Source organism: Hippopotamus amphibius, chromosome 7, assembly GCF_030028045.1.
Source record: "Hippopotamus amphibius kiboko isolate mHipAmp2 chromosome 7, mHipAmp2.hap2, whole genome shotgun sequence".
In the NCBI taxonomy this organism is placed as follows: domain Eukaryota; kingdom Metazoa; phylum Chordata; class Mammalia; order Artiodactyla; family Hippopotamidae; genus Hippopotamus; species Hippopotamus amphibius.
This window is the reverse complement of record NC_080192.1, coordinates 119,039,344-119,100,291: the sequence shown is the minus strand read 5'-3', so window position 1 is coordinate 119,100,291 and position 60,948 is coordinate 119,039,344. Positions and strand designations below refer to the sequence as shown.

General features: G+C 40.0%; 1 protein-coding gene across 2 annotated transcripts; it reads left to right on the top strand.

The window, feature by feature from the left end:
* The first annotated feature begins 14,861 nt into the window (after window positions 1-14,861).
* Window positions 14,862-41,736, top strand: QPCT (glutaminyl-peptide cyclotransferase). Of its 2 annotated transcripts, none has more exons than XM_057742773.1 (7): window positions 14,862-15,095; window positions 22,317-22,463; window positions 28,634-28,912; window positions 33,936-34,112; window positions 36,063-36,162; window positions 39,141-39,257; window positions 40,880-41,736. In XM_057742773.1, exons 1-7 carry the CDS (start codon window positions 14,976-14,978, stop codon window positions 41,023-41,025), a joined length of 1,086 nt encoding a protein of 361 aa, XP_057598756.1. In that variant the 5' UTR covers window positions 14,862-14,975; the 3' UTR covers window positions 41,026-41,736. The 2 variants fall into 2 exon arrangements, with proteins under 2 accessions (XP_057598756.1, XP_057598758.1); XM_057742775.1 differs by lacking the exon at window positions 14,862-15,095 and adding an exon at window positions 17,535-17,682 and having other exon boundaries at window positions 40,880-41,498.
* Window positions 41,737-60,948: the final 19,212 nt, after the last annotated feature.

The following is a 60,948-nucleotide window of genomic DNA, read 5'->3' as shown; positions in this document are numbered from 1 at the left end:
GGAGAAAAAAGAAACTTTGTACATGAATGTTTATAATAGCCAAAAAGTGGGGGGAAAAAAAAAAAGCTCATCAACTGATGAATGGATAAACAAAATGTCATGTGTTCATATAATGGGATATTGTTCAGCAATAAAAGGAAAGGAAGTACTGATATATGCTACAACATGATGAATACTGAAAACATGCTAAATGGAAGAAGCTAGCCACAAAGATCACATATTATATGATTCTATTTATATCAAATTTCCAAAATGGTCAAATCTTTAGAGACAGAAGATAGATTAATGTTTATTGGCAGGTTGGGGTAGGAGGAGTGGGCAGTGACTGCTAATGATAATGATAATATTCTAAGATCAGATATTAGCAATGGCTGTACAGCTCTCTGAATACACTAAAAACTGATCTATTTACTTTAAAAGTGACTTGTATAGTATGTGAATTATATCTCAATAAAACTGTTATAAAAAAAGAAAACCAAAATTCTAGGTAGAAGCAACAGGAGAAAAGGTGCATAGGTGTGAAAATGTGGGGCACATTTGTGGATCAAATAGTCCAGTGAAGCTGAGCTGTAGGATTTTTTTTTCTCACACATTGTTTTAAAATTGAGATATAAGGTTCACCTTTTAAATGTGTACAATCTACTGGTTTTAGTATATTCACAAAGTTACACAACATCACACTATCTAATTTCAGAATATTTTCATCACCCTGAAAAGAAACCTCACCTGTTAGCAGTCACTCCCCAGTTCAGAGGTGGCAGGCCCACCTACCCAGCTCCCAATAGAGTCACAGTGCTTGCTGTTGAAAGCCCTTGGGTGGGCAAGCACAGGATGGTAAGTGTAGGGGAGGATACTGGCAGGGCACTTGCTACATCTGCTACACGTGGCTTCAACCTCTGTCTTACAAATCTGTATCTCTAGCCTTGATCTCTTTCTGCAACCACTTGAATGTTCCACAGAGATATCACCAATTTGAAGCATCCCTAAATGAACTCACCTTTCCTTGAAACCTTTTCCTGTGCCTGTATTTCCATTCTTAGTGCTTAGTACTAACACCTGTTCAGTCATCCAAGACAGAAACTTCTTGATCACCTAAACTCCTTTTCTCTGTTCTCTAAATCCAATTGGTGACCAAGTCCCACCAATTTCATACTATCACATTTCAGTGTTGGTTCTTCTTTCCATGACTGCTGTCTCAGTTCAGGCCTTCATTAGCTCTCACCCGATCTATTGAAATGACCATCGAAGAGATATCTCTCCTTGAATCTTTTCTTCTTTAATCCACTATCCACTCTGCCATCAAAGTGAATTCTAAACTGCAGAATTGATCATATGATTTCCTGAGCCTAAAATTCATCAATAGCTAACCAATGTCTTTATTGTGCAGACTTTTTAACATAGCATGTAATGTACCTCCTCCTGCTTGCTCTTAATGCTTCTCCTCATTCCCCACATCCCTAGCACCTTAAGCAGTGGTGGACTGCTGGCAGCTCCCCAGTGTGTTTTTGCTCAGGTAATACTCGCCTCCCCCTTTCCCACCTGGTAAGCAATTCCAAGATTCATTCAGTTCAAGCTCTCCTCTATTCCACCTTTCCTGTCCACTTCAGGTCAGATGGGAGTAGACATTCCTTTGTTTTCGCTCCAAACATCATGTTAATTTCATATTTATTTTTAACTGAAGTATAGTTGATTTACAATATTGTGTTAATTGCTGCTGTACAGTGAAGTGATTCAGTTATTCACACACACACACATATTTTCTATGTTCTTTTCCATTATCGTTTATCATAGGATATTGAATGTAGTTCTCCGTGCTATCCAGTAGGACCTTTTCGTTTATCTATTCTATATTTAAAAGCTTAAATCTGCTAACCCCAACCTCCCACTCCATCCCTCCCCACCCCTCTCTCTTGGCAATCACTAGTCTGTTCTCCATGTCTGTGATTCCAAACATGTTCCTTTCATAGCTCCTGTGCCTCCTTATGGCACAACTCTCTCTTACTAAACTTTAAGCTCCTTGAGAGCAGGAGCCATACTTAATTTCCTCTGTCCCTTGCAGAGTACCTTGCACAGTCTTAGTGCTCCAGAGACATGGTTGAATACTAGAGATTTGGGAGTCATTGTGTAGGGCGCAGAATGAAAATATGAGAAGGGATGAAATTACCCTGCAGAAATACCAGGGACAGGAATTAAATTTACTGAGGTCCTATGATGTGGAAGGAGGCGGATTCTACAGCCTCTGTCCTTTTCGCTAATCGTATAAGGACTGAAGAAGGTCCATCCTATTTGGCAATAGTAAGTTAATAATTTGTTGACTCTGGTGAGAGAGGTACCAGGAGAAGATTGAGGGCTAAAGCCAAACTGCAATGAATTTAGGAGATAAACAGAAGATAAAAAGAGGACATAGAAAGTACACTGGTAGTTCTCAGATTTTCAGATTTCAAGGACCAATAAATTTACAAAAAACCGAAAGTGGCCAATTTCTTGTTTTACCAACTAAGAACATTAAAATAAACGAGACCTCAAAATCACTAATCCTTAAGGAAATGCGAATCAAAACTACAATAAGATACTGCCTCATACCCATCAGGATGACTGCTGTCAAAAATCAGAAAATAACAATTGTTGGCAAGGATGTGGAGAAATTGGAACCCTTATGCACTGCTGATGGGAATGCAAAATGGTGCAGCTGCTATGAAAAACAGGATAGCAGTTCCTCAGAAAATTAGAAATGGAATGACCATGTGATCCAGCAATTCCACTTCTGGGTATATATCCAAAAGAATTGAAAGCAGGGTCTCAAGGAAACGACTGACAAAATGAAAAGACAACATACTGAATGGGAGAAAATATTTGCAAATGGTATGATGACTAAGGGGTTAATATCCAAACTATATAAACAGCACATACAACTCAATATAAGAAAATAACCTGATTAAAAAATGGGCAGAAGACCTGAAAAGACATTTTTTCAAAGAAGACATACAGATGGCCAGCAGGCACATGAAAAGATGCTCAACATTGCTAATCATCAGAAAAATGCAAATCAAAACCACGTCACACCTGTCAGAATGGCTATCATCAAAAAGTTTATAAATAACAAATGTTGGTGAGGATGTGGAGAAAAGGGAACTCTCGTACACTCTTGGTATGAGTGTAAATTGGTGCAGCCGCTATGGAAAACGGTATGGAAGTTTCCAAAAAAAAAAAAAAGAAAGAAAACTAAACTGAAAATAGAAATACCATATGATCCAGCAATTCCACTCCTGGAGAAAGCAAAAATACTAATTTGAAAAGATACACACACCCCAATGTTCATAGCAGCATTATCTACAATTGCCAATATATGGAAGCAACCTAAGTATCCATCAACAGATGAATGGATAAAGAAGGTGTGGTGTGTATATATATATATATATATATATACAATGGAATATTACTTAGCCATTAAAAGAATGAAATTTTGCCCTTTGCAGCAACATGGATGGACCTGGAGGGTATTATGCTTAGTAAAATAAGTCAGACAGAGAAAGACAAATACTGTATGTTATCATTTATATGTGGAACCAAAATATAAAATGAATGAATATAAAAAATGAGAAATTACTATATGTAAAATAAATAAGCTACAAGGATACATTGTACAGCACAGGCAATGTAGCCAATATTTTCTAATAACTTTAAAAGGAGCATAATGTATTAAAATATTGAATCACTGTGGTGTACATCTGAGACTAATAAAATGTTGTAAATCAACAGTACTTCAATTTTTTTTTAAAAAGGCAGGATCTCAAAGAGACCCATGTTCATAACAGCAAAATCCACCCAAGGGAATGAATGGATAATTAAAATGTGGTATACACATACAATGGAATATTATTCAATCTTTAAAATGAAGGAAGTTCTGATACATGCTGCAACATGAACCTTCAGGACATCATGCTAAGTGATATAAACCAGTCACAAAAAGATAAATACATCCAAGGCAATATATGATAACTAATTTGTTAAGTATTTACATATGTGCTAAGGATTTTATACTCATTTAATGTAAACATTACTAAGAGTTTAAATAATAGCATTGCAAACTCTACCTATAATTCTCCCTTATGAACACCAAATAAATAGATTACTCTAAAAAAACCCCAGACAAATACTGTATGATTCTACTTACATGAAATACCCAGAATAGTCAAGCAATCAAATTCATCATAGAGACAGAAAATAGAATGGTGGTTGCCAAGGGCTGGAGGCAGGAGGGAATGGGGAATTATAGTTTAGTGAGTACAGTTTCAGCTTTCCTAGATGAAAAGAGTTCTGGAGATGCATGAGGTGATGGTTGCACAACAATGTGAATATACTTAATGTCACTGAACTATAATCTTAAAATGGTTAAGATGGTCAATTTTATGCATGTGTACTTTGCCACAACTAAACAGCAACAGAGCATGACAATGGAAAACAAACTCAGGAATCTACAGCAATTATTACGTTAATTAAAATACATAACATCAAATATGAAGGAAGAGTATAAAAATAAATAAAGCTTTTTGATTAAATACAATTACTTTATTAATAAAACATCGTTTTCTTAATTTTCTCATTTTGTAACAGACTGAATAAGCATAGTCATGGACAGGCATTAATATGGAACTGACATTTGAGAACTAATGGTGTTAATTATATTAAAAACGGAAGTGAAGGGAAAGGGCAATAATTAAAGAAGGTAACAGGATCAAGGGAAGATCATTGTCTGTCTGCTGTTATTGGTTAAGCTGTACTATTACATACTATGATGAATCACATATTTCTTCATATTTCTGGTAGGCACTACTTTGAATAATCATAAGGTATTTATTTTCACATTCACATTAAGAACTTAGTATGTTGCCAGGTCCCTGCTCTTGTAAGGATTATATTATCAAAGTCTTTTACACATAAAAGCATATGCTAAAGATGTGTGTGTGTGTGTGCGTGTGTACTATAAAATAATAGTTTATGTAATGCTGCATAACAATAAAGACGAACATGAAATACCAGCATACAGAGATATATGTAATCAGGCTATTATCTAGCTACTATACCATGTTTCCCTCATATTTTCAGTCTCTAAAAATCCTGAATAATAATTTTTGCTGTATCCTATATATACATGTTATGGTCCTGAATGTCATGTATTTCCTGTCTGAGCCATTAGCTTGTTTTCCGATTGCTGTTCATTTTCTCTCTTCGAAGAGTAGAATTGAAAGGAGGGGACCATTTTGGGGGTGGGGAGGGATGGATTGGAAGTTTGGGATTAGCTGATGCAAACTATTATATATAGAATCGATAAACAACAAGGTCCTACCACATAGTACAGGGAACTATACTCAGTATCCTGTAATAAACCATAATGGAAAAGAATATGGAAAAGAATATATGTATATGTGGATAACTAAATCACTTTGCTGTACAGTAGAAATTAACACAACATTGTAAATCAGCTATACTTTAATAAAATAAATTATGGAAAAAAAAAAGAAAGAAGGGGACCATTTTGACTCAGAGGAGAATGAAGATGCACAGTTCTCTTATGGCCACTTCCGTTGCTTATGAAATTTCCTCCCAGCACACTTTCTCAAATTACAACTTTGCTTCTTCCTAATTGTAATACATATTTAACCCTGGACTAGTAGAAGGATTTTCTTTGAGAACTAAACAAAGATATTATGAAAGGCAATTATTCAATCTCTTTTGCTTTTTTACAGATCTCTAGATTCAAACTTTATTGTTCACCATAACAAATATATGTGACTTTTTGTGTGAAAACCACAAAAGATCAAGGCTAGTGACAGAAGGGGATTAGTCTTACTAAAATTATACGCTGAATAATTTAAGCTCCTTTTAAAGGGAAATTTAGGTATATTCTTGTCCTGGTGCTGATGATGAGCTCTGTTGAAATGCTTTTTAAAACATTAAAATTGAAGGTGAATTAGTTCATCTAATTTATTACTGTCTGAACAATGGAGTGCATATAAATGGTAGGGTTGAAAGGATTTTTTATGATCACAGTCTGTGCTGCCTTAGAATTACTAAAACACTCAAAATACTTTGCTAATGTTTTCAGATATATAAATAAAGCAAACAGCATACATTCATTCTATCATAAATTTAGGCAAAAATAAAGATATTTATAGAAATATATGTGGTTTAAGGCAGAATTTGGTTATTCATCCAGCATAAATTTAATCCTAAATTTAGGCAAAAATGAAGGTATATATAGGAACATATGTGGTTTAAGGCAGAATTTGGGTTATGGTACTATGTTGCAACTTTCTATTATTATTAATAACTGTGTGGCATAGTCAGCTTGTTTTTTTTAATGACCACTGCTGTTTTCTGTGAATTTGTGTCATTTTTATTTGCTTTCTTAACATTCTATTTTTGAATCCTGTGGAAAGAGGTTTTAGAATCTTTCTTCCTCTTTCATTTGAGACTGCTCAGCTTAACTGAATCTTAAAAACAAACCTTTTTTTTAAAATATGACTTGAAAATTACTCTTCAAACGATTGTTCTTTCATGAAAAGTCAGAAAGGGCCTAATTAGCAATCACAATTAATACTGCTTCACGATTGCAAAATTGAGAGAAAGAGTGCTTTTACAGTTAAACATGATTGTGGTCTGTGTAGCCTGATCAGTAGATAATCCTCACAATTTCCTGTCATTAAAACATAGATAAATAGGATGTAATACCTCAGAAAACCCATAAATGACCCCAAAGCAAAAGACAACCAACAGTTTTGGTCTGGACTTTAGATTATATTAATTTACATTTTAGTATTTAAATTTTTTTGAGAAAAATCCACTTTTTCCCTTCTAGTACACATGGTATTAGACATCTTATTAAAGGAGAGAAAGCAATAGAAAATGAGTATTCTGATTAAAACTTGGAAATAAAGTAATTTCAAAGGTGTCTGGTTTTACACTCAGTAAACACCTCAACATATTCAAAATTAGATTTTACTAGCTGCTCAAATTTTCTCCTTTGAAACTGGAAAAGCCTGTAGGTAGGTTAGAGTAAAAGTGTACTGCCTGCATTAAGTTGACTCTGCATGCCACTGGGAAGGTTATGTGACCTCCCTGTGCTTTAATTTTCTTAACAGTAACAATGAGGATAATAATATCTCTCATCATATGAATTTATAGAATTAGAGGATCTGAAAAACATATTATTGACACACCTAACCTCTTTAATCATATTTTTAACTTACACCATAAAAATTTAGCTAGTACCTTTGAATGGAAACAAGTTCTCAAGCTAACAGCTTTTTGTCTTCCACATATTATCATTAATATATTCCAGAAATTGGTGCCCTTTCACCTATTTGATCCTATAAGGTGCAAAAAAAAAAAAAAGAAAAAAAGAAAAAGGAAAAGACAGAATTTTTTGAATAAAAAGTGAAAATGTATACACTATGTATATATACTCTCCATAACAGTCAGTTGATTGAACCTTCACATTACAGTCAATTTTGGTACTGTATAGATCAGAGCTGTCTATTCTGTGAGCTGTAAAGAGATGAAGTTTCTCTTTGGTTCTTCATCTTTTGATTCTCTCTGCCCTCATCTCCTTGAATGGATTAAAATTCCTTACTAGAGATTCACTTCTTTAGATCCTGAAGACTTTTGGTTTTCAGAGCCCACAGAGAAAAACTGGTTAAAAAAAAAGGCAGGACAAAATTAGTAAAGGAGTGAAAAGAATTTTGTTTGGGGCCAAGATTAGTGTTGCTGAAAGGAATCAGGGTTTATGGGAAAGTGGGGAATGTTCTCTTTCCCTCTTTGAGGGGAGCATGAACTGTTATTCTAAAGGGCTGGGAAGGGAGAAAAGCAGAGGAAAGGAGACTTTTTTCTTAACTTTTGTTGCCACCTTGACTTGACCTCTGATCTGGTGAAAGGAATTGGGAAGATTTACAGGAAATCTGGATTCCTGAGATTTCTAGGGAACAGCAAAAGTCTGACTCTGTACTGCGGAAGCTAACATTTTAATTTTTTATTCCATTATTGAAAGCAGAGGTGGACAGATTTAGGCAGGGATATAATGTGGGCCTCTTTATATTCTCCGTGGTTTTTGCTAATGTATTTCTCAGAGTGTGTGATTAATGCAGTGATTCTCAGCCCTGCTAGAATCACATGGGGAGTTTTAAAGAAGCTTGATGTCTGCACTACGCATCCAGCTAATCATATCAGAACCTCTAGGGGTGACACCCAGGCATCTTCATTAAAAAAACAAAAAAAAAAGCTTTTTTGATTCCAATATGTAGTTACAGTTAAAACCATTGGCTTAATGTTTTATTTCTCCTGGGTAAGATAGTCTTGACAGAGGAGTTATCAAATGTTTTACTCCTTTACATTAGTAACAGTTACTGATGGCCTCTAATAGCTTTTGTTTGTGTGGTTATTTCTATTAATATTTATTGTGTTGAAAATTAAAACAGGCATTTTGTAAATGTTTAATTATGGATTTATTTTAAAACAACAGAAGCATTACAAATTAAATAACATATTCTCATGAAAAAAATTGCTATGCTTTCTAAAACAAAATGGATTTCATGAGATTGGCACTTTTTAACATTTAAAAAATGTTACTGACTTCTGAGAAAACAACTAGATTTGTTTATGTATTCAATCTACTATGACAAGTTATTTTGGTTGAAGTATATGAAGAAAATGCAGCCTTACATGGATATGTAGTAGGAAAAGGAAGGATTATTTTAATCACCTCTTCAGATAATTATGGATAATCATTTTTGTTATTAAAACAAAACATTATAAATAATGTCATAAAAGTTAGTCATAATGCAGAATCTGAAACTGTGTAAATAAACATTTTTACTCCATTACATTAAAATCCATTGGTCTCTCTTATACTTTGAATGGACCTTTTCTCTGTGATTGGACATGGAGCATTTGGAAAATATTGGTTCACTGAGTTATACAGATATTCCAAATGTTGAACATTTCATTATAAATTATTTTAAAAATCACATTTGTTAAAATAACTGACTTTGTTAGAAAAGTTGTTACATACACGGAAATTGTCAAGCTTATGGTAGCAGATACAAGTTTTCCAAAACTCTAGTTTTCACTTGAAAGATGTAATCTTATCATTGACAACAAATACTGTCAGTTATTGTCCATGAAGGCATAGGGACGCTTGATTCATTTTCAAACAAATGTCTGCCAAATAGCCAAGTCTGAATAATCAGGATAGCAGTCAATTATTCTTTCAAGTAAAAGTAGAATTTTATGAAAAAAGCTGATAGCTCATTTCACATCTCAAACAATTGTACATGTACTTTTCCTTGAGACAATGTTTGTCTTTCAGTATGTAGCAGAAGTACTTTATTTGTACCTCCCATTTTGTCATACAAAATATAAAAAGATTCATAATCTCAACTTCTGCTTCCAGTCAAGATGGAATAACAGACTGGATTTATCATCCTATCTTCAAATATATATATATTTATATGATGCTCAAATATTGGAAAACAACATCACAGGACAGTCATAAAAGGAAAACAAATGAGATGAGCTGGATGCTTTCCCCAGCTTGCTGCCTTGAGAGATTTTCCAGGTGGGAGAAACCCAAACAGAGCCAGGTGGTCTCCATGAGATGAAAAGACAGAGTTGAGAATTTGGGAAGGTCCAGTAGCTAAAATTTGCAGAGTATGGGAGGAGAGAGAGGGAGCTTCAAGGAGAGAGCGCTTCAGGGATCAGTAAAGGTTTCTCAATAAGTCTTTAGCTGAGTACCAATCAGCACATTCATGTGAGGAAACTGCTCAAGGTGAGGGAAAGATCTACCAAAAAGAAGCAGGCATAACAAGCCCTAGAGCACAGATATAGTTAGGAGTATTTTGTGTTTCCACCAGTCTGAGTGGAAAAACCTCAAAATACCAGGGCAAAAGTAGAATATCCAGCGAATACTACTTCAGGAAAGTGTCAAATTATACCTGGATTACAGGCTGCTCTGCCCCAATTCAAGAAAACTGGAAAGCAAGCCTCCAGAAGACCAAACTATTCAATATTTCCAACTCAACTGTGTCCCAGAACAAAGACGAAGAATATTTAAAGGACTGCAAATATGCTCAGCACCCAATAAAGTAAAATTCACAACTTCTGGTATCCAATAAAAAAATTACCAGGCATTCAAAGAAGTAGGAACCTATAATGAGGAGAAAAACCAGTTAACAGAAACAGACACAGAGATGAGACAGAAGAAAAATTAGCAGACAATGATACTAAAACAGTTGTCATAACTATATCCCATATATTCAAGAGCATGTTAGGGAGAGAAATGGATAGTATAAAAAAAAATCTCAGTCAAGCACCCAGAGGAAGAAAAACGCAATGTCTGGAATGAAGAGTACACTGAATAGAATTAACAGCAGTTAACAACAAAGATTAGGCACTGCAAAAGAAAATATTAGTGAACTTGAAGACAGGAATAGAAACAATATAAATGACATATACAAAGGAAAAAATAGAAAAAATAAACAAAGCACTGGTGAACTGTTGGAAAACTTCATACAATTTAATATGTGTGTAATTGGAGTCCCCAAAGCAGGAGTGGGCATAAAAATATTTCAAGAAATAATGGCTAAAATTTTCCAAGTTTGCTGAAAAAACTTAAAACCCACTGATCCAAGAAATTCTATGAATCCCCAGGCACAAGAACATAAAGAAAATTCCATGAAGGCATATCATAATCAAATTTTTTTAAAACTGGGATAAAGAGAAAATCTTAAGACAGAGGTACATTACATGCAGAGGAACAAAGATTAGAATGACAGCTGATTTCTCATCAGAAACAAAGCAAGCAAGAAGACATTGGAGCAACATATTTAAAGTAGTGAAAGAAAAAATTCTGTCAACATAGAATGCCATACTGAGAAAAAATATCTTTCAGGAACAAAGGCAAAATAAAAAATCTATTTTCAGCATAAAGAAATCACCACCATACCTGAACTACAAGAAATGTTAAAGGACATACTTTATGTAGAAAGAAAATGAAACCAGATGAACATATGCATCTACACAAAAGAAGGGGAAAAAAAGGGGGAAAAAAAGGCAACTCCTTATTTTAACAATCTATTTGAAAGCTAATTGCTTTATGCAAAGATAATAATAATGTATGGTAGGGTTAATAACATATTTAGAAGTAAATATCTAAATAACATATTTAGAAGTAAAATATCTGACAACAATAGCACAAAGACTAAGAGGGGAGATAGAACCATACTATTTTAACATTCTTGTACTATACACTAAATGATACAATAATTCTTGATATATAGTGACACATTAAAGATGTATTCTATAAATCCTAAAACAACCACTAAAAACAAAACAGAGGTGTAGCTGACAAGCTAACAAAGGAGATAAAATAGAATAATAAACAACAGTCAATTAATCCAAGATAAATGAGAAAAAGTGGTAAAAACAAAGAACAGATGGGACAAACAGAAAACAAATAGCAGAGTGATACATTTAAACTTGTCCATATCAATAATCACAGTAAGTATAAGTAGTCTAAATACCCCATAAAAAAGCCAGAGATTTTCCAACTGGATAAAAAAGCAAGACCTAACTATATGCTACCTATAAGAAGCCCACTTTGGGCTTCCCTGGTGGTGCAGTGGTTAAGAATCCACCTGCCAATGTAGGGGACACAGTTTCGAGCCCTGGGCCGGGAAGATCCCACATGCCGTGAGGCAACTAAGCCCGTGTGCCACAACTACTGAGCCCATGCACTGCAACTACTGAAGCCCATGCGCCTAGAGCCTGTGCTCTGCAACAAGAGAAGCCACCACAATGAAGAGTAGTCCCCACTCGCCTCAACCAGAGAAAGCCCTCACGCAGCAATGAAGACCCAACATAGTCAATTAATTAATTAATTAAAAAAAGATATGTGCTCCAAATATTGAGATTTAACAATAACCACAATTTTTAGTTCTTCATCAATGATATTGCTAAGTGGGACTGGCTCTTTTTCTTTTCTTTTGTCTTTCTATCTCTTTTTTTTTCTTTTTCTTTTTTTACTGTGCAGGGCAGTAGAGTTTTTGTTTTCTTTTTTTAAAAAATAGTACAATTTTGTATTCTGTCTTGATAAGCGCTAAGGTGCCAGAAGTTTTACCCATTATTGTTTTAGCAACATCAGTGCCAAGTTAATACAGTAAAAAAGTAAACCCTGCTTTTGTATTGTTGTAGAAATGGATTTGACCTTGCAGACATCCAAAAGGGTCTTGGGGAATCTCCAGAGGTCAATGGATCACGTTTTGAGAACTACTGTTTTAATACAACTTTCTGGCTATTACTGCTTTAGTCCAATAGTGTCACTTTGAAGGTAGGACTAGGTATATGAAAATCCCGCTACCAAAACTGCATGGGTAAGACCTTTGTTCGCAGTGATTAGCTTCAGATCACAGTATGGAATCTCTACCATAATAAAGATGGTGACCATCCCACTTGTGACTAATGCCATCACTGCGTACACAATTTTTTTCCATGATGAAAAATGACCTGCAATGGTTTAGTTAAATGTAACAGTCATGCGAAAGCGTCTGAAGACAGAAAAAGTCGTAGTAGGGGGAAAACAGCAGATAGAAGGAATTTCTGAAAGCCTCCAGAATGCGAGGAGGAGAGAAAAGAAAAATGAATGAAGAAAAGGGGAAGGGTATATTCAGGGTACAAGGCATAAGAAAAGATACAAATAAAGAAGGAAGGGACACATAAACAGAGAGTTGTGTCGCATTTGTGGATTTATGGAAGTTTGTCAGAAAACCCCATATGGGTAGAAAGCAATTTACTGAAATCAGTTTCATTTACTATGCAAAATGTTTCAGATGTATGGGATACACCACAGAGATGCATGAGTGGTGGATACAGAGCTGTGCTGTTCAGAGGCCCTTCAGCGAAGGACTCTGCTCCAGCTGTAGGAGTGTTGCTGGCAGAGAGCCTCCAGCTGTCAGCTCCTTTGGCTGCAGAGAGTGTCTTGTAGGAAGTCACCCCACCGAGGTGAGGGTATAAAGCTTCAGCCATTTCAGGTCACCGTGGGACAACTCTGACAGGCTCTTTCAGCCCCAGGGCTCTCCACGGGGCTGGCTGAAGCTGTGGAGGAGGGGGCCACTTCCCTGCTGACTCTTCCTTCTGCCCAGGCGGGTTCCTCCCTTTCCCTCCCACAGGGGTTTGTCCCAAGGGCACTCCCTCATGCACATCCTGAATGCTAAGCTCTGTCTCAGAGTCTACTTCCTGTAGATCCCAAACTGTAACAGCACCTTACTGACTTAAATATAACCCAAACTGGAGAAGATTGGGGAAATCTAGGCAATGGAAACGATCATCAAAATTGTGTTAACCTTTGAACAGAAGCATTTCTGTATATCTCATTTTGAATTGCTTATACTTAAGCATACTATCTTTAACATTTTGTTTCACATAGGTTTGCTATTTCCACCTTCCCTTATAGAAATCACGTTGTGGAAAGATGAAAAGCTAATAGAGTAAGAAAAATAATTATGCTGTTTCTTACCCAGCCACTCAGGAAACCCACAATTTCAAAACTGGCCTAAGCAGCAAAAGAGGAAATATATTGGAAGATGTAATAGTGGCTTTGCTCTGAATACATACGAATAGAAGGTTCTGAGGTGGTTTGACTATCAGAACTGACCGTGGATGTACTAAAGAAGCTATTTAATTTTGTTTAAGCCTGAAGACTTGAATTATTACTCAAAACTCTCAGACATGAATAGGATTAGTAATTTCGAACATCAGGAAAGTGTGTATTTCCATCCTGTCTTCCTTTGTAGCTCCAGAGGAGGGCAGACAGTATTCCCAGGTCAGCCCTCTCTCTTTTTATATTTATTCTCATAGCCAAGCCTAAGAATATAGAGTGGGTGACCCTCAGGCTGACTCCATTACCTTCAGACCTTTGCTCTCTGGGAAACAGGGCTGTTTCAGTGTCCCTGTTTTGATTTTTTTTCAGGGATCCATGTGTCACTAGATAACTCCTGGCAGCCTACACCCTGATTCCTAGTTTGGAAGAAAGAGAGGATGGTGAAGTAATTGTCCTGACAACTTAGACTAGAAATGTACAGACCAAATTGAGACTGCTGTTTTGTTTCTAGGATTATCTTGATAACAGCGATCTTTGATGTTACAAAGTAAATACAGTTGCATTTAGCTTTTCCTTTGGGGGACATGGATTGGAGGAGTTGGCTGCCTAAACAGCTACTGTGACTATTTTAGATCTCATTTGTATCTGATAATTACTGCAACCATACTTCTCAGCTTGGGAGTATGACAGTCTGCCTCCTATAAGGCAAGGTAACTATCTTGAGAAAAAAAAGATATGATGGACTGTTATAAAGGAAATATTTTGAGAGTTCCAATTCAGGCTTTGTTTCCTCATCTGTTAAATGGGATTGATACCACCTCACATGGTTATGAAAATTAAATAAGGGAACATTGGAAAAGTACCTGGGACAGTGGCTGGGACAGAAGTATTTAGGAAATATCGATCCCTGTCCATCCCTTCTTAAGGAGCTGTGGGAAAACAATTCTTAACCTCACAGGATTTGATGAACCTTCCCTCCCCTTTCTATTCTTAGTCACGGCAGTGGAAATCATAAAAATGCTTCTTCCATGTCTCTTCCCTCCTTCCTTTCTTCCTCTCCTAGGCAAGGAAGTGGCCATCTCTGTTCCCATGGATTCGGAAGCTTGTGCCTCCCAGGACAGCCCAGTCCCCGGGTTGCTAAGGTGGGGGGTGGGGACGGCTGCGGATTCTGCCTGCGCAGCGCAGTGGGGAGGCGACCGGGAGGCGATGGGGAGGCGGGCGCAGTCAACCCAAGGGTGGAGAAGTGGGAAGCCGAAGGACGCGCGTTCCCGGGCTCGTGACCGCTGGCGGCTCAGGGAACAAGCGCCCAAACAGCCCAGGAGAGATGGCAGGCGGCGGGGACCGGCGCGTCGTGGACACCCTCCACCTGCTGCTGCTGGTGGCCGCCCTGCCCCTGGCGGCCCGGGGGGTCAGTCGGAGCGCGGCAGACTGGACCCAGGAAAAGGTGAGGGGCTGCTGCTAGGCGATTGCATCTGGGCTGCTCTTGCGGGTGCGGGGACTCAGAGTCCCGCGACCACCATCTAGGCAGGATGGCAGGCGGGGCAGAGCCGAGGTCCCGGGGGCTGGCGCTCCGACGAGTCGGGGCTCTGCGTCCTGGCCAGGGTGCCTCGCTGGCCGCGGGGTTGCTTTGGAGATGCCACGGGAGCTGGGTGATGTCACCGGCCTCCGCTCGGCTGCGGTCTGATGCGGGTACTGATAGGCACAGGAAGTGTGACTCGCCTGCGGTGGCGGAGCCAGGAGGTGAGGGCGCATCGCCGCGCCGCCGCCCACTCGGGACAGGAGAGGCCAGCGGTCTCCGCGCTCGCGGCCGCCGGGGTGCTGGGCGCGCCTGGGGGTGTGCCGCCCTCTGCCTTGCAGCGGCACCCAAGGAAGACCTCCCGACGCTGAAGTTTCCACGCAGTCTCAGCACGGTGCTGTACTGTACTGTGGGTCTGTTTCAGATTTTTAAGCGGGATCAGCTCCGAACGAAGGAGATTAACTGTATATATATATATATATATATATATATATATATATTTTTTTTTTTTTTTTTTTTTTTTCTCCAAAGACAGTAAAATGCAATTGTCAGAGACATGTTTAGAGATGGAGATTTCATGTAAGGAACTTAGGATCAAAGTGATTTGCCAGTTCCCTCTGTGTGAAGTAAACAGGTTCACAGTGTTTCCCTTTCTTGTGTAACAGTTTGAAATCGTGAAATTGCTAGGCACTTAAGCAAAGGTTAATGGTATTAGAGTAACATTGGTATACTTTCAAAGATGCTAAGAAAAGCAGCAAAGTGAAGGGATATAAACTTTAACAGTGTTGTTGAGCATATCTTTTTAATGCTTACAGTCTGCCACTGTTGACTCACAGGTTGGAAACACAGGGCACAGGGTGAATGTGCAGGCCTTCTCATGGCCCTCATGCCCGTCCTGTCCAGCCACAGGCTATGCGTATGAATAGCCCATTTCAGCTCTCTGGGTGACACTTATAGCCTCACCATTCAAGGGCCACGACATGCCCCACTTACACATGGACACCACTAGCCATAGGGAACCTGGTGGGGCTGAGGGTAGTCAACTCAAGAATAACTTCATTGTAAGGGAAGCTTTCCATGGGGATTCAGCAGGAGCAACGTCCATTGAGGAACACAGAGTTACAGACTTCAATCTTCTTCTTCCTGGCCTGAAATTGGGAAGGGGTATTAACTACCAGAATGTGGAACCACCAAATGTGTCTGCAATACATGGAAATGAATGGGAATCAATGAGGTGGGGACTGTTTGAAAGAGCTGCTCTGAAGGGGTCATTTACAGGCAGGATGTATTTGAGGGTGGGAGAAGGTGCTGGATTCTTACAATGTTCTAAATTTATGAGACTAACTTTTGAGAAATGTCTTTTAAAGCATGAATCCCTTTTACATTTAAGACACTTCTAATTGCTATTCTATTGGGAAACTGTTTCCATTCAAGTGGTGCAAGCAAATGACAGCATCAGCCATGACAATCCCCCCCTGCCCCCCCGCCCCCCCCCCTCCCCGCTACTCTCCAGGCTTTCATAAAGTCTTCTCTGTGTCAAGTACAGTTTGCAGCCTGGGAAATGAATTAATCCACACTAAAATACATGCCTTCCTGCTCTGTATGGTATTTAGCTGGTTTAATCATGTGGGGTGTGCCCTTGGCACACTGGTCTGTGGAAAGAAGGTGAGGTGTGGTAAAGGAAGCATGGATTTTGAAATTCATTGTCTTTGCTTTGAAATAAAGGTGTGTCTCTTCCAGTGGGATCTAATATGTAAAAACAGTTCAACCCTAGTTTATGGTTGTGTTTAGAAGGCTGTGATTTGCTTATTTGAAACCTGTAAACATTTTTTTTTTCCATAGAAGTAATAGTATAAGTTGTTAGATTCACAGGTGTATATTTAGGGGCATTGGGATCAGGATTCTTCTATATATAAGCATCTGACTTGAGTCTCACAGTGCACCTGTAAGGAGGGTATGTTCATCCCCAATTTACAGATGAGGAAACTTGACCACCATTACAGTGGTGAATTGAAGAGCCCTCATCTTTCCTTAGTTTAACTATCCCTTATTATTGGATAGCTAGGTTGTTTCCAAACTTTCTCTGTCATAAAGCTGGGACCCAAGGTATTTTAATTCATAGAATTTTCCTTTATTATAAGAAAGGTGAAGTAGAAAAATTCAAGTCATATTCAGGGTGGAGGGACAGATTTTTTGAACACAGGAACCTTGTACAGGAAAGTTGGCCTCACGTAAAAGTCCTCCTCCAGGGTAGTTCTGGAGGACAATTACTGCTCTCACCAGCATTTCACATTATTCTGCTTCTGGAGCCACATATATTCTAAAAAATCTTAGTGTTCCCCTCCTCCATGGTTCTAAAAGTTCTTAGCCGTCTACCCCTCTACCCATCATGATTCTTGTGAATCACAAAGCAGCAATGGAGACTCCAAGGAAGGAACAGGGCCAATGGTAGCCTGGATATTGGTGGTAGAGGAAGAAAAAAATGTGCCATTTTTGAGCTTCTACCATCTGGCAGGTAAGTACCATGACATCCATTATACAGATAAGGAAACTTTTCCTAGTCACAGCTAGTAAGTGAGGGAGCTGGGATGTGGCCCTAAATTGTTGTTTTCAAAGCCTGCACTTCTTTGCTTTTAGATAGAGGGCTGCTAGCATTTAAAGAAGACAGAACTTTATCTTATCCACTTCCCAACCATTCCACAACTGCGTTTGTAAAATCAGTGGCATCTGACACAGAAAGAGTTCAGTAAATGCTGGCTGGGTTGAATTTACAGTAGACACAGGTGCTAATCTGAGTGCTGTCTGGGAGACGCTCATATGGGATGGAAACTAGAATTGAATTGGCTGTGCTTCTGTAATGTTCTCCTTTTAATTCAATGGCTTGGGACCTCAAATCCCTCTGCAAGCTGGGCCAGCTCTACAAATTATGTAATTAAACCCCTCTTTGGCCTGACACCATGTGATTAGTCCAGAGGAGATGCTGTAGGATATCTGGTTCACACTTTTTTAGCTGAAAGATTCTTGTCACCCAAAGCAGACATTGTCCTTTCTGCCTGGATGGAAAGACAAGGCAGGGGCTGTAACAGAGACTCATTCCTCTGAGAATGCCTGTACCAATAGAAAATTGTCTACATGCCTTTTAACTGAAATAAACCTAGAATAACTTGGGGTTGGCATTTAACATGGGCCTCAACACAGTTTTGCCTCATCCATTTACTCTCCTCATGCCCAGTCCACACTTTCTTTCCAGGTTTCCCCTCTTACTCCTGCCTCTCAGCTCCATATAGGTTTTTATATTTATTGAATTCTAAGAGGCAGCTTCCATAAAACTCGAATGGATGCCATTTAGTTTGGAAAAAGTGAATGCTTCTCCATTCAGGGCTTTAATAAATATCAAAAAACCTTAAGTAATTGAGTGTGACTGTTTCCCCTTCTCTATCCATCACTGATTGGGAAGCTTTTAATCTCTGTGATTTCACAGGGCATCTTTATTCCCAGAGAGGCAGGGTGAGGGAGGGCTCTTTACTGAAGTATGTTCATTAAATGGGTGAGCCCAGGAGACTGAGGATCAACACTGGTAAGTCTCTGTATTCAGGAGCACCAATGGGCCTGTCTGATGAGCTTACCCTTGATTCATCCATTAAGCATTTTTGGGTGCTATTAGTTAGCTATGTTTCATCCACGATATCTGTTACAGGTAGAGATGCTGGAGGGTTATTTATTTTGTTCCTGTTTTTTCTTAAATCTCTTAAGAACCTTTCATGCCTCCATAAATCACCTATTTATTTACCTTCTTCCTCCCTATCCTTATTTCCCAACATCTTGAGGCTCACGGGAGTTTCCTTTGCCTCCTATTTGGCTCACCAATTGTTGGGGTACACCCTGCAAACCTGCAAGCTTTGTAGTTGCCCAGTTTTGAGGCCAGATAAAGACCCCAGAGACAGCGACAATCAATGATTTATTGGACAGGGGGATCTTACAAAACAAAGAGTCCTGGAGCGACATTCCACCCCACCAGGCAGGTGGGCAGGGGGATCATGGCAGCAGTCTTTATATAAATCACCCATGTAAACCAGCTTAATTTCGTTTCACTGTGGACATGGAGTAAAGGACCACAGCAACCAGGTAGGCTCTGGGATAGACTAATAGAGAGTAAATAGAAAAGGAGCCCTTGGCCAAACAGCTTTTGACACAATAGTTCTTGATTGTCACAGTGACTGCCCTGGGCCAACTCCACTCTAAATCATCACAAGCATCAACTCTCAGAAATTCAAAAAGAACAAAGCCAACCAACATTGAACCACAGCACTTCCTGACCCTTTGCAGCAGGCAGCCACTTGTCTTTCCTGCCTTTATAATTTCTGTCCATTCAACTGATTTGGTAGATATGATGGCAAACATGACCATTTTACTTTATTATTATGTAAGCATAGTCTTAGTGAAGTTGGTATTAGAAAGATGTATCAGCTGTCGACTCCATACTTGATGCATTCATCCAGTATTTGTTGAGTGTGCCACGTGAGTCAGGAACTGTGTGGTTCTGGGGAGAGAGTGGAAAATAAGCGAGACAGTTCCTGTCCTCCTGGAGTTGACCTCTTGCATGAAGTCAGACACTAAACAAGTAAACACACAAGGCCTCTGAGCTACAACCTGAAATGAGCAGGAGTTAGCCAGGTGAAGAGCAAGGGGAAAGCCTTCAAGGTAGAAGGTACCACGATGCAAAGGTCCCAAGAGGCCTGAGCCTCACACTGCTTTGGGTCCTGCAAGGATGCCAGGGTGACTGAAGCACAGTGAGCTGGGGCAAGTGGCCCTGCATGGGGCTTGTAAGGCAGCAGGAGAGACCAGAGGCTCTGGTTGGCTGTGTTAAGTAATAATTAACCATGTAAGTTTTGCGACTTCTTGCCCCCATTCTCTTCTTTTCACTTCTCACATTTCTATTGTTTTGTCTTTTAGCTTCCTCTTTCTTCTCAAAGTGCTGTTTGAGAGTTAACAGGAGAACTTAGATCTGAGGTACAAAGGAATTTAAAGGCTGCAGCAACACATTTAGTAAGGAAATATATTTTAAAATGTATTACCAGTAAATAAACACAAACCTTAAGATGTTTAGACACAGCATCAATACACTGTGTTGTACACTGGAAACGCACAGACAATGCAGGGAGGCAGAGTAGAACTAGCACAGGTTTGGGCATCTACAGAACCGGGATCCTTTCTTGAACTTACCTGTAACTCTCCTACAAACTTGGGAAAATCAGCTGGTTTCTCTGACTCAGTTTCCATGGACAGAAAGCAAAGACACTGGATCATGATCATCTCTAAGTGGCCTTCCAGCTTGGCATCCTATACCTCTTTAGTGTTGATAGACGATAACAGAACAAAACTTACCGAATATTTACTGAGGCAGTTTACACGTGTTAGCTCACTTAATTATAATTACCCTAGGAAGTGGGTGTTATGACCTCCCTTTTACAGATGAGGATGTTAAGCCTTAATGAGGTTAAGTAAACTGGCCGGAGTCACAGCGAGTAAGTGGTGGGGAGTTGAGTTGAGAGGCTGAGTTGAAGGGGGCTGCCTGGACCTGCAGCCCATGCTCTTTGCGTGATAACACCTGGGAGTGGTGCTGAGGCATAGCGAAGTGTAGAGGGGTAGAAGTAATCAAGCAATAAGCATTCTCTAATTCTACAGTTTCTCATGGAGTGAATATACCCATGCGATAACTTAGACACAGTCAATTTACACTGGTCTTGGAAAAAGCTGTAAAATAGGCAGGGTTTTCCTAAGTTCTGTTTTGCATTCCAAAAAATTTATGTTACCTTCATCATGCCCCTTAGGGAATAAATCATCTGATCAATGACTCACATTGATCCCTATGGGGAGGAGTAACACATTCTGTCACTGAGTGCCTGATAAACTGTAATGAATGAATGATTCATCATTACTCGTATCATGTGTAAAGTAACATTCAAATTACAAATTGGAATATTATGTGTGTTCAGCTGCTTAAATTACGGTTCACTTAATTAATATATAAGGGTACCAAAGAGTGTGAGCGTTAATAGAATATTAAAATAATTTTAACTGAAGACAAAAATTTTCCTGTTTAGTGGGTTATAGAATCATCAAGCTCTGGCTGAAAAGAATTGCGGCAATCATCTAGGCTAGTGCTGTTCAATAGAAATATATAATGTGAAGCACGTATGTAATTTAAAACTTTCTAATAGCTCTATTAAAAAAGTAATCACTATAAAATTATTAGTGAGCTATTTTACATTTTTTTCACACTAAGTTTTCAAAATTCAATATGTGTATTACACTTAAAGCACACCTCCATTTGACTGTCTACATTTCAAAGCTTAATAGTCACATGTGGCTAGTGGCTAACATATTGGACAGTGCAGATTTAGCTCAAATTCCTTTCTTGATATTTTGAGGGGAATGAGAATTTAAGGGACTTGCTGAAGGTCATACAACCTATAAATGGCAGCCAGAAACTTTGAAGCCAGTTTCTCTCACCCCAAGAATATGCTTATTCTATAACACCACACTGGCTTTTATAAAGCAATTATGCTAACAAAGTGTATTATTTTTTGGGCTGTAGTTTTTGAAATATTGTTTTCTTAAGACTAGGATATCAACAATTATTTGTAAACCTTAGTTTTACAAAGCAATTGTACCAAAATTATTAAAAGTTATACGGGCTATCAGAGTTAAATATTAACTCTCAGGTTCAAAGCATTATCTTAATTCTGTTTTAAAAACAAGCTGCCAAAACAATTAGTTTAACTTCTAGGTCTAAGAGGCCAGTTTTTTTTTTTTTTTTTTATAGTGTGGCTCATGGGCTCTAGAGCACAAGCTCAATAGTTGTGGCACACAGGCTTAGTTGCTTTGTGGCATGTGGAATCTTCCCAGAGCAGGGTTCAAACCTGTGTCCCTTGCATTGGTAGGCAGATTCTTAACCACTGCACCACCTAGGAAGTCCCTAAGAGGCCAATTTTAAAGTTGAATAGTTTAATTTACTTTGTATAATGTAAGAGCTATCCCTTTATTTTGAGGTTCAAAGTGAATATTTTATAATCGCAAATGTCTCAGGATAAGTCTTAAACATATTATGAAATGATAGCCAGTTAAATAATTTTATTTGATCCTCAGAATTATCACCAACCAGCCTTTCTGAATTTATCATCTCTTCGGCAAGTTGCGGAAGGCACCAGTATTTCTGCAATGTGGCAAAATGACTTACGACCATTGCTGATAGAGCGATATCCCGGATCCCCTGGAAGCTATGCCGCTCGCCAGGTGAGAGAACAGCACACAGACCTGAGGGTTGTCCAACACTTTGCTTTCACATGAGAGATGACATTATGCCTGAAGTGCTGAGTTGTCTAATATTCAGATCTGTCATCTCATCTTATTCACTAAAGTAGGCAACCTAGAAAACCAAACAACTGAGAGTAAATATCTGTTCTGAATTAAAAGTTGCATGTTTACCTATATCAACTTATGTGTGAAATCTCTGTGTGAGGTGCGACATTAGACAGCGTACTAAGTGCTCAGCACTTGATCATTTCTATAACACACCCCCAGGCACCCAACCAGGTTTTCTTGGACCCTAAGCACCCAATATCAGCAGCCTTGGACATTTCTTTCTTAACAGTTCTGAATCAAGACTGAGTTACTGAAATATATGCAGTTTATTGTATGTTAACTCTATCTCAATAAAAGTTCCTAAAAAAAAAAAAAAAAAAAAGAGTGAGTTACTGTCCTAACAGGACTTTATTCCCCTTTGGGAAATTGTATTCTCCCTGGAGGGAGAGTCAAGATCAGTGATAAGCTACTGTCTCCAGTACAATGCTTCTCAAGCTTCTGACTCTGACCCATGGTAAACAAATATATATATTTTATATTTTATACACACAATCATAGACTTAACTTATACAAAAGTTTCATGAAAAACACACCTATTACCTGCAATCTACTCTGATATTAATTCTATTTTACTAGTTTTTTTTAAAAAAAAGCTGGTCGTGACCGGCTAATGTGATTTCAAGACCCACTGATTTTCACACTGCCGTTTGAAAGACACTGCTATCGAAGGTAGATTAAGCCATAAGGTGGGCTAGACCTGAATGTCTCTCTGCCTCGTTAGTGTCAGTCCTCTTACACAATCTGATACCCCAGCTCTGAATGACTGTTTTTTCAAAGTAGCCCCATTTTAAGGGGCAACTTGGGAAGGAATGGAGAGAGGCTGGCCTCTCATATCCTCCTCTGAGAGTAGTCCACCTGCCCTAATACTTCAGGCAAACACCTTGGCACTCCACTGCTGTGACAGAGTGATACCTGCAAGGCCCGGCAGCACAGCTGGTGGGTTCTTCCTTTCTATCCAGTATGTGGCTTCTGCTTCTCCAGCTGAGCCCAGACACCATTGTCTGTTGCCCCATTAGCCTCTTGTCTTCGATTTAAACAACCCTTGCTTCCCCTAAGGACTTAAGTGGTGGAGACCCAAAGAGCACGTTAGTTCTTTCTAAGCTGTAGGTGGAGTGGTGAATACTGCCGGTGATGGCTGGCCGTTCACCCAGCACTTTTTTCAGGTCAGGCACTTGACAGAGCTCTTTGCATGGATCATCTCATTCCATCTGCACAATGATGCTACTGTGTGTGTCCAATTATCCTCCCAGTGCTACAGATTAAAAAAGACCCGAGGTTTAGGAATGCGAATTAACTTGCTCAAGGTTATCCTTGTGGTAGTGATGAGGCCAGAACCTGGACCGGGACCTGCCTGACCTCTCCATCCAATCTTTGGAGAGCAGTGGCTGGGAGAGACCAGCTCTGAGGTGTGTGCTCACAAGTGTGTCCAGCTCTGTATCTTCTCAGGCCCGTGTTCGAGAGTGAGATGCATACCATTCATTTCAGTGATCTCCCCTGAGCCTCATCTCCCAAGTATTTTCTTAAAAGAAGCTCAGGGCACTTAGTGGGTCTCTCCAAAATCCTCAGTTCCTCATTAGAAAAAATTTAGGTCTGTAGCACTCACTCATCTCCACTTTTTTCGTTTCCCCATACCATTTGCTCAGGAGGCCAAATGTATACCCAGAAACGTACGTGCGTACCTCAGACCTGAGGTTCCTTGCCTGTGGCCTCAAGAAAGCCACAAAGACAACAAATATTGCTATTTGATCTTTATTTAGCTTCAACAGAATAGATTGCACAAATAGTACACATAGGTTCTGTTGTGGTTTTAAAAATTCATATTCATTTAAAAGTGTTACATCTTCCATGTCATATCGGGTGGAGACAAGTGAGAAATTTATTGACTGTATTTTGGAATGTGCTGGGAATAGCTGCTGGGCTGCCTGCAGATGGCTGGCTGACATAGCAATAGTCCTAACAGGATGGTTGTGTTAGAAATCTTACTTAAGAGATTTGATTTTATAATTTTGGGGAAAGAAAATTACCATGAGTTTTAGGAAAGCTGTCCCCTAAGCTGTGGAAGATAAAGACTTCCCTCTTTTGAAGATGAGATAGATGACACTGAGTTATTATGAGGGAACTACACTTAATGGCTTTAATTTGACTAGGATTAGTACCTTTTACTCTGAACTAAATTTAGACAAGAATGGTGGAAAATTATTTTTTTTCTCGTGAGGCATTTTTCAGCACTAGATCAGATGTTTTACATTTATAGAGTTTCAGGGTTATAACTAAAGGAGATTCTAAAATCTAAAAAAAAATGTGGACTTGATATAAAATTGGTTAGTGATTTAACATTTATCAGTTATCAATAAAGATGTGCATTGCTATGCATTCCCTTTCAGAAGATAATATGGGAACAATATTCCACAGTCTGCATTTTTATTGTCTCTGATCAATAAGCCTAAAGCTGTCTGTTGGATTTTTAGAATATTTTTATTTGAGAAGATACTTTATTTGTGAATTTAATACTTTGAAGTTACTAAATTTTGGAGGATTTCAGTGATTTCTAGCTGAGAGAGGAACAAAAAATAAATTAAAAAACCAGGACTATAAAGTCTCACTAAGGAACAAGCCAGAAACTTTGTCTAAAAGAGGCAAGCTAGAAACTTGGTGGTTAAAATCCCCTATTGATGTCCAGTGCATCTGATTAGCTGAAGCTGCACTTCTTCATTGAAAGGTATGTGTATCGCTGAATGGAGGGCTCTGGGTGGAGAGCCTTCAGCTTGGAGCCTGAGAGACTACTACATGGTCCACCCAAGAGGGAGCAGGTACCTGAAGACCCCGTGGCAGCGTTCAGCGTCCAGACAATGGTCTGTTTGCAGACTTACTGCAAATACTGCAGGATCTGCTTCCTCCAAACAGATCTGGTCCACTAATGACAGTGGCTCTCAGAACTTGGAAATGAGAATGTAAGTTTAATTAATTTGACCCAGGATCATTCACCAATGTTAACCTAAAATCCCCTGGGGCCTTCCTCCCCAGGAAGTAGAATGTCATGTTTACTTTTATCTTTCTCTCTCTTCCTCTCTCTCTCTCCACCCCCACTCTTGGCCTCTCTCTGTCTCTCTCTCCTTGTCTCCCTCTCTATCTTCATGTGCTTTTCTTTCTCTCTTCTCAATCTCCATCTCTCTCTGTCTTTATCTCTCTGTGTCTCAATCTATCCATCTCTCTTTGTCTCTTTTCTCCCTTCCGCATGTAACAAGATAGATGTATAGAAATCCAAAATACAGTCTATATTCTAAATTGCATTTTAGCGTGCCCGGTAGGCTGAGGCTTTTGCTGCCTGGAGTTAGAGAAGTCCAGCTGCCTTAGACGCCCTCTCATAGCCAAGCACTCCCTGTTTAGGGGCATTCTAGTGAGAAGAGCAGTAGCTTTTGGAGCCTACTCTAGAGAATTCTAGCGGGAACTTGCAGACTAATTCTGCAAGCCAAAAGCACAACAATAAGGGATATTGGTGACCTAATTAGGTTATGCAGCCAATTTGATTGTTTATAAAGAAATTAGTTGCTAAGATAAATAAAAATATTTATACTGAATAAAAAAGGTTAGTTCAGGGAGAACTCTTTTTGGGGGCATTTGCTGATGCTTTTGTGGATTTTAGTGTCCACACAGATATCAGAAATTATGGCCAAAACCTGTTCACTGGATGAGGAATGAGTTTGTGTGTGAGACTTCAGCTGAGCAAAGCTAACAGATATATTTTTAAAAATCCCAATTCATTTTGTAAGCCTGCAGGCTGCTGTTGGTAGTGAACACACTTTATGGGGCAGTTCATCATCTGGATACCAGATGTTCTGGAGGATGTGCTTTTTTTTTTTTTTAAGATTGACCCCTTTTATGGAAAAACTTCTTTTCCCCAAAGTCTGGGGATAACTTATTTTCAAATTCTCTGGAAAACCTGTCTTAGATGCAGTGATTTCTCTCTAGTCAAACTATTAATGTTCTATGGCATATAATTTTATATGAGAATAACTTATTAGTTATAATCAACCCATTTTTACTGATAGCCTACTGTGTACAAAGCTCAGCACTAAGAATTGTGGAGAATAACAAAATAAAATGAGATATGAGTGATAATTTCAAAAAGGTTATAAAGTTTTAAAAATTATTTTTATATGAAAAGACAACTTGTAAATGTGTAATAGAAAAGGTAAGGTACTGTGTATACATGCTCTTTAGGCCAAAGTCCACCTCCTGACAGAGAGCAAGGAGTGAATATCTTGGAAACTGTTTGTTTATTTGGCTTTTGCAGGACTGACTGTAGAATCACTGTCCTCCCTCTGGCTTAGTTTTCCTCTTCCTGGAAGCTTCCTGCCACAGTTGTTCCAAGGCCCTTGCCTACGTGTCATGTCACATTAGTTAGGGCAGGTCACACAAGACTTGGCTAGGCTAGAAAGTAGTGTATTTCCTTGGGGGGAAAAAATCTCCCATTCTTTTCCAGTCATTATAAGTTATTTGTTTATCACCTCAAGGTCCATCCCTACTGGATGTTCATTGTGGAACAAATTGCCGGATATGTTGATGGTTAGTTTGTTGCGTGACTTAAAAATAATTTTTTAAGGCAACTTACAAAAATCTATATAATATTTCAAAATGAAATAAATGGAACATAGCGAGGAAAATAAAGCAAAGGGAAAATAAAGATACGAAAGGCAAGTGGGAACAGCAGTGAACTCACCTGTAACTTCTCATAAATTCTGGCTTAAGAAGACACCTCCAGTCCCTGAAGTGATGTTTCTTTTCCATCTGCTGCTCTTCCCTGTCAGTCACCACGTTGCTCACAAGGCCCAAGGTGACCAGGAGAGATGGGAAAATAGATTCTTTCTTATTTTCACCAGCATTTGCAGTGGGTCTGGACCTGTGTTGAATGCAAAGGGAAAACTGCTTGATATGTCATTATGGTTCAGAGTTGCTTATTGATTTCTAGAGCAGGCAGAACCTCAAATATCTCCCAACCATCCCCTTGTAACGTGACTCTCTGTGCATTATCCTTAACAGGTGAGCGTTAATATTTTTCGTTAGTGTTTGCCGCATTATGAAATATTTGCTGACTGGGGGCACATGCTAAGTGTTTGGGACAAAAAGAGCTGCCATGTGCAGTTCTCACTCTTGAAGAGCTTAGAGTGGAAGTTATGACCTATAGGACTCACCTCGCATGTTTGATTTCTCAAAGCTGTATTGCTATCCTCCTAGAAATATTAAAAGTGGGCTTTAACATATACTGCACTGGAGCTCTCTCTCCTGATTTGCGGAGATGTCCATGATACACTGTTAACTGAGAAGAGCAAGGAGCAGAGCACATGTAGAGCAGGATTCTATTCCTTTAAGAATATACTTCCCTCAGACTTCCCTGGTGGCGCAGGGGTCAAGAATCCGCCTGCCAAAGCAAGGGTCATGGTTTCAGTCTCTGGGCCTGGAAGATCCCACATGCCTCGGAGCAACGAAGCCCGTGCGCCACAACCACTGAGGCTGTGCGCTAGAGCCCGCGAGCCACAGCGATTAAGCCTGCGTGCTGCAACTACTGAAGCCCACGTGCCTAGAGCCCGTGCCCCACAAGAGAAGCCACTGCAGTGAGAAGCCTGTGCACCACAACGAAGAGTAGCCCCCACTTGTCACAACTAGAGAAGGACTGCACACAGCACGAAGACCCAACACAGCCATAAAATAAATACATAAATAAATAAGTTTAAAAAAAAAAGAATATACTTCCCTCTGCCAAATGTATGTGTTTGTGTGCTAGCACATGTTTGTATAAACAAGGAGAAGGGTGTGGAAAGATATACACCTGACTCAACATTGGTAATATTAACAGCTGGTTGAGCTGGATTGGCAGGGGGCTGATGTTAAGGGAGAGGGAGAGGATTAGCTTTTCCTTTAAACATCCTTGCTATTAATACAATAAGCATGTTTTGCATTTTTAACTTGAAAGCCATTACATAAAACTTCTAAAACAAATGAAAACTGTCTAGGTCTGAAATTTTGTTTTTTGTTTTGATCAGCACATCATGCAGAGAATTCAGAGACTTCAAGCTGACTGGGTCTTGGAAGTAGACACCTTCTTGAATCAGACACCCTATGGGTACCGGTCTTTCTCAAATATTATCAGCACCCTCAATCCCACTGCTAAACGACATTTGGTCCTCGCCTGTCACTATGACTCCAAGTATTTTCCTCACTGGGATGACAGAGTGTTTGTAGGAGCCACTGATTCAGCTGTGCCATGCGCGATGATGCTGGAACTTGCCCGGGCCTTAGACAAGCAGCTCCTTTCCTTGAAGGTATCTGTTTCCCTCTTGTAGGTTTCTGGGATGAAGCATGTTAGCAGTAGCTCAGAGTGAATTCTAGGATCCTTAAGGGAGTGAGAAAGCCATTTGGAAGTGTAGACTTTCTGTAAATTTTGTACTGATTTGTTGCAAAATGAAATGAAGTTGACTTGATATTAACTGGAAGATTATTTAAAATATCCACCATGGGCAATAAGTACATGACAGTGTATTCACTAATTGGCACCTGATTTTTTAGTTATGAATACACATCAAGTGAAAAGGAACATTTTTTTTTTTTGCAAAAAATAAAGAAGGTGGAAGGTTGGTACAGGCATATGTAGGAGAACTATGTTTATTTCTTCTTGTTTATATAGCCATAGAGCATCACAGCCTTCTATTCTGAGACATGGTGGCCTTGAGTCAGGGAGGGAGTTTCTGCAAAGTGGTTCTGAAGTGGAGAGTGGGTAATTCAGACATATCAAGATTAAAGCACGAAGCAGAGATGCATTATTGTTATTATCTGTGAATCTCGGCTCAATTTTATGTAGCATAGCAAAGCTTTTGTTACATTCTCAGCTCAGAATACTTCTGGGACTCTCAGATGTTATTTTAGTCTCTGTGTTCTTAAGTGTATATTGGAAAAAAATGTTAAGCTAGATGAAGACATTTTGTTCAGTTATCACTCATAACCAAGTAAACACAGCAAAGCAAAAACAAAAAACTTTGTTCGCAGGCAACAAATACCTTTTTTTCCCCCTGAAAGCCTTATGAAGGGGCCAGCTTTTGGTACAAAGGGGGTAAAGAAGTAAAAGATTTATCTTGTAATGGAAGTAATAGAGATGTTTGGTTCTATTTATGCTGGATATGCTGAACTTGAAGAAAGCAAGAATTGTTTATAACCTCTCAGTATTCTTTTCACTGTTTTTCCATTTTGTTTTGTTTTCTGAACCTTCTATAATGTCTTTGTCCCATGCTCTGTCCTGCTTTTAACTAGCATCCTTTCCCAACAATTGGGTAAGAGAGTTCAGAAGCTGATATAAAAGGTTAATTTTTTCATATTTGCATTTCTAGTGTAAGGACATGAAATGAGGTGAAGTGTGACTTAAAGACACAAATTGTGTGGTGGGTGTGTTTTCTCTCGGTGAGCTCCTTTACCTTTTTCCATGTAACTCACACCTGCTTTTGGTGACCAGAAATAGAAAGGGCTGAATGAGTGGTTGAGTGGGGATCTCCATTAACAATATACACCTACATTCGTTTAATTATCTTTTCTAATAGAGGTAAGCAGTGATGTGGACCATTAAAAATAAAGACTGGTTTTGAATACAAACTTTGCGAGTATCAGATTTATTCTCCCAGTTGTACTTTAGCTAGATTTGTGTTAAGGAGATAGTTTATGTTCTTCAGCTGTCATGGGTTGGGTAAGTGGTAGAAGAACGTGGCCTGGGAGAAGACTGGATAGGAGACTGGATGGTGGTTCCAATTCTTGGAAGTCTTCCCCCTCCAGTAACAAGATTGTGATTACACATTCACCTCTTTTGTCTTGTAACTTTGCTGTGCCCTCCCCCTTTAGCAGGTGGTACTTGCTCATTTCTTGACTCTGGACTTGGTTATTTGACTTGCCTTGGCCAATGGGATGCTAGTAGATGCCATAAACAGAGGCTGGAAATATGCTTGTGCAATTGGACTTGCTCCGTCACGCCTTTGCCATCCATGTGAGAAGAGCGTGCCTCGGCTGGCCTGCCCGTCCCAGGAGGAGGCCGAGAGGCTTGTGGAGCAGAGCCAACCTGGATGACTGCAGGGTGAAGCAAAGTTTCTCCAGTCTAGACCAGTTGTCCCCAGTTGACCTACAGATCCTGCAGAACTCACGATTGTTGTTTTAAGCCACTGAGTTTGGAGTGGTTTTTACACCTTATTGTTGTGGCATTAGCTGATACAGCCTTGGATAGGGAAAGACTGCAGGTAACATGCTGACTCTGTTAACACCGGCAACTAGGTGTCTGTTGTATTGCCAGGAAGAAGGACTAGAAGACCTTCACAAATCCGGCCATGAAGATTTTCTAGCTCTGAGATGCTAGGCTGAGTTACTAGACATTGAAGGCTACAGTTATTTTTCTGCCAATCCTAAAAAGAAGTAAAAAGAGCAAGTTGCCTCACAGGACTCAGGGTCATTGTTCAAAACAGTCTATGCCTATCTAAATGAAATGGTGCTAAGAGAAGAGAATGAAAGTAAGTCATTGCACTGAACACTGGAGTCACCAAGCTGTTGACATTTCTGAGGCTCCTGAACCTTCAAGCTTGCAGAGTATGAAAACTACCTCCTTTTGCTTCTGACCTGGGCATGAACAGAATGTCTCTGGTCCCAAGCAATCTTATCCTGCCCTGGTGTTCTGCGATTATGCTGTTTGATTTGGAGTCAGAACATTGGAACCAGTCGAGGCCCTTTAAACAACTGGAAACTTAGACGGTCTCCACTAATGTATGCACTATACACCTTTTGCCAGTGAGACAATCTGTTTCATTACTGAGTTCTTATTAAACCATGAGTGCATATATATTAACCACAGTGCTAAGCACAGATAGACACATCCTGTGCTTAGTAATGTCAGGAGTTATGAGAGACTCAAAATATAACAAACTGTCCTTTTCCTGGGGTCTAATTAAGGAGTAATATTAAGACAATTGATTATCATACAAAGATACCTTAGTTTTCAGCTGATAAAGACATTTTTCTCCTTCTTATGAAATCACCCTAAAACAATCAAGAAAAATTCCATCTTTAAAGAATCTGGGGAACATCTGGAAACCACCATATGAAGACAGAAGGTGAATGGAAAAAAGGCAGATGACATAGAGAGATGTCACATTCCTCAGAGAGGAGGAAGTCGAAGAAGCCAGTGGTCCCCTGACAAAATCCTGACTGGTTCAGAGAGGAGAGGGGACAGTAAGGAAGGCAGAAGTGAGACAGAGGACGGAGGAGGAGCATGTTTTAAGTCTGTATAAGGAGCACTTAGGTATATAAGATTTCCACCTCACGCCTGGCAGATAGGTGAGTGTTCCATCTGTACCCTTGTAGGAGGTGATGGGATATTTTTCTGGAGAAATTGAACCAGGGACTTTCTGGATGTGGCAGGATATAAAGGAGGGCAGTAATGAGGCGCCTCATGGAAATCAGTAAGGTTAGGTGAAAGACTACACACTGAGCAGTGAGATTCCCTAGCCTTTCTCCCACTTCCAGCATGAGAAAGACAGCAGCCAGCTCACACCCATCAGATAAGAAACTGGAGGATCCTTCTCTGGAAAATGTGAACCACCTCATAGAAAAGACCCACAGACAGTGACATTTGGGGATCCTCAGTGAAAACACGCCCTGGGCATCAGATTGCCCTGCAGTGGAGCCAAGCAATCTGTGTCTCTAATCAGCGTTTTAGTATCTTATTGTTTAATGCAAATGAGCACAAAGGATGATCAGATATTTGAGGACTGTCTCCTGCATGAAAGAAAGAAAACAAAACAAATAATACAAGTTGAAAATGAACTCAGAGCAAATAGGGCACAGGAGCAGAAAATAACTTAAAGAACACAATTTTAATATCCTTGGAGAGATAAGAGGAGAAGTTTTATCCGTAACAGATTAAGGAAACATCGGATTCAATTCCATCCAGTGGGAGCACATTCCCCAGTACTGCATAGGGGCAGAGAGAGCAAATGGTTATGTATTTTTCTCCATCCAGGTTCAGCTGCCTGGGTGCAGGCACAAAGCAGGCAGAGAGTTGGACTTAATGTTATGCTTTTGCTATGTGAGTTTGATCAATGCAGAGAGAGGCATGGCAGTTGAGTGTGTACTCAGAGAGCAATTAGAACAACTGACTGGAATTTAAGCTGAATATAGGGTGAAGTGAGGACATCATAGGGGTAAAGGAAAGACTGTGAAAAGGTGAACATTTCAATAGATTAGGAATTGCAATGGGGTTGAGGGATTGTGGGGGCTGGGGTACCAGAAGGACTACTCTGAAAGGTGAGAGTTGTTGTCAGACAGTGGGAAGTATAAAATCCATCAGAATCCTACTCACCCTTCTAAGTTCCACTCAAATAGTCTCCTTCATGTAGTCTTCCTTGACACTGCAAGGATTCCACCTCTCAATTTATCCATTTCCCAGAGGAGTTTTGTGTTACATTTGTGACCCTTGGTACATGTGCCATGCCCATGTATTTTTTTTATTTTTCCCTAAACCAACTAAAGTGTAGGTTCCTCCAAGGGAGAGGCTATAATTACCATTCTTTGTGTCTCTGTCGCATTTCAAGGGCGGATTCTTGAACCTAGACTCAATACAACATTGCAGACTTAAATGAGGTGAGAAGCAAGAAAGATTTGTGTTGTTTCAGGTTGGATACCCTGGGAGGCACACTCTGACGTGGAGGCTAGCATTTCAGTCAATTAGTAGGGAGTGGCCTTGGCTCAACACCTGTGGCAAGGAGGGGAAAGAAATGGGAGTAGGCAGAGGGAGAAGCCGGGCTGCCATGCAGGTTCAACAGCCTCAGTCAACCCCCGGGGAGCTCTGGAGGTAGCATGGCCCTTTAGAGAGCCCCTAGCACCTGCTTAGGCCAATTACTGGATGTAGGATGCCCCCATGGCTGAGCTAAAGGGACTAACAACTGAAGGCCTTCTGCTGACACCTCTGCTGGCAACAGGGACAAAACATCCTTCTGAAAGGGACCTGGGTGTTGTGTCACCACGTCCACCATTGCAGTTCCATAGTTCTAGAGTTCTCTAAGGAGTAAGAAAACAGTGTAAGACTTGTATTTTCAGAGGGAGTGGAGGAAGTGAGATTTATATGGATGAAGACTGTGGGACCCGTGATGATTTTCAGAGAGGAAATGGTGCAAAATAAATTTTGGCATATTTTCACTTGCTTTGGCTTCTTCCCTTTCTTCGTGGCACGTCTATCTTTTTGTTCAGTTAATAGGAAAGCATGCTACTTTTTAATCCTCAGAATATTTTTTCTCTTTTTTGACTTTTTTTTTTTTAAATCAGAATATTTCAGACTCGAAGCCAGATCTCTCACTCCAGCTAATTTTCTTTGATGGAGAAGAGGCTTTTCTTCACTGGTCTCCTCAAGATTCCCTGTATGGGTCTCGGCACTTAGCTTCCAAGATGGCATCAACCCCGCATCCACCTGGAGCAAGGAACACCAACCAGCTGCATGGCATGGTGAGTCCAGGTAATCTTCATGGTGCTGCAGCTGCAGGCTGTGCTTCACAGGAAGCCAAAGCTAAAGCCAATTAAAGACCTAAAAATGCCACAGCATTCTTGGAGCAGAGTGTTTATAATAAAACATTTTTTGGCAGGCATTGGGTTTTTGAGGAATCCCAGAGCTTAAAAAGAATGATTCTAAGTTATGTTTGACTGAGCTTAATTAAAATGATGTAAAAATTCAGAATAAGGAAACATCAGATTCAGTTCAGTCCCACGGGAGCACACTCCCCCAGTAAGTATAGAGGTGGAGAGAGCAAATCCCATCTTTGAGGCCTCTGTCAAGCCAGAGGAGGCTGGGGTCTTGGGAAATGGAATGAGTAGGATATAGTATGGGGATGGGAGTGAAGAATTGCCTTGGTGGCTTCAAAGCATTATCGGGGCTCCAAGTGTGTATAGGACATTTTGACGTGTCCGTTTTGATGTGGTGTTTTTGACGTGGGGGTGGAGACGTTTCAGTGCGGCCTTAAAACCCTGCTTCTGTTGCCAAGTAATGGGTGCAGCTTCTGGCCGCCTCTTCATCCCCCATCCCAGCGCCACACCCCATACCTAGTCCCTTACTCCACCTTTGAACTTCCTTCCTGTTGACTCTCTTCCCACAGTTGACCTTCACTCAGTGTTTGCGTCCTCACTAACCCCAGCATGGAAACCCTGAGACGTCACTCTTCCCTATGGCTCCATCCATCCCTAGCCCTCACCCTGTCTGTCAACTGATAGCCTGTTTCTAACCCCCTCCATTCACGCCTGTCCTTTGTCCTATCACTGACCTTCACCATATGAGTCCAAATGGCCACATTCAATGTCCTCTGTGACTCCAGCGCATCTCATGTCGGCTTTCTGTCCTGTTGCCCGCTGGCAGCTCATAAGGGGTCGGGGGAACATAACTGGCACCTCATTTAATCACTTTTGTTCAAGTGGCTAAAAAGGATTCAGAGGAGGAGGAAAGACCTGATTGATCAGCAGAAGGAACAAAGTTATTTATTTACCAGTCCAAATATATGAATCCATAGGGATAGTTAAGACCATTTTTTCCCCAGAAACAAACTCTTAGGAGCTTATGCAACCTTGTGAACATACTTCTATTTCAAACAAGCCTATTTTCCCCCAATGGATATATTTAATCATCATTCGTGAGTTAATAGATACTATGTCTTTCAAATCATAGACTCTGAAAATATTTATCTATTATGTGTCAGGATCAATGCTAGATATTTACCCATACCTTACCTCACTTCTATAGATCAGGAGTTCTTAATCTGGGGGGTGCTCTTCATGGCGTCCTCAAGCTTGCTGATGTTTTATGGCTCAAACAAGTTAAGAAATACTGGTTTATTATAGAGGCTTATAGCCAGAAAGGACCTTTAGAGATCAGCAAGCTTGAGTTTCTCATCTAATAGAAAGGGAAATAGAGATCTGGAGACTAAGCTCATAGAGCTGCTAGTCAAGGAGATTTTCTTATATGCTGCTTTAAGGAGTAAATAATCACTATCCAAGTGTTCTCCTTTGGCAGTTGTGTTATTACAGACTAAGGATAAAATGGCTCATTAGAATGGAATAGATTAGATAAGCTTTCATGCCATCTGAAAATAAAGCAAATGTATTCTTTTTTTTTCTATAAAATATTTATCCAAATGTCCTCCTTCTAATTTCCCCTTAGTGATATCCTTCTGGGGTTACAGACATGAAGAATCTACAATTTGCCATTTGTCCACATTGCATAAGCAAGATTTAAAAATTTCCCCCCAAAGAGGCACTTACAATGTTATTAAACCCTTTGTTCATTTATACAGCTCCCCATTTCATTCTCAGCTATGAAAATGCAGTTAGTTTTGACTGATTTTTTTTTCCACCGATGAGTATGAAATGTGTTTTGGCGACAGTAATTGTACAATATTTTTTCTCCCTCAGGATTTATTGATCTTACTGGATTTAATCGGAGCTCCAAACCCAACATTTCCCAACTTTTTCCGAAATACTGCCAGATGGTATGATAGACTTCAAGCAATTGGTAAGCACCACTGTTATTAAAGAGTCAAACCTGGTTTCCTCCCACTGACAAATACTGCATTTTAAAATTCAGAATTTATGATTTAAGTGTGTGATCTGAGCATACAATATACTTTACTGGTTTTTTTCTTGCTTTACTGATTAGTTTATTATTCCTATTCATCTCTTTTAGAAGGCCCACTTTATTTTCCTGCATGAAAACTGCATTTTGAAATGGAAACATAAAATGCTACATTTCATATCCTATTTGCATATCCTTAGAAATAGCTTGGAAATATTATCTCTGAGTCCTGTTTGAAGCATATGGAATGCATTTTTAGGGAAAACTCGGCAAAGCATGTTGGATAATGATGAATATTATGTCCTTATAATGATACCAAAAGATATTCTTTAATGTATCTTTCTTTTCCATCTCTGTCTTTGTCATCTTCTATTTTCTGCCTTATGCAGATGTGATTTTCCTTTAAACCTAGTACAATCTCTGCCTATTTTCCAAAGGAATAAGAGATGGGGATGCAAGGGAAAGCCAAAATCCTTCAAGAGTCATTTGAGAGAAGGTTTAGTGTCAAATAAATGAGAGTAGAATAGGCCAGACTAGGTTAGGCCAGACCAGCCAAGGAAACAAAGATATCTATGGCTCAGGAGAGAGGCTTGGGGCTTGGAGAAGGAAAAGGAGAATAAATTCTTTCTCTTGTACCTCCAGACACCCCTCCCTCTCCAAACATACACACACACACCCCACAAAACAAAACAAAACACAAAAAATTGGCATCAGGGAGAGATGAACATGCGATAGATTTTTATTATAGAATTCAGGCCAGGAGCCCTGCTTTTGTGGCAAGAACATTAGGCTAAGAATTCTTTTCTAGCCACACAAACTTCTTGGAGCAGGATAGTGTTGTACTTTCTTCTCGGCAGTGGGGAAAATGCTGCCATCTCAATTCAAGCTTTTCTCATGAGTTCAGAATGTGCCTATATCCAGATCTAGAATATTATGAAAGAAACTTTTGCCTGAACCTCAGATGCTTATCTTTGGTAAATTTCAGTTCCTAGTTTGAAAGAATTGCTATTATGGTATTATTAATATAAGCTTCTTGGGGCTCTTCCTTTCATCATGTTTTCCTTACTTTGAGTAGCCTCAAGAAATTGGATTTGGCCTTCTGTCAAGGACTGGATTCCCTTCTCTTATTTCCTCCACCAGAATGAATTTATATCAGTAACTCACATCTTAATACAATTTTAACCCATTGTGTAACCCACCTAGCACGTCTCTAATTGTATAAGGAAAAGTTGTATCCTAAGATAGACGAATTACAATCATCGATAAACAGGTGGGAATATTGTTTTGGTCATAGTAAGGGCTTTCTTGATGCTCCTAAAATCATATTACACGTGAATGCTTACCACTTGGTCTAGATTTACCCTTTAAATTTAGCAATTTTAAAATTTAACCTATCCTGGAAAGTTTTATTCAGTTGTCGTAAACTCTTCTTGTGATCGCTCATCATCTTGTAACCCAGACTCATATTATATGTAACCATGTAACACATGGGTTCTATGTTACGAGATGACAGGAGTGATGGAATGTAGGTCAATGGTTCTTACATTTTAGTGTGCATTAGACTTTTCCGGAGGGCTTATTATACCACAGATGGAGGCACCCCACCCCCAGAATTTCTAATTCAGTAGGTCTGAATTGGGACCAGATAATCTGCATTTCTAACAAGTTCCCAGGTGGTACTGATGTCGCTGATCACCGACCACACTTCAAGAACCACTGCTGCAAGTCATAGTAGGTATCCCTTCCCCAGACAGTGGCCACTTCATACCTATTCTGTCTAAGGACTCCCCTTTCAAGCCCTGCATCTCCTCATAAGGCATTCTTTGTGCAGGATTGAGGATCTGTAAGTATCTACACCTGTGTTTTTCCCCTCCATTGTCTTCTAGTTTTCTCATTCTCCATCTCTCCATTGTGCTATTAAGTTTCTGACTCTTAAGGAGGGTCTCACCTGTAAAGCTAGAGTCACGTGTGACTCTTCTCTCAGAATGACTCCAAAGTGTCTACACTCAAGCTCAGAGGGTTTTTTAATTTGTTTTGTTTTGGTTTTGTTTTTGTTTGTTTGTTTTTTTTCACCAAGAGCAGGTTTATCAAGATCCATGGCTGGTTACAAGTTTGGTTTGGTTTTTGGTCACAGGCCCCAAATGCCACTATTCTGAGTTTACATCAAAATACAAAGCGCAACATTTACAGTTTTAAAACAAAAAAACAGATACCAAAGACAAAGGCTTTTAAAAATTTCAGCTGAAGTGTACTCCCTGGTGCGTCATCTGTAGAATGAAAAGCATGTGAGATGCTGTGAGGATTTCTGACAGTGAACTCATATTCACCATGTACTTTGAATATTTAAATGTTACCAAAAATTACTGTGTCTTTGAGTGCTTGATTTGATTGAAGATACAAACGATGCTTTTGAAAATCTTTGGTTGTAGACCAGAAGCTGGCAGCCTGCCCTCAGGGGACAAGGCAGTGACAGACCTGCTCCATGGCCTGGGGGCATCTGTGTACCCGGAGGGTCTCTCCTCCTCAAAAGCAGGCGTGTGGCCCAGACTTGGAACCGCTGGGAGAACAGAGTGGCCCTTGCTTTGCCAGACGTGGCAGCAAAATCAGCTTTAAAATCACAAACCAGAAGAGAACCATTGTCTAATATTCTTAGGGCTCTCTTTCAGGGTCTGATTCTTCTCTGGAGCCAGAGGCTGGGTTCCCATCCTGGGGTCTCTCTGCCCACCTCCAGGGTGGCGAGGTCAGAGAACTTGGGCCCTCCGGGGAGGCCCTGCTCCTGCAGCTCAGAGGTTTTTGTCATGGGTGTACTACTGCATAATGTTTTAAAGCCAAGTGTCAAGATTTCAAACTCCTTATGCATTCTGACTGTTGATCTGATAAAAACATATGTTCATCTGCTGTCTAATTATCATCTGCAGAACATGAACTCCATACATTAGGTTTGCTCAAGGATCACTCTTGGGAGAGGCGGTATTTCCAGAATTACGGTTCTGGAGGTGTGATTCAGGATGACCATATTCCATTTTTAAGAAAAGGTAATGTATGTGTGTATATATGCATGCATGCACATGTGCATTTTTTACCTATCATACTTATTGTATTTTATGTGCATTTCAATAATCTACAAGTGTGAAGAAACATTAAATTTAATAACTGATTAATTAAATCATTCACCAGTCATCTCATGGCTTTATTTTTTTCATGAAAGTCATTCCAAATCCCTGACGACACTTTTATATTTTTTCCTACACGTAGAATATTTATCAAAGCTCATATACCTCTGATATCCTGCCTTCCCTTTCATAGAGCTAGATTGTATTCTTACACTTTGTGTAACTCTGGTGTTTTCCTGCTGATAAAGAAGCAATATCCTTTCTGTCAGTGTTGGAAGTCTAAATTAACCCAGGAATTCTCTCAGTAACCTCCCAATTGATCTCTGCTTTTACTCTTGCATCCCCATTCTTTACATAGGAGCAAGAGTTATTTTTAAAAAATATCAATCAAATTATGTTACTTCCCTACTTTAAAGCTCTGGTGGCTTGCCATCATGCAGAATAAGACCCAAAGTCTTTATCGTGACCTACAAGGGCCTCCATTTTATGACCCTTTTCTCCCTCTCCAACATCACCTCCTACCTCTCTCTCTAATTATTGCTCTGATCCAGCCACATTGCTTGAGTAACACATTGTTTTTCCTCAAGCAGACCAAGCATACTTCTACCTCAGGACCTTTGCACTTGCTAATACTGCTGCCTGGAATGCTCATCCCCAGATCTTCACATGGCTTGCTTTCTCCTTTGTTGCATTTAATTTAAGTGTTAAAATGTTAAGTGTTACTTAAATGTTAGCTTCTCAAAGAGGCCTTCCCTGATTTTATTTTATTTTTTGAATATTTATTTATTTATTTTGGCTGCATTGGGTCTTCATTGTGCGAGGGCTTTCTCTAGTTGATGTGCGCAGGTTTCTTCTCAGTGCGGTGGTTTCTCTTGTTGCAGAGCACTGGCTCTAGGTGCGCGAGCTTCAGTAATTGCAGCAGTAGCTGTGGCTTTCGGGCTCTAGAGCACAGGCTCAGTAGTTGTGGCACACAGGCTTAGTTAGTCCACGGCATGCGGGATCTCCCCAGACCGGACTGCGTGGAATCTTCCCAGACCAGGGAATGTGTCGCCTGCATTGGCAGGAGGATTCTTAACCACTGTGCCACCAAGGAAGTCCCTTCCCTGCTTTTAAATATCTCTTTCTTGGCCCTGCTCTCTGCCTTTCATTCTCTATTCCCTTACCTTGTTTTACTATTCTTTATAAGCCTTATCACTTTCTTTTCGCATTTATTTGTTTCTTTCTCTAGTAGCATGTAAGCTCCATATGAGCAGGGCTTTGCCTTTTCACTGATGAACCCTCAACTCCTAGAATAGGGGATGGTACTTAGTAAGTGCTTTATAATTATGTACTGGATTAATTAACATTTGTTTAATGAATGAATGACTTTGGAGCATAAGGGTAAGATACAGGGCTGCACACAGAAGATGACGAGTTATCAGCTGTGTTTATATGGTATAGTACAGCATATAGTATAGTGCTACTCAGACTTCTTTGGAGAATGAGACTTTCTAGTTTACTCACGGGAAATATGCACTTCATCACAAGCCGTTTCTTCTTGCTAGGCGTCCCGGTTCTGCATCTGATCCCGTCTCCTTTCCCTGAAGTCTGGCACACCATGGATGACAACGAAGAGAATCTGGATAAAACGGCCACTGACAATCTCAACAAAATCCTACAAGTCTTTGTGTTAGAATACCTTCATTTGTGATATTCTGGTTTAGTTTACGGCAATTGCATCTAGTGTCATATTCAAAATCAAGGCACCCTTTAACATAATGTGATTCCAGACAGATGTCGTGTGGAAACTTCTATCCCATAGGTTCACTCTGTAGGTATCTTGGAATATCCTAGATTTATGTCACGTCCAAATTGCTCACTCATTTTCATCTAGTGACAAAGAAAGGGAAGTGTAAGAAAAACTGAAGATAAATATCTTTTTTAAACTTTAGATAAGAAACTGTGATGCCACATCAGGTGCATATAGTCAGTATCACAGTTTTCTAAACAATACTTAAATATGATGGTCATGTGCAAAGTGTAGCCTTAGTTTTATGATTTTCTTATACCTGGGAATCTATTGCATGTAATCCAAAACAGAGATGGCAGTTTGAAAATTCACACTTTCTTTGAGAAATCTTTGTATTGTTTATTTCATGGAAATTAAATCAGAATTAAATGCCATGTTATGAATGTCTTTTTTTTAAATATGTGAATGAAAAATTGTATAAAGTACAGCTCAGTTTTTATGGAGTTTTACAAATTTAACATTTTTGTTGTAAAATAATATAGTCAGTACCAAAATCTAGAAAATGGAGAAAAGAAAAAAACAACTATAATTTCATTATGTGAACAGAATCACCATTTACTCTAGTTTTTTCTCACATATTTTCAATGTAGTTTTTATGTCGTTATAATCAAACTCCACCTACAATTTTTTGGCCTTTTTTCTGCTATATGATATAATTACTAGACATTTATTTGCTGTTTTGATCTTGGGTTGAGATGAAGACAGAGACTGTCAAGAGTCGATATGCAGGTAACACAGTGGCAGCACAGCAATTAGGATTATTTGTGTGCAGGTAGCTTATATGGTACTCAAGTTTGTTTAATTACTTATAACCTGTTTCTTTCGGGAGATTCATGGGAGCAAAATTGTTTGGGCTGGAGCCATAGGAATTCATGGATTTTTCTTTAGCTATAGGAAACAGTTATCTAGAAATACAAACCGGATCAGTTAAATAGTTAGGAAATTGATCCTGCCATATAGATGAAGTTAGCTGGGGGCTGCTGTTTCTCATGTGCTCTCTGTTCTGAGCAGACATTTAATAAACCTCACTGAATTAATGTGCTGAGGCTGCATAGGGAGTGAGATAGATAAGCTGAGTGGGAAAGCAATGGCAACCTTAAGTTCAATAACAAAAACAGTCATCAGAAAATGAATTTACTTATGAAAACAAACTTTCCAGGTTAAAAAAAAGGATCCATATAATTTTATCTATATGACTTTATATAATTTTATAAAAGAATAGCCAGAATTATATACAATTATATCTCACAATATCTGTCTATAGTTTCATGTTGGTAAATTTTATAGAACTGGATTTTTATAGATTTCTTCTTATTTTACAAATCTGCTTCTAAAATTATGTAAAGGGAAGTTGTGTCTTTGTGAGTGAAATAATATTAAGAGCTAACACTTATTAGGTCCTAACTCAGCATCAGTGTCACAGGAGCTTTATACATTTTTACCAACTTAATCCTCACAACAGTCCTAAGGGGTAGGTGGTATTATGAACCCCATTTTATGATGCTCAGATGGTTGTCTCTTCTTCAAGATCGCGCAGTTAGTAAGTGGCAGTGCTGGGTTTAGAACTCAAGCAGTCTGGCTCTAAAGCTCATCCTCTGAAGCACTGTAGAGCATTGCCTCTTTACATGGAAAGACTTTCCAGAATGTTCTTAATGCCAAATGCAAAGCAACAATTGTGTCTTGAAATTTTTATAGGTCATTTACTCAATCTGGGAGAGCGTTCTTAAATCACTGTTGCCAGGGTTCACCTCACAATATTAGGCTTCAGAGGCATGTCATTTGTATCAGAATTATTTTTCTGCCATATCAAAAGCTGTTTTTACATAAGCATGGGTATAACAGAAATCAACACGAGTGGTTCCAGGGCTAAAGAATCTAAGCCACAAAGCAGGATTAAAAGAGGCTGAGTTTTCTGGGTTAATTTTCGGATGAGCAAAGCATTTGAAAGGGTTCAAGGAAAACTTTTTTTTTTTTTAAACACCAGAAATGATTTAACTGTTGATATTAAAACAGAATGAAATTTTGATAAGGAACCTACAAATTAGTTGACAGTACTACATATATAATTATAAGCCTAAATAATAAATTCTTTTTGAGGCAGATTGGAATGAATAGGAGATCTACTATAATATGTTGGGTTGACATTAGTTGGATTATTTTTAGAGGAGGAAGTTGGAGGATATGTTGAAATAAGATAAAAGGAAAAATAAAAACATAAGCAGATTAACTCGATGAAAGTTTCCTTCTAAGTGGCACATTCTAAAATTCTACTCACTAAGAGTTTACACTAATACGGGAAAAGCAATCATGATACCGTAAAGTGAGACATTTCAAGGCATTAATCTTGATATTAATCCCTGAAATATGTTCTGTATAAAAATGCCAGTCAGAAATATTACTTTAAAAATTATAGCTGCAAAGGCAGGGTTCCATAAACATTATGTTGTATTTGGAATTTTTCTGGGTGCATTTTGGAGCATTTTACTGCCCCTAAGAGAACAATTTGTATGTTTTGTCTATTACTGTCAACCCTGCAACACACAGGGCTATTTTTCTTCTTCAAGAGAAATGCATTCAAAGGAAAATATTCATAAAAGAGTGTTCATAACCTTGGCCTCTTAAAAAATCATGAGTCTGTTATTGTAGCTTGAGGGTTGTGGCTGGAAAAGACAGATCCTTCAAACTGGAGAAATGTTTTAGATGGTGAGGCAGTAGTCATAAGAACAAAGCAGCCCATGTTTTCAGCTCCAACTCCAAATCCTTAAATCGTTTATTCCATGGAGCTTCTTTCTTCCATCAAAGAGGTGCATTCATTATGATGCTGTAGCAAAATCATGTGAAAGCTGAGCATTTGCTCAACTTGGCTCAGCTGGAGGCGATTACTTCTTATAAAGGTGGGAAAGACAAGACACAAGACACTGCTATTTCTCTGATGTACAGACAGCCCCACATGAGGCTTGGTCATGGTATATTGTGCTGAAAATGAAATCTCAGTTTCTTTGTAAGCCCTACATCTGAGGAATGAAGGTGTGGGTATGAAGGACATAAAGAGAAGATGAGGGAGGCTATTTATGGCAGCCACGGCAATTTAAAGCAAAGCTAACACAGGACATTTGGGGAAATTACTTAAATTTGCTGTTTATGAAGGTAGGGGCCTGTGCTTTCAGAGCCAGCCTTCTCACTAATTTTTGGCTTCAAAGATGAATGTATGAAAGATTGAGGTTTCACTCTGAGTTTCAGGGCCATTTTCTATGCAGTCTAAAAGTCATTTTGAAGTGGTTTAATGGCCTCCCCTTACTTCTCCCTTCTGTCTCCCTTCTCTGACTTCTATGGTACATCTTTCTCAGACTTCAAATAGCTAACCTACTGCTCTGTTGCGAGGAGCAGGTCCCACTGTGGAAAGTCACCGCCATGTTTCACAGAAGGACTGAGGTGGAGAGGAGAGATCATTAGCTAACAGAGCCAGTAGGGTGCTATGGGACACCCCTCAAATCCTCTTAAACATGAAAATGGGCCCCAGGATCCTGGCACTACATCCAGCAGCAATAATTTATGGCAGTTTTGAAGACAGCTGAGATGAAAGGACTGTCTGTGTCATGGCTGTAGCCCTCAGCCTGAATTTGGTTGGTGTGCTCACGCGATGTTAAGTCATCTTATTGTGCTCAGATTTCAAAGGCAACACATGGAACGTAGCCCACTCTCCCAACACATCCAAATTTGCCAGGGAGGATTTAGACCATTTGTTTGAGAATTAATATTAAGAGCACAGAATTGTCAAGCAGAGGGAAAAAAATGACAAGGCAAAAAATAAACAAAGTAAGCAAGCAAGCAAACAAACAACAAACCCCACCAACCGAGCAAATTAAAACCCTACAAAGATGACAAAGGTAACATTAAAAATAGATTTTAAAGCTGATAAATTATAAATAGCACTGAAAACTTTGTACTATTACATTTTCAGATCACTACAGGGTACAAGAGGTCCTTGGCAGTTGAGGATTTAACATTTGTGGTTTTGGCGGACAAAGAATGATATGCAGTAAATTATCTGAGCTAAGAGATTGGCGTGGAGAAGCGGATGAGCCTAGCCGACTGCCCAGCCATCAATGTCATTGTTATTCTCTAGTCATCCTTGCAGGAACACTTGGAAAGTAGTAAAACTCGTTTGTTTGTAAAAAATGAATGCGCTCCCTCCCACCCCCCATCTCCTAAGCCAGTTGCTCTTGCTGGAGTTGTAATTAAAGAGGTCTAGAAAAATGATGGTGGCACAGAGCAGCTTTAGAAATGATTTTAATCCTTTATGGATAGATGAATTAAGGGTATGAAAAGATTACTACAAAATTTCAGGGTTTTTAAAATTATCTTTTTAGGGGACAAATTATAAGCTACATGGTATTCAAAAGTGTTTCAGATATTTTCTGTGGGAACGTTAAGGATCCATTCGAGGTTGAGCTAGAATTATTTCATGTGAGTAATTCACTGCAATAGTCCTTTGATAGGTTTACCCATAGAGCTGTATCACAGTGTCCTCATTTTATAAATAAATGAACGCCGAGACTAAATTATTCTCAGTTAATGCTAAGACCGGGCCCTAGGGAACTTGATTTCTGGTATGGCATGGCTAATTTCATCTTGGTTAGGAGGAGACTTAGAGATTTTTCTAGTTTATTTGTTCTCAACAAGGGGTAGTACATACCCCTAGGGGACATTTGTGTGTGTGTGTGTGTGTGTGTGTGTGTGTGTGTGTGTGTGTCTAGTGGGATAGGTAGTGGATTTTGGTTGTCATAATATTATAACCGAGGGGTTCTTCTGGTATTTTGTGGGCAGGGCCAAAAGGAATGTTCAGAACAGTCTGTACTATAAAGAATTGTCCCACCAAATGCCATTAGTGCCTCCACCGAGAAACACTGACTAGCTTTCAACATCCTCATTCTAAAGGTTGAGATGGCATGATCCAGAGAGAATAGATCTTTTAGGATTCTTCTGGTTATAAGTAACAGAAAACCCATTTCCATCTCAGCTAAGCAAAAAAGGACATTTACTACATGTCTCTGGTTTCAGGTATTGCTGAATCCAGAATCCTATGTCTCCTATCCCTATGCTCTGCCCTCCTTTGAGTAGGCTCCAAACTCAGGTAAGCTTTTTGTCTTGGGGGCAAGATGGATGCTAGAAGCCCCAGGTTCAGATCCCCATAACTCCAATTCTAGTGAGAGTATCCGTCTCCTGTCCAACAGTTCCACAAATTTCTAGGCCTAATTGCTATCGGTTCAAGTGGTGTTCTAGGTCCATTCCTGATTCAGTCTCTGGGCTGGGGACTGGAATGCACTGGTTGACTTTGCCCTGCAGATCTTGCCCATCCACAAAGCTGGGGGGATGGTTACTCCCCAAAAATCACAAGGTTGGAGGTGGGGATGAGGTCATTTCTCAAAGGAAGATCTAGAGAAAGGATGCTGCACAGATAAGAGCAACAAATGTCCACCATGGTGACCAAACGAGTTACATGACTTACGCACAATGCTGCCTTTCTCTTGTCTTACAAAGGATGTTGCATTGTAATGTTCCCTTAGAATGGAGATGTACTTGATCCTCCATCAAATTTCTTAAAATATAGGGCCAAAACCTTGGAAGAGGAGCACAGGTGTTATAAGAGTATATTATGCCTCTGTATCAAACCAGGCCCATTTGCCTGACACACAGCAAGCCAAATGCTGAGATGCTGAGGTTTATAGCCAAGAAAGTTTATTTACAAGGCAGCCAATCAGGAGACTGATGCATAAGTCTCAGATCCTCTTCCCCAAAGGTGAGGGAAGTGGGATATTTATTGGATAAGCCTAGTGTCTTAGGCATGGGGAAAGGTGATTGGAGGTTGGGAAAAGAGGAAGTAATCACTGTTCTTCACAGGTGCATCTGGGTTACAAGCTTCTGCATGTTTAAAATAGAGGCACTTAGCTTGATGGGAGGGTGGAGATTTCCAACCCCCAATGGCAAGAGACCACTCATGGGGCACCTGCGCAGGCCCAGTTTTAGGGTCAGTGATCCCAACCAGTTTCAGCCGCCCTGCACTCGACGAGCTGACTCTAAGTTCCTATAAAACGACTGAGCTGTGTGAAGCTGGGAAGGTATGCAATTAAAGAAAAAAAAAAAGAGAGAAAGCAAAAAAATAATTAAAGCGAGATTAACCAATGAAGCAGTCTATAAGCCAACGGGTTTTAACAAGCTGTTCCTTTAGCTGTTGTTCTGTAAGACAAGCTCAAGAATTTCTATTAGTTATCAGCTTCTGTTAACTCTATGGGGCATGCTTTCACCTCAGGCTTTAAACATCTGGATTTAGAAGATTCCTAAATCTAGCTGCTCATGCTTCATTTCTTTGCAATTAGATCCTAGTGTTGGAAATGAGAGTTTGTCATAGGAAAACAAAGTTGCTTTCCCTAAAATCAGATTTTCTTCAAGATGATTGTGTTTCTTCCCCAGACCTATACTGCAAGTTGATAGAGCTTAGAAAGTTACATTCAAGGGAAGAGCATCTTTGGATACCTAAACTTCTTAACTTTTCCTCTAGGCGGAAGACAGAGAGATGACAGTATCTGAGAAACCAAGAAAAACTGAGAGTTCTTGGAAATTAACCAAGAAAGGTAAACTGCTCTGCTGTAGGAGGCTGGCAGTCATGGATAAGACCTTGTCCAGACACTGCCTAAGGCCAGAAAGACTGTAAAACTGATGAAGATCAGGGGCAGCAGAAGGAAGGATTTTGTTAACACACCGTGAATGTTTCAGTCCAGCAGTTCTCAAAATCAAAAAGTTCAAGGCACTTTGATCAAGTAGATGTTTCTTATACCCCTCCTTTAAGGCTCATGAATGTTATCAGATGCACATAACAGAGGGCCAGCCCGGTCATATGTCTCCATCAAAGTCATTATCAGACCAGGGCATGAGTGGAGACTGAACTGAGATTGTTGTTCAGGGACTGGGAACAAGAGAGTAGAATTCAAATCTTTTAGAGCTGAAAAAGGCCTTAGAAATCATTCACTCCGTGGTTTTCATCCTCAGCTTTAGATTTTTCCCTGGAGGTGGTACTGCAGAGTTCCTTTCCACATTCTTGGCCCTTCTCAGTGGTGGAATGTGCTCCAACAGATTTTAAAGTTTTGTGTATGAAATAGTAGAACCCTTTCTTCAGAAGGGTTCTCACATGGAACCCCAAAGGTAAAAGAGCAGATCTGGTTGAAGCAGGGAGAGAGTCCTAGAACCTTGTTGGCTAAGCCTTATTCAATAACCACCCTGCCAACTCCCCGCCCCGCCCGCCCCCCCCCCCCCCCCCCCCACCGCCAACATCTCTACTTAACCCTACCAGGACTCCATGAAACCTAGAGTTCTGCAGAATGTAGCTTGGAATTCTGACTTCATTTTCAGTCTTCTTTGACTCAGTTCTCAGAAATAAAGACTTGGTTGATCACTTACTATTTGGGTTCTAGACCCAATTCCAATGTGCAGGGGTGAAAGGGGAGCATCCCACACATCCAAGCAATGCTCTGCACACCAGTTGACTATCTTACAATTCAATTCAATTCTGACACAATCTACCTGGAAATAGCATCAGGTCAAGGGTTCAGTCTCACAAATTGGCCCCTTTTCTCCCCACGTCAAATGCCAGTCTCCGGCTCATATCATTGCCTGTGTTTCTGACCCACTGGCGGTAGACTGGGAATTCCAATAACACCCTCCAACTCAGAATGCCAATCGCAAGTCCGGGTTGTTATCTGGAATTCTGACCAGCTGGCTATATGTCAAAAGATCCCACGACCCCCTCCTTGGGTTGTATTGATTTGCTAGAGCAGCTCACAGAACTCAGAGAAACATTTCACTTACTAGATTACAAGCATATTATAAAAGGATATAGCTCAGGACAGCCAGATGGGAGAGACGCATAGAGAAAGGTATGCAAGAAGGAGTGTGATGCTTCCATACCCTCTCTGAGCATGCTGCTCTCCCCAGACCTCCATGTATTCAGCACCAACCAGGAAGCTCTCCCAACCCTGTCCTTTAGGGGTTTTATGGAGGTTTCACTACATACGCACGATTGATTAAATCATTGGCCATATCTTCTTTACCCAAAGAAGATGTGGCACATATACACAATGGAATATTACTCAGCCATAAAAAGGAGTGAAATTGAGTTATTTGTAGTGAGGTGGATGGACCTAGAGTCTGTTATACAGAGCAAAGCAAGCCAGCAAGAGAAAAACAAATCCCGTATGCTAACTCATATATATGGAATCTAAAAAAATGGTACAGATGAATCCAGTGGCAGGGCAAGAATAAAGATGCAGTTGTAGAGAACAGACTTGAGGATACGGGGTGGGGGGCGAAGGGGAAGCTGGGACGAAGTGAGAGAGTGGCATTGACATATATACACTACCAAATGTAAAATAGATGGCTAGCGGGAAGCTGTTGCATAACACTAGGAGATCAACTCAATGACTGGTGGTGACTTAGAGGGCTGGGATAGGGAAGGTGGGGAGGATTCATGGGAGGGAGGGGATATGGGGGTATATGTATAAATACAGCTGATTCACTTCGTTGTACAGCAAAAACTGGCACAACAGTGTAAAGCAATTTTATTCCAATAAAAAGCTTAAAAAAAAAAAATTGGCCATTGGCGATTGATTCAACCTCCAGGCCCTTTTCCCTCCTCAGAGGCTGTTGGGGAGTAGGACTGAAACTCTTTAATCACGTGGTTAGGTCTCCTGGCAACAATCCCCCATCCTTTGGTTACTTAGGGCTTTTGAAAAGTCATCACATTAACATAAACCCAGTTGTGGTGGAAAGGGGCATGTTATGGATAACAAAACACCCACCTTACCTTTGTGGCTCTGAAGTGCTTTTAGGAACTGAGGACAAGAGATCAAATATTGTGACAAAAGATGCTCACATTGCTCTTATCAAAAGATGCTCAGGAAATTCCAACTGTTTGGGGAGCTGTGAGCCAGGAACTGTGAATGAAGATCCAACATCTATGAAAAATATATTTTGGTCATCTGAATGACCAAAATATATATTTCATGTAACTTACAATATCACACTCACTCATTGGCTTCTAGGTCACCACTTTCTTTGGTTCTCCTACCTCACCAGTCTTGCTTTCTGTCTCCTTTGCTACATTCTCCTTGTCTTCCTGACCCCTAAAAATCAGAATATTCCAGAGCTTAGTTCATGGAACTCTTCTCTAGGTATACTCACTCTCCAGGTGATCTCATCCAGCCTCACAGCTCTAAAATTATGTGCAAACTACTTTCAATTTTGTATCTTCAGTCCTAATCTCTCCCTGAAGACGGGATGTCCCAAAGGCACCTCAAATGAAGATATGCAAAACCAAACTCACGGTTCCGTGCATTCCCCCAAATCTTCTCCTTCCTATCTCCTTCCTAAATGGAAATGTTTGGACCCAGTTACTGACTCCTCTTTGTCTCAGTTCAGCACTTTAGCAAATCTTGTTGACACTCCTACTATGTCCCACATCTGTCCACTTTTTGCCCACTATGGGTCAGGCCACTGTCATCCCTCTCTCACTTCAAATTACAATCACATCATGCTATGCTCTACTCAAAACCCTCCAATGGCTTCTTCTCTCACTTGAAAGAGAATCCAGTGCCTTCCTGTGGGGCTGTCCTCGCCCCACATGACCTGACCTCTTTTACCTTTTTGATTTCACCTCCTATCACTTTCTTCCTCACTCATTTCACCCTGATTACACTGACCTCCTGGCTTTTCCTAAACAAGCTGGGCATATCCCTGAGTCACCTGGGGAGCAGATGAAGCAATAAATGAAGTCTCATGAGCCAGCAGCCTGAAGCCGGGTTGTGAGCAGTCTGCACCTGCTCTCATTTCCCAGGGCCCACTGAAGAGGCTCTGGGCTCACTGCTGGGCTCTGGCCATTTGTTTCCAGCAGATTCTGAGAGTGTTGCCCTTAGAGATGTGGCTGACTTAGGAGAAGAACAGCAACAAAGTTCAATGGGTCCAGAGAACTCCCTAGGTCTGTCTCTTGCCTCCCTTCCCTTCTCTCCTTCAAAAGGATATTTTAAGAAAGCCTAGGAAAGAGAGATGAGAAATATGGGATGTAAATAAAGTAGAATGAAAAATCACAGTATTGAGTATTTTTCAGCATTGGGTCAAATTTTTGGATGATACTTGGGTGGGGAGCAAAGAGCCAGAAGAAGATAACAGAGGAAAAAAAGAGAGGAAGGGACAGTTGAGGTTTGTTTAGGTTTTAAGTGAGAAACCTGTCCTCAGATCCTCAGAATAACCATACTCCATCGCCGTTAGGCTTCTGTGAAGTAGCAAGGCCTCTGGGCCGAGGCTGTTCCTTTGTGGTAGTAAAGAAGGCCCCCAAAATTTTGCATAGGCAGCTCTGAGCATCAACGAAAGAGCTTCTGACTTATCCCCATGACTCTCTCCTACATCTGAAAACGGAAAACTTCAGGGATGAGGTTGTTTCCTACCTCCCTGTTCTGGGCAATGTTCCTTCCTGGGAGGTGGGGTGGAAGTGGAGGGGGATTTCTCCATCCTTGTGATCCCACGCCCTCTCCCTTTTTCCCATTCCTCTCTACCAAACTCTGTTTCCATTTTGAGCTGAGAGTGACGGATAGCAGCGTTTATTGAAAACATTTTTAAATCAAGAGATTAAACTCTGATAACAGTAATTTCATACATGAGTCAGTGTATAAATCAGATCACAGAGTTGTAAAGATATTTCCATGTTCTCAGAACTGCAGACATGAAGTCCTAGACATTGTTTCCTCCTTAGGGCAACTTCAGCATGTTTCCCACAAAGATAAAAGGCAGGACTCTTGCAGAGGCAATAGGCTACAAGTCTCAAGTTGTAGGACGCTCTGGGCCCCTGAGTCTATCCGTCTCTTTCCCTGAATTCAGTGTCTCACCTTCTACATGCAGCTGAGCTCCCACAAGCTGCGTGACACTCTCAGAGTTTGCCCCAGATAGGCTGGCTTGAGTTTCTCTCATGCTGTGTTTTGACAGTGTTGGGTAGGGCACAATCCGTGCGATCTGTTTGGATTGGCGGTTCTCCCTCTGGACATGGGGTGTATCAAAACAGCAGACAGGCTGCCTGTCTGAGCCATTTTCCTGACATCAGGGCTACTGCTCTGGCTGCTATCAGACCTACACAGTAATCACGCGGAGAGAGTTTGAAATGGCTGGGCATCAAGTGCAAAAGAAAAAGCTCTCAGAGGTGTGGAATTTATGTGCATTGGTTGAGGGAACCAAAGAAAAAAGTTATTGGAGAACAGGATATTCCTGGCCCGTGTGCCCATTGATGCTGGAATTTGCCTTACTGCACTTTCTTGGTTCTCCTCCAACTCAATTGGATCTTTCCCAGGTTCTTTTGCTGGTTCCTCTTCATCTCCAGACTGGTTAATATTGAAAGGCCCAGGGCTCAGTTGTTGGTCCTCTTTTCTTCTCTATTTCTCTTCGTGCATTCTTGACCTCATCCATTTCCTAGTCTTTACCTATATGTTGATGACTTTCAGAACTCTCACCTGCCCTCCTGTCTCGTGTATCTAACAGCCTACTGAACAGCTCCTCTTCGAGGTCACACTCAACATGCCTTCACTGAACTCCTGGTCTTCTCTCCACATACCTGCTCCGCCTATGGCCTTCTTTCTCTCAGTAGCCTCATTCTTCCTGTGGCTGAACCAAAACTATTGGAGTCACTTTTGATTTCTCACCTTCTTTCACATATCACACTCAATTAGTCAGGACATAGCCAGATCAAATCTACTTTCAAAGTCATCCAGAATCCAATCACCTTTCACCACCTCCATTGTTACCGTACTGGTCCAAGCCATCATTATCCTTTGCCTCGATCACTGTAAGAGGCTCTCATCAAGTCTTCCTGCTTCTACCCTAGCCCCTACAAACTATTCTCAGTGTAGCAGCAAGAGTGAACTTTTAAGGAAGTTAGGTCAGGTCATGTCACTCTTCTGCTAAAAACTCTAAAATAGTTTCTTATTTCACTCAAAAGTTAATGTCAGCATCCTTACAGTGGCCTGCTTGACCCCTGTGATCTGTCCTCTAACACCACTCTGACCTCATCTCTGACCAGTCTTCTCCCCCCCCCCCCCCCCACCACTTTGCTCCAGCAACACTGGCTTCCTTGCTGTTTCTGGAACATGTTAGACTGGATTCTACCTCAGGACCTTTGCACAGGCTGTTCCCTCTCCCTAGAGTACTTCTCCCCCAGATACCTTCATGGCAAATTTCTTTATCTTCTTCCAAACTTTGCTAAAATGTCACTTTTCAGTGAAGTCTTCCTTGACCCCGCTACTTAAAATTTTAATCTTGTTCTGTTCTACATTTTCTTTTATCACCCTCTAACATACTGTACAATTTATTTAATACGTTTGCTTTTTATGGTCTGCTTTCCTCTCTTGAAATGTAACTCCACAAAGGTAGGGATCTTTGTTCATTTGAACAGTACCTGGCATATGGTGGGTTTGTTAAATGAATGAATGAATCAATCAATGGAATGCACTGGAATCAAGTACAGCCTTACAAGGCGGCTAAATGAAAGGTGAACAGCAGAGGCCACAGAACACAGGAGTTTAAGTTGTGGCCAGGTATGGTTGAGGACCAGAAAGATTCAAGGATGTAATCGGAGACAATGCTATGGGCTAGAATGGTCAATTCAGGAACCCTCTGGGGTCTTCTGCATGGCTGTTAATAATAAGCCAATCTGACTAAAAGAAAAAGCAGTCATCCTACTAGTTAGTCCCCATGTAGAGGCATGACTTGTGGATTAGTCTCTCTCCTCACCTTGGTTATTGGAAGGCTACGTCACACATCATGATGCAAAATAATCTGATTCTTGATTAGAATATGGAAATGGATACTTGTTATATATTTTCACTTTCACACAGACTTACAAAATGGAAGGGAAAGTGAATGTTTCAGAGGGAAATGCTACATTCACAGACTTGTAACTGGAGTAAACTAAATGGAAACTTTTTTGTGGTGAATTCTATTCCCATACGTACTTGGTGTGTAAGTTGACTTTGAAGTTGTTTGTGATCTTGGCATATACTACAGCCACTTCTGTCACAGCCAGTGGGCTAGAGCACAGGACCAGAGAAGTGAAGTGACATATTTGTGGAAAGCAAATCATTTGACTGTTTCAGGACCACAACCCAGAGGGCCGCCCAAACCCAGCTGCATCTTTCTGCCTCTCGTCTCAGACCCTCTGACTGCTGGTCCTCTGCCCCTTGCTAGCTTCAGCTTGGTGCTGCTTTACCCTACGGATATGGTGACTGTCATCAGCAGCAGCATCCCCTTCCACTCTCAGGGGACCTACTTAAGACGGTGATTGGGGGGAGCATCCTACACCTAGGGCTCAGAGAAGCTGGTGATCTCGGAGCCCCCTGCGGGTGGCCTCTCTGCCCCTTGCCCCCAGGCCCCCTTCCATTGGCTTTGGCTGTGGTGAAGACAATTGTGTGGAAGTTCACTTTCCCCAGAAGTTCAAAATTTTGGTCCCTTCGGAATATGTAATTTGGCCACTGAATAACAGGGTGGATCCAAAATTTCTGGTTACCAGCAACAGGGAACAGAGGCCTCAGCCCACTCCTTGGGCCTGGGTGACCAGGAACCACATCAGCGGGCAGATCGGGAGAGGATCTTGGTACTCTGTGAAGTTTGTGGCGTTTTTGTTGGTCAAATGGGCAAGCCACGTCCCCTCTCTGGGCCTTGGTGTCCTCGTCTGCAAACTATAGGGATTCAACCTAATGATCTCTTGGGTCCCTTCAAGTGCTAAGATTCTGTGCAGTAGTACAGCATAGTGTGGAAGAGCCTGGCCTTTGGAGATTGAATTGAATCTAAATCCTGGCTCTGCCATGTAAAAGATGTTCGATTTTGAGCAGGTTATAAACCCAGTTTTCTTGTGGAGAAAATGGGTTTCACACGCACTGAAGCTTTTTTTTTGTTTTTGTTTTTTCAAATTTATTTATTTATTTATTGGCTGTGTTGGGTTTTGGTTGCTGCAAACGGGCTTTCTCTAGTTGCGGCAAGTTGAGGCTACTCTTCATTGTGGTACACGGGCTCCTCGTTGTAGTGGCTTCTCTTGTTGCAGAGCACAGGCTCTAGGGACATGGGCTTCAGTAGTTGTGGCACATGGGCTCAGTAGTTGTGGTTCATGGGCTCTAGAGCACAGGCTCAGTAGTTGTGGTGCACGGGCTTAGTTGCTCTGAGGCATGTGGGGGTCTTCCTGGAGCAGGGATTGAACCCATATCCCCTGTATTGGCAGGCGGATTCTTAACCACTGCGCCACCTAGGGAGTCCCTCAAACTTTTATGATGACTAAATGAAACAGGTGAGAAAACACCTTGTGGAGTGTCTGACACATGATCACTCAATGAGGGATGTTGGCTACTATGACCTTGGATGTGATTTGCATAGGATTGCTTTCAAAACACATGATCTCATGCAAAGCTCACAGCCATGAGACATTAGCAAGGTGGCTATTGTCATCTGTATTTTATCAATGAGAAGAGTGAAGTGCAGAGAAGTCAGGTGATTTCACAGAGCTGGTGTGTGATCGTGCCAAGGCCATGCCAGGTATGGTGGGGGAAGCAAGAAGTGCATCAATCAGACATTCACTGAGGAGGCAGAGCTGCACTCACCTACCCAGCAGGACAGATCTTCAATCACAGTCATTTATGCAAGAAAATTCCCCAGGGATAATACCAAAGGAGAGCCAGTTGTAAAGAGCCTGACGATGAGGCCAGAGAGAACAAAACACTTTCTACTTTTCAGACAATGGAACAGCTCCACTTTCTCCTTCTGTTGTTCCACTGTCCTGCCACGTCACAGGACTGAATGTTGCTAACGTCATCATGGGGATCAGACTGTTTCTCATTAGTCTCTCTGATCATAGTTCCCGAGATCTGAGTCTCAACTCTTCACCGCTTTTCCATTTGTATCTCTTCTGGGGCCGCTCTTCTCACTTAAAATGGCATTGAGATTCTTTTTCTTTTTTAAAAAGTACTTTTTAAAGAGAGTAGATCTTTAATGTTCTCACAACATACACACACAACTTGTACTTATGTGAGGTGACGAAAGCGTTAACTAACCTTGTTTGGAAATCATTTTGCAATATATATGTGAATAAAATAGTCAAGTTGTGCACCTTAAAGCTACACAATGTTATAGGTCAATTATATCTCTATATAGCTGGAAAAATTAAAAAATAATTTTTATTCCTTTGCTTTCTATTCACTAAGGTAATACATGCTTATTGCAGAAATGTTGAAAAAAACATGAATGTATAAAGAAGAAAATACTAACCTCAGAAACGACTGCTATTAACATTTTTGCATTTCAAGACAGATATCTCCTATGAGCATATATCAATACAATGATTTTACTTAATATCCTATATATGTTTGTTTTATAATCTTATTTTTGCATTTAGAATCTTTATGTGAGCATTTCTTCATGTTGTTAAAATGATTTGAAAACAAAATGGATGATGCATATATGAAAATGTATTTAACCCATTTCCCAAATGTTGGACTCTTTCCAACATTTCATTTTATAAATAATATCTGATGAAAATTTTTGAATGCAAACCTTTGTCTACATCTCTGTTTATTTCCTTGACAAATGTTTCCGATGTAAGAGGGCAGCAGGATGAATAGCAAGGATTAGTCCTTGTTGCAAGCACTTGAGCAACAGAAATGCCTTTTGCAGGGCCTTGCTCTGCCAGTAGGTGTCATCTTTGCCTCGTGGCTTCTACTCTTACCTATTTTTCTCAGGATTGCTTTAGAAGGCCAGGAATAGAATAAATTTGTGAGTCAATGGAGTTCAACTCCAAATATTAAAGTCTCCCACAAGAGACACAAATCAACAGTGCCTTGAGGGCTACAGGCCTGGTTGTTTTGTTTTCTCTGTTGGGCTCATTTCCTCCAACCCAGCAGCATGTTTGCTACTGACCTGATTCTAAGAAAAAGCATTCAATCTGGATTGCTGGCAAAACGCCACCCTTTTAGACTTTCTAGGAAAAAAAAAACCACACAAAAGTGTGAAAAAAAGCTACTGCTTATTGACTGCTTTCTAAAAGCATGGGGTTAATTAAAAATTCACAACAATTTAAAAAGATAATGAGTATCAACACCCTACTTTAGATATGGAAACGGAGGTCAGAGATGCTGCCTTGGCCAAGGTGCCATGACTAGTTAATGGCCTCAGGTAGCATTCAAACCCAGGTACATTTATTTCTTAAGCCTGTAATTTAAACAATTTTCCTATTCTAGTTAAAAAATATAGATTCTGAGCCCTGTCCCAAGCCTATTGGACCAGAATGTCTGCGCCTAGGGGCTCAGACTTTGCATTTAAATGACGTCCTTGGAAGATTTGTACAGGCAGTAAAGGGAGATGCCCATTTCATTTGTTCAGTGACCAATTGAACCAACTAGAGGCCATGACTAGAGAGGCTGGGTTGGCCCTGGGTGGTCTGAGTCTTGAGTCACTTGTCCAGTCCCCATTTTATGTCAGCAGCAAAGGTCTTGAAATACTCTGGGGTGGCTTGGCTCAGAGCATATGATATGTTTTGAAACTGAGAACTTTGTTGCCTGGGCAACCACTCTCCTTTCTTTTGCTAAAAAGATTCTCTGAAGCTCTTTTCATTCCTTAGCAGATCAGCAGCTTGGCTTACGACTGGGCCTGTGCTTCTAAGTCAGACAGATTTAGATTTGCATTCCAGCTCTGCTGCTGCTGATCTGTCTGATCCTGACCAGGTGACTTAAGCTTGAAGTCTGAAAAATGGATGTATTTACGCCAACTTCATAGAATTGAAGTGAATATTAAATGTTACTAACAGTAAAAGTGAGATAACTAGCACTTGTCTCATAGTAGGTGACTAGAAAATAACAGCGAAGAAAATATAACCATTTGATTAAGTAACAGGGAGAGAAAAAAAAGTTATTTTATACATAGATAGCTGACTTTTCCCTAGCTATTTGAAAACAGCTTTATTGAGGTGTGTTTACATACACAGCAGAGAATTCACCCATTGTAAGTGTATGACTGGATAATTTTTAGTAAATTTATTGAGGTGTGCAAACATTGCCACAATCCAGATTTTGACTGCTTCCGTCACCCCGAAGCACTGCCTTGCACCTGTTCGCTGTTTCCATCAGCTACCCCCAGCTTCAGGCAACTACTGATCTGCTTTCTGTCTCCATAGGTTTTCCATTTCTGGACATTTCATATGAATGGGGTCATACCATATGCAGTGTTTACTGCCTGGCTTCTTAGCATAATGTTTTTGAGGTTCATCCATGTTGTGGTGTGTGTCAGTAGTTCTTCACCTTTTATTGCTGGATAAAAATCTACTACTTGGATATACTACATTTTGCTTATCCATTCATGACTCCAGTATTTTCTCCAAAATCTCATCAATGTTTGCTATTGTTTTTTTTTGTTTTTTTTTTTGATTATAGCTATACCAGTGGATTTGTAGAGGTATTATATTGTGGTTTTAAATTTCATTTCTCTAATGACTAAAAAGATGGATTATCTTTTCATGTGCTTTTTAGCAATCTGTATATTTTCTGTAACAAAATGTCCACTGAAATCTTTCCCCCATTTAAAAATTGGGCTGTTTATCCTATTATTGAGTTGTAGGAGATCTCTGTATATCCTAGACACAAATCCTTTACCAGATGTATGATTTGCAAATATTTCCCTTCCTAATTTGTGGCTGTATCAAGTTTTTTGAAGGAGCAAATGTTTAAATGCTGAGAAACTTTGTTCATTTAAATAAACAGAAGAGAGTGGATTAAGTATAGTTATATCCATGTCACTCAATTTCTTGAACTCTTCCCAATGTATAGGCTATTTTTTTTTCTCCTTTTTCATTGATGGTTTGGCTATGGAATCTCAGAAAACTTGGGCTATTGTCTATAACTAAGAATGTAAATGCCTTACACAGAAAACATTGAAATGTATAAAAATCTTCAATATATACTATTTTCGGACTGCATATCAATATGCCTTAGGATTCAAGTCCCTTGTCTTTATCTAGATGCTATGCAAAAGCTACCCCCTTCTTATGTATAAATGTGTGTAAATGGGTCGCTTTCATTTCCAGAACTTTGGTCCTTTTATCTACTTCAACCAATAATATTAAAATATTTTAAATATTATTAAAATATTTAAATTTTTTAGCAACTGACAGCTTGATTAGGTTCTCTGTTAACTTCTTAAATAGTTTTATTGAGATATGTTGCACATAACTACAAATTCATCTTTTTAAAGTGTACAATTCAGTGGTATTTATTATAGAGTGGTGTAACCATCACCACTATCTGACTTTAGAACATTTTCATCAGCATGAAAGGAAATCCCATACCCATCAGCAGTCATTTCCCATTCCCTCCTCCCCTAGCCCTTGACAACCATGAATCTATTTTTTGACAATGTCCAGACTTGCCTATTCTGGACATTTCATATAAACGAAATCCTACAATATGTGGCTTTTTATGACTAGCTCCTTTCACTTACTATAATGTTTTCAATGTTCATTCAGGTAGCATGTATCAGTACTTTATTCCTTTTTGTGACTAAATAATATTCCATTGTATGAATATTCAATTTTTTGCTTATCCCTTCATCAATTGATGGACATTTTGGTTGTTTCTACTTTTTGTCTATTATTAATAATGCTGTTATGAACATTTGGGGATAAGACTTTGTGTGGACATAAATTTTGAGTTCTGCTGGGTACCTATTTTTAATTTTTTGAGAAACTGCCATACTGTTTTCCATAATGGCTGCACCAATTTATATTCCCACCAATAAGAAAAGGGTTCCCTTTTCTCTGCATATTTACCAGCATTAATTTTCTCTTGTATTTTAGATAATAGCCATTCTATCTTCAAGCCTGCCTAATCTCTTTTTTTTTTACTTTATCACAATTTCAGAATTATTTCATTAAACATTTAACATAATTTATATTTTATATTTGATAATTATAATACCTATGTTAATTGTAGATGTGAATCAGTGGTTTGTTTTTCTATCAATTCTTATTTGCATTGGCTTATTTTCTTGGTTTTATTTTTATTTTATGGTGGTCTTAAAGTGTGAACTTGTATTCCTGAGAACTTTCACCTGTGAAAATTCTTTGAGGACTAGATTATGTTGTATTCCTTCAGAGAGGATTAGCATTTGGTTCTTTTATGTGACTTGGGGCACTACCAATATGGGACTATTTTAAACTACAGTTTTAACTTGGGGATTTTTTGGTCACTTGTGTATTATAAATTCCAGTCCTAGACCTAACCTGGAATCAGTTTATAGATATAAATTCTCAGAGAATATGCCTGTTCCCTCCAGATCTGTTACCAGGAGTCAAGATTCTTTATGGTCTGTCTTTATGAGTTATTGCTTTTTTTCTCTGAGGATATCATCCTGTGGGTGCCCAGCCTTTATCAGGAGTCCTTCATTTGGCATCTCATCTTCCTCAGGACATAAGCCTTGTTGCTTATGGCTCACTGAAACTTATGTTCTAAGTACCAGAAATCAGTAGATCCTTGGGGGCAGCTGTTTGCTTCGCTGTTTAGTTATCTTGTTGAATTTGTCCTTTTTTATTTTTTATTTTTTTAACAACTTTGACCATGAAGGATTCCCATTACTTTCTTGCCAACTCAGCTGCTAGGCATTTAAAGAAATGCTTTGTATATTTTTTCAGCACTAGTAAGTGTCTTTTATTAGGAGAAATTTTCATTATACTTAGTCAGCTATATTGCCAGAAAGAGAAGTTTT

What these genes read in the sequence shown, in the direction of transcription:
- QPCT (XM_057742773.1), top strand. Translation starts at nt 14,976, where the DNA reads ATGGCAGGCGGCGGGGACCGGCGCGTCGTGGACACCCTCCACCTGCTG. An exon ending in CCAACCAGCTGCATGGCATG is followed by an intron (nt 34,113 to 36,062) that starts GTGAGTCCAGGT and finishes TTTCTCCCTCAG; the next exon opens with GATTTATTGATCTTACTGGA. An exon ending in TATTCCATTTTTAAGAAAAG is followed by an intron (nt 39,258 to 40,879) that starts GTAATGTATGTG and finishes TCTTCTTGCTAG; the next exon opens with GCGTCCCGGTTCTGCATCTG.